Here is a 72,089-nt window from a genome sequence, read left to right on the forward strand (position 1 = left end):
TTCTGTTAATTGCAAATACTATGACGTTATTGATCTTCCCAATTCAGAACTATATATTCATCTTAACATCGTTTCTCTACCATTCCACATTGACGAACTATGTAGTCTTGTCAGTTCTCTTAATAATTTTCCCTTAGCAATAGGTATTACAGAATTTAATTTATATATAAACGATACAAATATAACTGATATATACATAAACGGGTTTAATATTGAGCATCGTCCTACTGAGGCTAAAAAAGGAGGGGCACTTTTACACTTGTGCTCAAATTTAAACTATGTCGCAATGATCTTATGATTTACTCATCTAAATATTTAGAGTCTATTTTTGTTGAAATTGAAAAACCTTGTGAATCAAACATAATAATTGGCTGCGTTTATTGTCATCCCTCAATGAATCAACATGAGTTTACTTCTTCCCACTTAACTCCTATACTTAAAAAGTTAAGTAACGAAAAAAAAGATCTTTCTAATGGGTGATTTTAGTATGGATCTATTAAGTCACAATGAAACTAACCCTGTTTCTACATATCTTGATTCTTTAACTTCTTACTCACTAAGCCCTTCTATAATTTTACCATCACGCATAACGGCTACATCACAAAATGCTGATTGATAACATATTCACAAACTTTCATTCAACTGATCAATGCTCAGGTAACCTTACAATTTCAATTTCAGACCACATGGCACAATTTATTTGCATTCCTGGCATACCCAAACACCCCTAAAAAGTAAAACTTACAGACGATGCGTCAAAAAATTTAATAAAAGTTTATTTATTGAAGAAATTTCTAATATCAACTAGGAATTCTCCATTAAAAAAGATGATGATGTTAATAAGTCCATGATTTTTATTTTAAAAAAATTTGATGAAATCCTAGACCGACATGCTCCTTACAAAATACTAATCAACCAACAAATTAAACTAAAATCAAAACTTTGGATAACGTATGGAATACTTAAATCTATCTCAGTTAAAAACAAACTTTATAAAAAGTTTATAAAATCAAAAAATATTTATAAGAAAAATGAATTATTTACAAAATTTAAATTTTATAGAAACAAAATTTCCAGTTTATTAAAATTTAGCAAAAAAAAACATACTTTATTACGTATTTTAATAATAATCTGAACAGTGTTAAAAACACCTGGAAGGGAATAAAAGAAATCATTAATATCAGGCCTTCTACACACAATACATCTTTTAAACTTAAATTGAACAAAAATCTTATCACTGATCACACTGCCGTATCTATTATATTTAATAATTTTTTTAGCACAATACATAGCAAACTACTTAGCAAAGCCATACCCCCAAAACGCGTATTTAGTGACTTTCTTAACATTCCGAATGCTAAATCGTTTTTTTAGTAATCCTGTAACTGAAAATGAAATATCTGGTCTCATTACAAACACGCTTAAAACTGAAAAAAGTCTTGGTCCTAATAGCTACATTTCTTTTTAAACTAGTCCCACACATTATTTTAAAGCCTCTCTGTACTGTTATAAATAACTCATTTAAAAGTGGTATTTTACCAGATATTTTTAAAGTTGCCAAAGTTATTCCAATCTTTAAAAAAGGCTCTTTACTAGATTTCACAAATTATCAACCCATCTCCTTGCTTTCTAATATAGGTAAACTATTTGAGAAGGCAATGCATATTTGGCTTTATGCTTTTCTTAAAAAAATTTAAATGTTTCTACACCAATCAGTATGGATTTCGTGCCAATCACTCCACAACTCATGCTCTCATTGAAATGAATGAACTGATTAGAAAAGCAATCGATGATAAATATTTTGCATGCGGTGTTTTTGTCGATTTACAGAAAGCGTTGGATACAGTAAATCATTCAATTTTGTTAAAAAAATTAGAATATTATGGGATCAGAGGCGTACCCCTTAAATGGTTTGCTACATTTTAAACAATAGAACACAATTTGTTTCTATTAATGACTCAAAATCTACCTTTGTAAAGTGTTCTAATGGTGTTTCACAGTGTTCAGTTTTGGGACCAGTATTTTCCTTTTTTATAATAATAATCTTCATACGTCCATTAAGTTTGCTTCTGTTTACCACTTTGCTGATGATACTAATCTAATGCTAATTAATAAATCCTTAAAAAAATTATCAAACACATTAACCATGATCTTGCCAATCTAGTTCAGTGGCTTCGCTCCAACAAACTTTTTCTAAACTCTAATAAAACTGAACTTATTATCTTTAAATCAAATAAAACAAAAACCTATAAACATATGAACTTTAGATTAAGTGGCAAAAAAATTGAACCCGTTAACTCAATTAAATATCTTGGTATAAAAGTTGATTCAAATCTTTCCTTTTTATCCCACTGTGAAGACTTAGCAATGAAACTTAGTAGATCTAATGGTATGTTGGCCAAAGAGTTTCATTGTTTTAATCTTGAGACACTTTTGAACATATACCATGCTATTTTCGGCTCACATTTTATATATGCATGCCAGGTATGGGCGCAGTCCCATCAACAAGCTCTTATTAGGTTATCCCACCTCCAAATCAAGGCTTTAAAAGTTATTTATTTTCAGAATATTAAATTTAATTCTAATGTGCTCTACCTAACTTCTAAAGTATTAAAACTATGTGACTATATTCAATTTTCAAACTGCCGATTTGTCTGGAACCACCAACACAATAGCCTACCTTTAACTTTCATCGATTTCTTTTCCAAAAGTTCCAGCACTCGTTATCACCTTCGTTCCAATAGTAATTTAAACCTGTCTGTCTCTAAACACTGCTCTCATAAATACGGGCATAAATCTATAAAATATCAAAGCATTAAAACTTAGAACAACCTTCCTTATGAACTAAAAGCTCTCAATTCATTCTCAACCTTTAAAACTAGTTTATTCTACTTTTTATTAAAAAAATATAGTTAATTTTTATAATTTCTATAATCAATTTTTGTTGTCTTTAGTATTTTTTTTTTTAATTTCTGTTATATATTTTGTTGTCATTATTATTGCTTATTGTTATTTTTATAAATATCTACATTACTATTATTAACTACTTTTAACTATTACTACTAATATTGTTATTATTGTTACTATTATTGTTATTATTACTATTATTGTTATTATTACTACTATTATTATCGTTATTATTATTAGTAGTATTGTTAACAACGTTATTTTTATGTTATAAAGTTATTATTAACACCGTTATTTTTATGTTATAAAGTTTATTATTTTTATTATATATTATGAAAATTAGAATTATATTTATTTGAATTAGATATTATTAACATTAGCAGGTGTTTACTTTATATTAGTAAATTTACTATTTGTAAACATCCTTGAATGTAAAATCTTAATTCAGAAAATAAATTATTGATTGATATTGATTGATTGATATAACTCAAATAACTAAACACTAAGCACTTTATCTAATTGTGCAAACCTGGTTTTTTAGGCGCTGAGAGATTTTCTTTTTTTTTGTTGCTTTAATAAATCATTATTGTTAATTTTGTTTGTTTTAACATTGTAAATACGATATATCAATACGATAGATCAAATGCTGAAGAATTTTAGGATCTAAGAGCATTCTTTTTGTATGTTATATATCACATTAAATGAATTAATGGTCACGGAATAAATTTTTAGAATAAAAATATGGTTTTACTACTTTTGTCTGCGGGCTACTTGAACGCTAATGAATATTTTGGACAACTAGTCTAATTTTCTTTTATGCGGGCATTATACGAAGGCCATACTACCTATTTCTGATTAAAATTGGAATAAAAATTAATAATAAACAATGTTTTGTATTTAAATGATTTTAATTCTCTCAAAACGTATTAATAAAAAATATGCATAAATTTGCTTACTAAAAAACTTTCAACAGTGAAAAGACATTGTCTGGTAGTTGTTTTCCATAGAACCGTTAGTGTTTGACAAAAGAGATAGATAAAATCAGTGAATCACTTCGAATAAGTAAATGGTTAATTCGCAACATTTAACTTTGGAGTTTTTAAAGAACGATTCAACGTGGTATTTAAAGTAGAGAAATAATTAAATCAATGGTGTCTCTGTAATTTTGAAATGCTTCAGGATTAATATCATAGCCAGAACATATGGTTTTTCAAATAGTTCTCATTCTTTCTACATTTAAACCTTTTACTCCAATGATATTTCTAAAACTTCTGAATCTTCGTGTGTTGGTCTTGCAGTATTGCCATCACTTGTATTACCAAAGCCAGGTCTGGGTTGGTCTATTACAAGGCTCATTTCTTCTCGACATTTTTGTTGAATTTTTTTTTTTTCGTTTGGGCTACATTTAATTTCTCATCAGTTGTCTTTGCTTGAAACTTCCGAATGTCTTTTTTATCTTACGTAAAAGATATTCACAAGTAGAAATCAAAAGCAGTGAAGAAAAGTTAATTACAGGATTGAGTGGAATTATTATCTGTTAGAATTGCCATCTGAGCACTCACTACTTTCCCATCAAATATAGTAAGTTTACTCTTATAGTTGATTATGCTTTAATCTTTCCTGCTCTAATAAAACATTGTTGAAGATTTTAAACTTCGGATTTTTTCCCTTTTCATCGCCGCAACTTGGACTCATTTCTGTTCTCCTGAACCTTAATTGAGTAACAATTTTGTTTTTCTGCAAACAAATAATGACGTGTTGGATTTGTATTATGCACACTGTAAAAAACTCCGTAGTATTTATTAGACTTTTTAGAGAATTTCACGCTGATTAAAAATTGTATAAAAACATTGACTTGAAAATTTGAGGAAAGCACTCTAATTTGATGTTAAAGTTTCAAAAATTTCACCGAAAACGATAATAATTGCCGTTTTCTTCATATTCGAATATGGATAGATTCTTGTCTTAGTTATTTTAAAAACAGACCGGTTTTTATTAACACTTTAAAGAAAAACTATTTAAAGCAAAACCCATTAGTTTCTAATTGATTCTGACCCAAACCCTAACCCTGACCCTAACTATGTACATTTAATTGCGCCAATCCCTATTTGTCAATCGATGTATGTACATTTAATTGCATCAATCCCTATTTGTCAGTCGATGTATGTACATTTAATTGCGCCAATCCCTATTTGTCGGTCGATGTATGTATATCTAAAAAGCTGCTTCAAAGATTTTTTATAAAAAATTTTTTTTATCTCTTTATAATATTTAACTGAATTTAAATAAATTTCGATAATGACGACAATAAAATAAAAACCGGGTTGCGTAATTTTTAAAAAGATGGCGATATTAGCGTTTTAATTATATTTTTTTCAAACTTCAACATCAAATTAGAGTACTTTCCTCAAATTTTCAGGTTTATGTTTTTATACGATTCTTAATCAGCATAAAATTCTCTATCATAATCAATCATAAAATTATAAGGGTAGGAAACTAAAACAGTACCATTTATTTGAGATTATTACGAGATTTTTTTTTATAATATATATCAGTGGTGTACACTGGATTTTTAGATGTTTGAGTTTCGACACCTACAGGCATTGTGCAAACTCCAAACTTGTGTATGTTTATGCTTATATCAAAAAAGAATATTTAAATTTCATGCAATAATCTCTTATTTTTCAAAAACTATGACCATATAAAGTTTTAACCTCCCTCAATTTGAGGGGGCTGTAAACATTGCAGGGTCATAAAAACTTAACACTAAGAGATTATTGCATGAAACTTGAAAAGTGTTGATGAATATGAATTTAGATAAAAATAGTAAAGAAAATATTTTATAAACTCATTGCTCTCACGTTAAGGGCCAATTCTTTGCAAAATATTCTTTTTTGATATAAGCATAAACATACAAAAGTTTGGAGTTTGCACAATGCCCGTAAGTGTCAAAACTCAAACATCTAAAAATCCAGTGTACACCACTGTATATATACATATATATATGTATATATATATATATACATATATATATATATATATATATATATATATATATATATATATATATATATATATATATATATATATATATATATATATATATATATAATAAAACTTACGTAAATTATGTAAAACTTTATAAATAACAAGGGTTCCTATCAAAGTGAACTTGATATTGAGCATAAGTTGCACACTCTAACACCTAGTGCAATACTGTCCGCCGTCTTTATGCCAACTTTCTATCTCGACTTCTTCTAACTTTCTCTCGAGTATCCTTCATTTTTCTGAAAATCACTTACTCTTGGTCTGCGAATGAGGTTATGATGCTCTTTAGTGAGCTGAGCTCGTCTTCGGCGGTCTTGATATGTGGTCTCTATATGGCAATTAGCCGGAGGAGCATAAACCACATGGAGGAAAAATGCGTAGAAAGAAGGTATATATTAAATAAAATAGTATGTTAGATGTATTTTGATATTTACTTTTTTGCAATGCAGTTTTTTTAAAAGACTCTTAATTATTATTCTCGTTATCTGATCTATATTTAAATTATTTAAAATTGTGGTTTGACAAAGTTATAAATAGAAATTTTGATGATTGTTTTTGACAAATTTATCAGTAAAACCAAAATTTTGATAACAACTGTTAAATTAATATTTAATTATTTATTTGTATTTATTTTATTAATTTATATTATATTGATTAATTTTGATTGTAAATTTTAAAATGAAATACTACTATTGAAAGCTTTCCTCAGGTTCATGCTTTGGTTCCGGTTTCAATCCAACCTTGAATTTCAAATGAACCTACATCTGAATCTTCTAGTCCTATGCTCGACAATCGGATAGATATTTTCAAAGTTACCTGAAAAAGCTGCCAGCTGAAATCATAGATTTACTCCTCAAAAATGATCCAAATTTTGCCAAAACACGAAAGTACAATGATCAGGGTCATTTGTGATAATACACTTTCATATACTTGTTATATATTCATATACTTGTTTATAAAAAATAAATAAAAATCCGAAGCTTTTTCATATTACCTGCAATGTATTCTCTAACTTTATCTACTTCTACCCTACACTTTCTTCTAAATCACTGCATCCTGATTATCTGCAACTATACGCTCTACATGCTCGCTCTACATACGACTTTTTATATTTTCAACATTACTTTCCTTTCTTTTTTTTTTTTACTGTAAATAATGATTTATTAATCTGATCTAATTATTATGTAGAGGTATGAATCCTGAAAAATGAAACAAAATCGAAAAAAAAACTGGCAAAAAACAGTATGTTGGACCTAACCCAAAAGTTTTGAGTTGTGTAAACGAACTAGCGCTGTTTGAATGAACAGAGCATCAATGTATCAAAAGACGTTTTGTTTATATTTATTATAACTATTAAAATATAATATATATAATAAATATTATAATATAGTATAATTTGTCATAATAAAGTATTATTTGTTATCATAAATATTATATAATGTATAAAATATAATATATATAGTAACTACTATAATATATTATAGTTTATTTATATTTATTATAACTATTATTACTATCATAACTATTTTATCGAAATATGAGGAGTTTATCTGGAAAACGCCAAAAAAGTCCAAGTAAATTGAATTTTTCGAAAATGAGTAAAACTGAGCTACTCATAGATGTGCATCAACAAAAATTGATTTTTTTTTGTTCAATTTATAGGAAAGAAAAACTTCTAAATAGTCTAATATATAAATTGATAATAGATTTCAATGTATAAATAGTGAAAATGAAATGAAACTATCTCTAAAAATTTATTTTTGTGACTCACCATGTTTTGCATATGGTCTATATGATTAAAATAGATTTTCTTTAAATTTTTTGTAAGTAGCTAAAGTACTTAAACCTACTGAGTTTTTTTATGTTGTGTTTGATGTGTATCTATATAATATTGCTGAACATATCTATATAACATTGCTGTGTACGAATCTATACAACATTGTGTGTACGTATGTGTACGTACTGTGTACGTATCTATATAACATGTGTGAACGTATCTATACAACACCACCGTGTATTATGTTATAGTTTTTAATTATTTCACAAGTAGTTTTTTAATAGTCAAACTACATTTTTATAATAACATATAAATTCTATTCATTTATTTTTGATTTTTGCATAAACTCTGTAGATGAGTTAAGTAACTGTCTATTTGCTGAATTAATGAAGTTTTTCCGTTAACTTGCATGGAAAAAATGAAATACGGAAACCGTAAATTTAACGGAGAACATGCTGTCTCTTAGCTGCCACTACCACTTTATCACCTCTCGGAGGCACAAAGCTCCGCTTTTTATCTCGGATTCAAAAAATATTTTTGTACTTTTTATTACGTTTACAATAATTTATTTCATATTTTATATTAAAGTTAATAAACTTGGAAAAAAGTAGGGGGGTCAAGGCACAGTTAGACCATAATAGCCAATTTTGAAGGAAGAATTAACATTGGTGATATATTTAACTAAATTTTGCTTGAGTTCTAACATAAAATTAAATTAATTTCTTTTTTTGGTTGTTATAGGTATCTCATTATGTATGGTAAATTATTGATAAAACACTTTAATTGACAGTAATTCAAATTAAAATAATAAAATTGTTCAATTGAAAAATGTAACTTAGGTAACATAACCAAAGCCTAATGATTTTATTGGTTGAGTTGTTTTGTTTACAAGTTGAAACTTAATTGAATTTAATTCTGTTTTTTTCAAACTGCTAATATATGGATCAGATGAACATAATAATCTTCATAGTAAGTCTTCATTATTTTTCGCTCTGAACATTTTACAACTAAAATGATCACAATATTTAAAAAAACATTTATTGCTTCTTGATCTTCTTCCGATAACATTTCTATTTGAAGGGACATTCCTTTGATAACTGATTAACGACGAAATAAAATCTACAGCAGACCTGGTAATGGACAAAACTGTTTTTTTTTTAAGTGTGACATTCTAAGAAATATAAATATACGTATTAAGTGTACTGTACCTAGCATAATTAAACACTGAAACTAGCAAAATAAGGTCGCTGCTACGCTTAATTAGATATCCATAACAACCAAATTAAAAAACTTTGAATAACACGTATATAAACACACGCGACAAATCTAGTGTATATAGCTCAAAATAAAAAATTTGAAATTATGTAAAATAGCTTGTTGTTAATTAAATTAGGTATCCATAGCAACCAAATAAAAAAAATATTACCTTTAAAAGAAGTCTAAACATTATATTAGTACTCCTGCTAAGTTATTTGATATAGCATTATTATTGAATTTTTTATTAGTTTTGTCTAAAAGTTTGCTGTATTGGCCTTTTGTGTATCCCAGACAGCAAGCCTACATTAATATTCGACGTTAGCCCAATGCAGGTTTGATCATTGTTTAGGCATTGGTCCAACGTTGTGTACAATATTGGCCCACTGTTGTATACAGCATTTACTCAACGTTGGCCCAACATTGTATACAACATTGGCCTAATATTGTTTGTAACATTGGGTCAATATTGTATAAAACGTTAGGCAAATATTATTATAAATTAGCTGTATAATAAATTTCAACAACAAATGTTGTATATCAGCCTAACATTATATACAACATTAGATTGTTGTTACAAATAGATGATTTCCATCAGTATATTGAAATTTATGGAGAAATAAAAACAAAAATGTATGACACAAGTATAAAATTTTATTTATTTAATTTACATAATTTTTTCCTTAAATATAAATATTGCAAACACCAAACATAAACCAAAAACTAACACATTGAGTTTTAAATAAAAACAATTCTCTATAAAGTTTATGGTATAATATGGTATATATAAAGTTTATGGAGTTTCGATATTGGTTGAGCTACTTGTTATTGAATCGTGTTTAGTTAATGGTATTTGGTGCCCACCACTATCAGCTTGTTTTCCAACATCTTTATCAACATGCCTGCATAAGCCATGCTTATTTGACTTCACAGCTTTTTCAAAAAAATTGTTTGTTTGTTTAATTATGCACCAAAGAAACATAACAAATTGAAGGTAATTGTGTAATGCAAAATTGAAACTGAAAAAATAACTTTTCTAAATCACTTACCAATAGCAACATATGCAATCAACATTTTTCCTATTTCGATTTTTTGTCCTCTCCCTGCATAGTTTAATTATGCAGCCATTTTTAAAAACTATTTTTGTAAATAACATATACTATCTCCTTTGTCTTAAACCCCAATTTGTCCCAAATAATTAACCTGCAAAAATATACAACCTTGAAATAATTAAAGCTACTTTTGTTAAACTTAAATTAATATAAAATCTCATTTACAAAAAATCTTCAAAGAGTATTTTGTTCAAAGTACATAAATTGTATAAAGGTATCATACAAAATGCATAAACGAATCATAAAAAATATTTACCATTTACTTAAGTATTTTCTTTTTATTTAATTTTTCTTCTGGAGTACTAAAATTCTCGGCGCTAATACACTTTCGCACCACCTCTAAATTTACAGATTTTAATTGTAGATTCTAAAAGATCGTCGTTTAAAATGAAGAAAAATGGTATTCAATAACAAATTTCATCAAAGTAAAGAATTCTAACTCGATCTCGAAGTTTTGAAAAAATACACAAAAAACGCTAATATTCGCCATCTTTTTTTCGCAAGATAAGATTCACTGTCATAAGTTTTTGTTTTTAAAATTTTAACTGTCTTTAAACTCTCCTTTAAAAAAGGCTGGTTCCTACAGCCTAAATGTTTTTACAGGGTTTATGCGAAATATAAAACATTTTTAAAGAAAATATAAAACGTTTTTAAAGAAAATATAAAACATTTTTAAAGAAAATATAAAACATTTTTTAAGAAAATATAAAACATTTTTTAAGAAAATATGAAACATTTTTTAAGAAAATATAAAACATTTTTTAAGAATTTATAGAACTTTTTTTTAGAAAATACAAAACAAATTGTAAGAAAATAAAAAACAAATTTATAAAATTATAAAACATTAAAAAAATATATATAAAACAATTTTTAAGAAAATATAAAACATTTTAGTTATTTAAGAGTGCATTTATGATGTATAAAGTTATTCATAAATTTCTAAATAATAAAGTGTATTTTTTTAATATAACTAAAACTCATTATATTTAAAGATATAATATAAATAACAAAGTACCACTTTAATAAAACTCTTGCCTTGCTATGCCTTTCAAAACCCATCTTCTCATATTACAATACCAACCACAAAAATCAATGCCAATTGTCGGTATAAGCCAATGTAAAGTTGCCTTAACTTCATTGCTGGTTTTTGGAAACGGCCTTATAGAAGTATAATTAGCTTTAAGACAACTAAAGTATTCCTCGATCGGGTTCAATTGCGGTGAATAAGGTGGCAAAAAGTAAACTGAAACATTGGATTGGCCGAGCAAATTGATTACATCTCTTCGACGATGAAATGCACAATTTCCAATACTGGTACAAAATGATGATTTGTTTGGAAATACGGTCTTAAATTATTGGTTATAAAATCACAAAAAATATCGCCATTATATCCACTATCTTAAAGCTTCGAATACCATTAACTGTTATAGCGGCCTTTAGACTTACATTCTTTCCACGATTTTCTGGCACTGTAGCAAAACATTTTGTATTCTTTATAGAATAGCCATATTGCTTAGAAGTATGTAAGTTAAAGCCTGTTTCATCTAGAAATACTAAGTTATTGTCAGGAATCGAATTAATAGTCCTGCATAAACTTTGTCTTAAATCAACGTTTTGCGGCGAGTTCCTTTCTTTTGGTACTAATGTAAGTCGTTTTCTAGTGAACTCCATCGACTTCAAATACTTAGATATTGTTGGTATAGATACATTAATATTCCTTTCAATGAGAATGTTTCTCAATGATGCTAAAGTATGAGAGGGATCATGCTCAATTAACAATCGAATTTCAGATATAAGTGTCTCGTTATAAGAGCTGCGCCTTCCTTTTTTTACTGATGTGATTTCATCATCACTAAGTCCTTTACTGATTTTATCAGAAATAGAACGTGTTGCAGAAACTGATATTTCAACTTCTTCCACTATTTCTTTTAACTTCATATCTTTTAGAATTGACTTTCTTATGGTTCTTACAATATCCTTTGTAATAAGTGTTATTTTTTTCCTTTCTCTCTCATTTTCCATTTATCAGTTAAAACAACAAAATAAATCTTGAATAATATACTTTAATTATAAGCATAGTAAGGTATGATAACACATGTATTGCATTTAAAAAATTTTCTCTGGATAAAGAAAAGCATTTGTTTAATATGGATATAGTAATTTTTTTATTTTTCATTGTACTTGATATAAACTTAAAACTATAACGAACATTACTCACCATATTAAATCTTTTAAGTTTGGAATAAAAGTTTTATATCTTATAAATATAAAACTTTTATTCCATACTTAAAAGTCTGATTCCAAACTTTAAGGTATGATAAAAAGTTTTATAATAGACTCAAAAAATTATACTTTTAAGGCACTTACAACTGACAACTAATTTACTACCGCCATCCTTTTTTTTATTTTTTATAGTTATCTTCTTTGTCATGAATAAATCTCATAAATTCCAAAAAGTTAAGGAGTAATTACGTAAGTAAATGTTTTATATTTTCTTAAAAAATGTTTTATATTTTCTTAAAAATTGATTTATATTTTTTTAAAAATTGTTTTATATTTTCTTAAAAATTGATTTATATTTTCTTAAAAAATGTTTTATATTTTCTTAAAAAATGTTTTATATTTTCTTAAAAAATGTTTTATATTTCGCATAAACCCTGTAATTTCGCCTTTGTAATAAAATGCAATTTAAAAGTAAGAAATACAACTGCAAAATTTTCGTAGTTAATAATAGAATAAGGAAGTTAATGACTTAAGTTAATGACTTTAAAACAACGATGTTTGCACAAGAACATTATAATGCGTGATGATTATAAAAACCAGGTTATTTAATAAACGAAATAGTTTTATTAACTCAACTAAAGTAATTTGGTTGCGTTAAAAAAAGATAACGAATATTAGCGTTTTTTGTGTATTTTTTCAAAACTTCGAGATCGAGTTAGAGCCTTTTACTTTGATAAAACTTGTTATTGAATACCATTTTTTTTCGTTTTAAACGACGATCTTTCAGAATTTGCAATTAAAATCTGTAAATTTGGAGGCGGTGCGAAAGTGTATTAGCGCCCATAAATCAAACATTTGAAATGTCATACAGTAGAAGACTTTTTTAAATAAATCAAACATTTGAAATGTCAATACAGTAAATACAGTATTGAAAAAAATAATAATAATAACTGTAAGATCTTACACAAAAATAATTTGAAGCGGAGGTATAGCATTTCTTAGTTAATTTCAATTAAAAAACGGCTAAAGTAAATCATCGTTGTATTCACACGTGAATCAAGTACTCACCCGCCTAATTTAAGGTCTCCAGATGTCCTGATTTTACGCTAGAGAGCGCAGTGTTAAATTAATTAAAATTAAACCTTTCATTGTGCTTTCCTTCATAAAATCAGGACATATAATAATCCTGGTCACAATATATTAAAAGTGTCTCTGGTTGGCGTGTTTTTTACCTTCAGACAGGATTATTATGTGTCCTGATTTTATGAAGGAGAGCACAATGAAAGGTTTAATTTTAATTAATCTAGTGCTGCGCTCTCCTAAATAAAATCAGGACATCTGGACACGCTAGCCTAATTTGATTATTGCCTTTATTTTTACAAGCCCAATATTTAAATGTTAATTAATATTTTATTATTTAAAATAAAAAACATTAAGTCACAAGAACCTCTTAAAGTTGACTTCTTATGAGGTAACCTTTTAAGAATCTAAGAAGATTAATAAATACAGCTTATTTTGTTAATTTTTATAATTTAAAAAATGGAAAGATAGTATCAAAACCATTCTTTATTTGTAAAACGATACCATTTTTTTTAAATGTTATGCAACAAGTTTTAAAAATATACCAATAAAATGATCCGTATATTGGTCGAATATAGGCTCAACAGCACTGCAGTTTTAGTGTAAGAACAGATTTTTATAGTCGAAACTACTTTGGCCAAATGTTGACCCAACATCTATGACGTATAAATATAACTACACCTTTTCAAGATGTAATTGATAACTTGAAAGTTGTAATTAAGAAACGTAAGATGTAATTTAGAAGACGAAAGTTGTAATTAGTGAACGGAAACTTTCGGCTTCGGCCGAAACTGAAACTGAAATTTTTGTTTGAACGATTTTTTTACTTTTTCTGTTTCGGCCAAAATTTCGGTGCACACCGCAACCGAAATGAACCGAAACTTTTATAAGATTTTTTTTAAGTTTTAATTTAGAGTGGGATCATGACGGTTTCCTATAGGAAACCGTCATGATCCCACAATTATAATTGTAATCGTTTGTTAGTAAATCAATTTTTAATTATAACAGCTGTAGAAATTTTAATTGAAATCACGTTACATAACAGTTTTAAGAGTCATTTTTTGTAAGAATCAGGCAGTCAATGGAAGTGACCTCCTCCAAATTGCTTGAATTTTTTATATACTGATCAGAATATAGAAAAAACCTGTTGGGGAAAAAAAAAATTTTCAAAAATGTTTCGTTCACTCGGAATCTGGGCTTAAATTTTTGAGATTTTTTTAAAAATTTTTAGAAATTTAGTTTTTGCCACCTTCTGAATTCATTTTTTTGGCAAGGCAAAAAGTTGCACATAGCTTTTGTAGTTAATATCAGACGTAACCCAAAAGCTCTCTCCAAAAAATATAAAAAAGTTGCGTGACACTGTGCGGTTGGCTAATTATCATAGTTCAAAAGTACAAAATCAATCACTTTTGTCAATTTTTAATCGGAGTTAATTCTAGCGGCGAAGTGTTGCACACAATTTTTCTTTTAGGATTTGAAATTATCAAAGGTATTGAGTCTAAAAATGCAAAGAAAGTTATGTGATACCTAAGGCCTATTAATATATTAAGGCTTGAAATTGGAAAAAAATGTTTTAGTATACTTACAAAATGAACCATTACGGCAGAGGCGCTTAGTTTTGTAAAAATGTAAACATATCCAACTGTCAATACAAAAAGGTCCTAACATAATAATAAAAAAATTCGTGTGATCTTTAGATATTAAGTTAAAAATAAAGGTACAAATTGTTAAAAATGATTAAGTACGAAGAGATATTTTTTTGGACACACAGATGAGGTTTTCGCTCACAATAAAATTTCTATCATCCAAAATTAGCATTTAGCATTACACAAAACATTGCACGTAATGTTAAGAAAAAATTTAAGCGTTTCTGACTATGATATAGAAATCATAACAATTGAAATAAATAATAATAAAAAACAATACATGATCAGAAGTGAATTATTTAAATTTACGTCATAACCAAATAACTTGTGGTGATCGAATGGAAGAAGAATCACTGATATCACGATTGTGGAGAAACAAGTTAGTAGGCGGTTGTTTACTTTACCATAAAAATGTCTTAACTTTATTTTAACGATCTTTAAAATTTGCATAAATAGAGTAGATATTTTATCATTGCTATTGAGAAATAGTTACTGCATAAATAGAACTTGTTTTTAGTTGAGTATGAAACAAAACAAATATTTTTATGAAAACTGTTGTTGCTTTTCAAAAGGAAATTGTGGATCATTCAAAAAACATAAAATTATAAACAAAATGTTCTACATTCATCAGCTGGGAGATGTTGATGTTAAGAAACACCTCATCAACTTAAAGGTAATTATGTATTTTAAATTTACGCAGAATGTAATATAATTTTTATAATTACATACTTTATAATAAGATTTTGAGACAAAGTTCTTTAAACAAAAAAAAATAGCTCTTTTAATTAATTCCTCACTCTTTTAATAAATAATCACTAAATTAATCACACTCTTGCAATATTGTATTTTAATAATAACAACAATGTATTTCAAACTTGTAAACATTTTTCGTGAAGAGTCAGATTATAAACAATGCTTTAAATGACACACTTAATAATTGTTTGAAAAATTGTTTTTAGGTCATGCGATTAAACGATAATAATATTTGGGAAGAAAATGGACTTATTGCAAATAGACTTAAAAGAAATCTTGAAAAGGATGAACAAATATGTGCTTTTCACCGGTACACGTTTGGTATTGCATGGAGTCCTCCAAAAACATGCTTTCATCCTCACCATCTAAATATAAAAGGAAAAAAATCTCCCGCTTTAAGGGCGTCACCAATACATGTCGTCATATCAATGTCAAAGCGATACAATGAAGTATTTTCAGTTGGTGCAATGCTGTGTTTTACCCATTTAAAGCAAGAAACTGCTTTATCTAGAGTCAACGAAAACACCAATTTATGTACAGAAACACAAACACAACAAGAACAAACATATATGACACCTGCTACTCCAGATGAAGAATTTGATCCCGGTGAAATTAATGTTTCACAGGAGATTTTGGACGAATCTCTAAGAAGCCGTGAGAGTGTAACTGAGGTTCTTAATGCAAGTCCAATAAAATTTAGATTAAAAAGGAAGTTCGAATATCTGGAAGATACTACTAAAGATAAGTTAAAACGCAAGTATGTTCGCCTAGAAAATTTATTAAAGAAAAAAATTGCGGAAGCTGTTGCTCCTGGACAAGAGGAAATACTTATAGATTTTCTTAACAGTAAAAATGTTGATGAAATAAATAGCCCTCTCCCAATTGAAATTATTCGTGCTCAGAAAGTATATAAGCAAAGTGATTCCATGGGAAAGTTAGTTATCCTCTCATTATTAGACCATACCAAGTATACCAAAAAGTTTATAATGAACACATTTGAGTGTACCAAACATCGTATAGAAACAGCAAGAAAATGGCATGCATCTCATAAAGGGTTGGCATTTCCAGAGAAGAAAGTATTCGTCCGATCTAGTCTTGATCAAACAAAGTGTGAACATTTCTTAGACTTTATATTTACAAGCGGTATTTTGCATGATGTTGCTTATGGAATAACCAAATTAAAATACGACAGCGGTGAAGAACAAAAGATAGTGCATGCAATACTGACGACAAAATATAGCCACGCTATCACGTTCTATCGAAAAAGTTGTAGTGAAAACAATTATATACCATTATCTGATTCAAGTTTGTGGAAAGTATTGCATGCAATAAAACCTTCAAGTCGAAAAAGCTTAGCTGGATTAGATGATGTTACTGCTTCAGGCATGAATGGTTTTCAAACATTACAAAAATTGGCACAAAGATTTAGTTCTAAATCTCTCGAAGCTGCCCTTGAAAAAGGAAAAAGGTATTTGAAAACAAGTTATCAAACCAATTGTAGTGTCAATGACTCAAACATTTCTTCTCATAGCTCAAAACATGCCTTATCAGATCCATCTGAAAAAAATCTTCAATCCAACACAGAGATATCAGAAGTGGTATGTGCCGATTGCTATGATTTGTGCAAAGCTATCAAGATGATCAAAGAACTAACAATTCAAAATTCTGACGATGCTGATTCTATTTATGATTTGGAAATTGCTGTAAAGGATGTATTCAACTACATAAAACACCTGATGAGAGATTCTCAACAGAAAAAGGCAAAAATCGAAGCTTTTAAGCAATTAAACGATGAAACTGCTTTCTGGCTTAAAGATTTTTGTCAAAAAATTCTTCCGGTTCGATACAGAGAGGGCCAAAGAGAGTATTTTGGCAAGAAAGGAATGAGTTTACATGTGGATATATTCTTCATAAAAATAGCAGGAAAGTTATTCAAACGTGTTTACTTTACTTCAATGTATAGGTGTGATCAGGGAATAGGTGATGTTGTTTCGTTAGCCACTGCAGTTTTAGACCAATTCAGAATTGATCAACCGCATATCAAGAAAATGTTTACCAAATCTGATAATGCCGGCTGCTATCAGGGAAATCTTTCAGCTGAAGCAATCTACAATGCATGCAAAGAGAGAGATATAAAGTTGCTGAGATATGATTATAATGAACCCTGTTGTGGAAAAGATCAATGTGACAGGGAGAGTGCAGTTGTAAAGACAATTTTAAGGAGTTACGTTGACTCTGGTAATAATCTTTTGACTGCTGAAGATATACACAAGGCTATGCATTATAGTTTTGGCGCTAAAGATGCAAAAGTAGCAGTTGCTCAAATTAGCAATGATAAAATTGTAGTTACTGGACCAAAGATTAAGAACATTAGCAACTATCACTCATTTGAGTTTGGTGAGAAAAGTATGAAGATGTGGCGTTATTTCAATATCGGTGAGGGAATTGAACAAGAGTATGGAAATCTTAAAATTCAACCCTCGATTAAGTTGTTGTTGCCATATAGCAAAACAGATAATTCAATTAAGCGTAACAAGTCACTTAAGGAAAAACAGAAAAGAAGTGACAGGCAATTATATTCATTAAGATTTTGCACTGAAATGAATTGTACTTTATCATTTGAAAGCGATGCTGAGTTAGAAGAACACATGCTAACCGGTCTTCATACAGTTCCGAAATCATTAACATCATTGGATAAAGTTCGCAACTCGTTTGTTCATAAGATGAAAATTACTTCACAACTAAATATGCCAATTTCTTCATCCTCTAACATTGCTTCCGTAAAAGACAAACCACATTGCATGAACATTTTTCTATTGCAAGGTTGGGCATTACCAGTTCGAAGTTCTTTTAGATTTTCAAATCAGCAGAAAGAACTGTTGTATAAATACTTTATTCGTGGAGAAGAATCAGGTAATAAAATGAGCCCTGAGCAGGTTCACATGCAGCTGAGGAGAGAACTTCCGCCTGATCAATATGTAACTAGCCAACAGATAAGATCTTTATTTTCAAGGTAGGCATTGTTGCTATCAAAACTTTTGCAAATTAGATTATGTTTCTGACTGTTAAATAGTTCTTTTACAAATATGAAATTAAAATTTAGGTGAAAGTTATAATTTTGTGTGTTTGTTTACATATGCTTAAAAATATGTACAATTGATATTGTTATAGATTTAGTAACCTGAAAAGAAAAGGTAAGCTGGTAGAACCGACAACAGAAAATAATGAAAATAGTCAGGTTAACGATAACAAAGAAGTTTATGGCGAAAATGATGACTTTAATCTGGCAGGAGACAATGAAGATGATAATAAATATGAGGAAGACATCGCCAATCTTGCAAAAGAAATTTGTCTTGTATGGAAAGTGAATGATTGGGTTGCTGTTGCATATGAAAAACAATAGAATATTGGATATATTGTGGAGGTAATATTATTCAAAGTATATATTAGTTTCAAGTTTTTATTTTGTTTTACAAAACAGTGCTCTAAAATAAAAGGAATATAAATAAAATGTAAAAATAATTTCAGAATGACATTATATAAGACTTTACAAGTTTTATTGAATGTAAGCAAAATTAAACAAATCATAAACTCTTTATTATATTATTTTAAATGTTGCGCTAATACTTTTAGGTATCTATAACTGGGATCAGAGTTAATTGTATGATTAACGGGCAAGAGAAGAATACTTTTCGCTGGCCAGTTACTACCGAGGAGATAAGTAACCAAACTGATAAAATTATCTGTTTAGTAAATGCTCCTTTTCTAATCAGTGGTTGTGGCGATTATTCATTATCCGAAGAAGACTATAATACAGTCATATCATTATTCTTAGAGAAACTTACTGCAGCAGAGTAGAAATTATGTGTGATGTGGTGGATAATGTGTGTAAATGACTCTATTAATAAATGAAAAACTAATTTTTAAATGGAAAAACATTTAAATGTTTGATTTATGTTTTATTTAATTAGCAATATAGTTATCTTGATGTTAGATTTTTGTTCAGTTTTTAATTCATGTTATATCATGCGTGTGACAAAATCACACGAATTTTTTTTATTATTATGTAAGGACCTTTTTGTATTGACAGTTGGATATGTTTACATTTTTGCAAAACTAAGCGCCTCTGCCGTAATGGTTCATTTTGTAAGTATACTAAAACATTTTTTTCCAATTTCAAGCCTTAATATATTAATAGGCCTTAGGTATCACATAACTTTCTTTGCATTTTTAGACTCAATACCTTTGATATTTTCAAATCCTAAAAGAAAAATTGTGTGCAACACTTCGCCGCTAGAATTAACTCCGATTAAAAGTTGACAAAACTGATTGATTTTGTACTTTTGAACTATGATAATTAGCCAACCGCACAGTGTCACGCAACTTTTTTATATTTTTTGGAGAGAGCTTTTGGGTTACGTCTGATATTAACTACAAAAGCTATGTGCAACTTTTTGCCTTGCCAAAAAAATGGGTTCAAAGGTGGCAAAAACTAAATTTCTAAAAATTTTTAAAAAAATCTCAAAAATTTAAGCCCAGATTCCGAGTGAACGAAACATTTTTGAAAATTTTTTTTTTCCCCAACAGGTTTTTTCTATATTCTGATCAATATATAAAAAATTCAAGCAACTTGGAGGAGGTCACTTCCACAGTTTCAGGAATTTGCCTGATTCTTAGAAAAAACGGCTCTTAAGTTTCTATTCTCAAATCATTCTTAAAATGAATTAACGTTTAAGTAAAGCAGCCCAAACCAATAGTTTCATCAAAAGTTTTTCAGTGCTAAATTTTACAATGGAAAATAATCGATAAAAAACTGGTTTAGGGAATCATTTTACCGTGACAGCTAGTGATTTCAAATACGGAACTTGCAATATCTGCAATTTGAAAATATCTCGTGGATCGCACAATCCAAAACTTCAATCACTTAGCGGACTTTCATCACATTTAAAAAGTCGTTTACTCTAAAAAATCTTCTAACTGAAAAAGCAATAATCACAACTACCGGCAGTCCGGAAAATATACCAACTTCAGATCAAGTTGAGCCTATTACAATAAAAAAAAACAAAAACAATATCCTTATTTGACACCAGAACAAAACACCAGAGGGCTGAAATATTGCAATTTGCAATGCCTGGTTAGGTTGACAATATCTCAAAAATTGGTTCAAACTCCGAAGAAGGTCTGAAGTTTCATAGATTTATATTAGAAAACAACATTAAAAGCATAGTTTGATTTGGCAAAAGTAGCAAAAATGATATCAATAAAATATAAAAAGTCATGTAAAAGGCATTTGAGGTTTAGGCGGTAACTAGAAAAATCCCATTGGGTGTCAATTAAAGCATTCTTTTATTTTTGTTTGTGAAAAATTTAATTGAGATTTCAGATGAATAATAAATAAAACACAAATAATTTATTACATAAAAATTTAAATTTAAACAACGTCATTAAAAATCATTGCAATATTCAGTTAAGGACCAACTTGGACGCCTTCCATATTTAAAATGGTTGCGTAAGGCGTGGTCGTATGTTGCACAGCGCGTGTACAATCACCTCCCATAATTTTATTTTTTGCCACAGTAACAGTTCTTTCTAAAAACTGCATTCGTTGTTCCATAATTCCAGCACCGAATACAGGTGGAACGCGAATAACATTTTTAACGTTTATTTTCATTTTAGACCAGATAGCTTCCACTGGGTTTAACAGTGAGCTGTATGGTCCTAATCGTAACAACTGAGCCGGTGAATTTTCAAACACCCTTTCCAAATAAGGGTGGAATGAAGCATTGTCTGTTACGACAACCAAGCCCTCTAAACGATTCCTGGATGTAACCCACTGGTTAAACAAAGCCAACATCCGCTCGTTACAAGAATCTGCATTAAATAATCCTCTGCGAATTTCCATCATGACGACATTTGTTGTTGATATAGCTGCAATCAAATATATGTTTGCACCTTTTGAAACAGGTATTTTCATTATTGTTCTTTTCCTCTGTTTGGCACGTCCTTGCATTTTTCTACAAAAAAGATTAAAATTTGTTTCATCCAAACTATCTGATGACCATTTGTGATGTGTTCGTTAATGTTCATAACATATTCAGCTCTTTTTTGTTTGTTTTCATTACTATTCATTGTAGTAGGCTCCTAGTGCACTTTTTTAAATGAAAACAGTCTGCCTTCAAAGTAATTGGCAATTGTGGTTGTGCTGACGCAATATTAAATTATCTTAATATCCTTGTTTTAATGGCTACCAATATCAACTGACAGTCACTTTCAATCCATGTTAGTGTTTCTTCGATTTGATCATCGGTTAATTTTTTTGGTTTAAAACCACCTTTTCCAATAAAATTTAAATTTCCGCTGCGGACCCAATTGTATGCTGTCTTGTATTTGACACATAAAGTTTGCGCCAGAGTCACCCAATCGTCGATTCGCTCAACACATTCAATTACTCTTCCTCTATTATTCGATGAAGGTAAAACATAATGTTTTCTTTCAATTTGTTCAGTTGTATGTATTTCATGTCTACAAATTGAACAAGGTGGTTCTGGTTGTTCCAGAAGTGGTTGTAAACAAATTTGATGAAATAAATGCTTGCGCGGATTCAATTTAATAACAGACTTTCAAAAGTCTGTTATTAAATTGAATCCGCAAAACACTATGAATATAGTGTTTTGACAAATAACACAACGATCTTTCAATTCCATTAGTGTATTACTGTATTGCTGGTGCATACAAATGCTAAATTTGATATTATTAACTTATTAAAATGCATGTCCAAGAAGATCTTTTATAATGACGTTTAAGCTTACATTAAATTTGCAATTACAAATATGTATTCTCATTTACATATTACGATTTCCTAATTACAACTTTTGTTTTTCAAATTACATATTGCGATTTCTTATTTACATGTTGGGTTTCTCAATAACATTTTAAAATTTCTTAATTACATGTTGTGTCTCCTAATTACATATTGCGACTTCTAAATTACATGTTGTATTTCTCAATTACGTCTTACTTAAGTGCTTAAAAATTAAACTCAGTAAATGCATTAAAACTAAATGCATTGTGCTAAATAAAATAAACTTTATAAAAAATCATTTTTATAAAAAAAATTAATTATATGTGTTCAGAAAAAAAAAATTATCTAAAAAAATTAAATATTAGGCTCCTTACATTTGTGGGGCCTGTGGCGATTGTAATGATAATCCGCTGCTGCTCAGGCTTACTGTTACAAAGAACTTCAACACCTACTTGTATATACTCTAATTATTTAAAATAATAAAAATCTAAAATAAGAGACACAATGGCTTTATCGCGGATATAACAAGTTACGCCTAATTAGTCGTAAAAACACATTTTGTAACGTTACCATTAAAAAAATTATTCTTACCCTAATTATGTTGAATTTAATTACTTTTCCTATACTGTCGGCTAATGATTAATAAAGTAAATTTCAAATCATGAAACTTTACTAAATCAAACCATATTTCAACAGTAGCACGAACTAATTTAAATTAAAAAATGAAACATAACAGTATAATAATAACTAAAAAGCAGCTAAAGGAATAACAAAAGAAGTAAACAAAAATATTAAAAAGATACAAACTAGAATCTTTTGAAACCTATTAGCAAAAAATCTTAAAAATTATTATTGACTAAGATTATCAATTAGTAGTTGGTTTAATAATCTTAGTTAACAATGTTAGTTAACTATATAAAAAAGTTAATTAACCTAAGTTAGTTAACAATGTTATGATATATCATGACATTGTAAAACTTTAAATATTATTTTCCACTTAAAACATTTTTGTTCTCTCTAATAATAGAGAGTTTTCAATAACTCTCTATTAATAGAAAGAACAAAAATGTTTTAAGTGGAAAATAATATTAAAGTTTTATACAACAAGTAACGTTAATTAATATTTTAAGCAACAGCTATAGTTAATTAAAAAAAGATAAAATTATGTTTTTATGATACCTGTGAAACGATACGCCTAGTTTCAATTTTTGCCGATTTGTGCATCCATATGCACAGCACGAAATAACCATTTCTGTGCAATTAAAGAAAAATATGATTTTTTTTTAATACCCAAAGCTTTTTTCCAAATTCTTGTTTAGATAATAACAAGGATATATTGAATTTTTCATGTTACCCTCTCTGCTTTCAGTTTTTTTTGTCGTATCGCAAGATGGTGAACGATGGCTTCATTTTTTAATTAAGTCATGCATCTAGTTTTATTAAAACGTCATTGCCCAACATAGTACGATATTTGCGAAAAACTGATTTGGATAATTGAAATAATACGCCGAAAAAAAACATGGGCTTAATATTGGCCCAATATAGTACAATATTTGTGAAAAAACTGATTTGCAGAATTGAAATAATACGCCGAAAAAAAAAATTGGCTAAATGTTGGCGCAACGGAATAAATTTGCCAATTTTAAAACTTACGTTGGACCAATGCAAGCTTGCTGTCTGTGATAGCTTTGAGGAAGTTTTAATATATACAGTGACGCATGATTTGGGTCCCGTAATGTAGGCAGTGACATAGGTTTGGTTCCCGTAGAGAAACTCTTTTTTTTTGAATTTTTTTGTCTTATTTTAAAGTGCATATGTTTTTTATTTATTATAACAATTTTTATTGTCTACTAGTTAATACTTTATTGTTAATTAATTATTATTACTTTTTAAAATTTCATTTAATAGATCAAAGTGATGGATTAATAGTAGATATTCAAATAGTTATTTTTGTCTTTGCTGCATTATTATTGTTAAACAACATTAATAAGCATAAACTTAAAAATATTATTTAACAATATAATTGTTGACTTATTTTGCCTTTACTTATTTTGTCTTTATTTTGGTATAAAGAATAATTATTGCATTGTCAATAAATAGCGTGTAAGTTGAGAATATTTTGAAAAAACTATATCACTTATTTTATAAAAATAGAAACTTTATTTTCCTTCTTTATTTGGTATTCTAAGATTTCTTTGTCTTTCTTTAATTGGAGATATAACCAATGTCAATATAGTATCCTATTGGACTTTAAATTTCATTTGATTAAACTTGTCTAAAAATCGAAATTGAATGCAGTTTCAATACTTGCCATTATATGGCATAAAAGTTTTAATTTTTGTTACTCTCTTGTTTTCTGCCATTTTCAGGTCTTTTTTAAAGTTTTTTTGTGATTTGAGGATGTGTGCCTACCATTTTTTTGCCTAATTTATCCTTCTCAAAACAAAACAAAAAATTGTGTGATTTCTGGTTTTACTGTAGCAACAGCAATGCATTTCATACTTTTACCTAGCAGAGGTATTCTTTAATATTTAAACTGGATCCAATATTTTTATTTTTTTCTTTAAGTTCGATACTGAAAGTAGACTATGATATGTACAACATGATAAAAAAACCTCAAAACTGACAATACCGTTATATTTAAATACATACTATAATGTTTAATATATATATATATATATATATATATATATATATATATATATATATATATATATATATATATATATATATATATATATATATATATATATATATATATATATATGTATATAGGGGAAAGGCGCCTATGATGGCATACTTAACTTTGAAGCTTCATTATTCAGTATCCTGAAGACCAATAATAAAAGTTTTGATATGGATACATTCCTTGTTACATCTAGAACAATAATTACCCTGGGAGTTTTTATCAGTTTTATTTTTTTTATAAGTTATTCTGATTGTAAAATAAGCACAAGTATGCCATCATAGGCAACCACTGCTCCTATGATGGCATAGGGGAGGATGAGGCTAGTTAGGATCGAGGGTAACTTAATAATTTCATTTAACCTTAGAGTCTTCCCTCAGAAAAGCCGGAAATTACTCGAAACCATCCTAATTTACCATTTCATGCTACACACCAGCATTGTAAAATTTGGCGCATGCGCATAGGATATATTGCGTTTTACGTATTTTTTGGACCAAAAAAAAATTTTGAAGCATCGCTTTCTTTTAACTTTACTTAAAAATAAGTTTTTCTTATAAAAAAAAAGGTTTTCCCAACTCGTCAATATTTCAACACCCCCAACTCGTCAGTATGCCATCATGGGTAAAAGTCATCATTTTCATTAAAACAAGCTGTGTCTGCTTTGTTCAAAAGATAAAATTAAAGTAACTATTCCACTAAATGCACAAAACTTGAATATAAAATGCATGAAAATTTCATTTCTGTACAGTTAATAGTAAAATCACAATCTTAAATATATGAAGGAAATAAAACTACAACAGCACATCCCAAAATCGATTTTTGTTGATTATAAAAACAATACTTGTGCACAGGGGACGTTTTTTCACTAAAACTAATGTAAAGTCAGTATAGTCATGTAGGTCTAATCATTTTTTTACCAAAACCAATTTTAATGGAAATATGACCGGTATGCCATCATAGGCGCTATGCCATCATAGGCGCCTTTCCCCTATATATATATATATATATATATATATATATATATATATATATATATATATATATATATATATATATATATATATATATATATATATATATATATATATATATATATATATATATATATATATATATATATAAAATTAATTTAATTCATATATATATATATATATATATATAAATTAAATTAATTGAATATAAATATATATATATATATATATATATATATGTATATATATATATATGTATATATATATATATATATATATATATATATATATATATATATATATATATATATATATATATATATATATATATATATATATATATATATATATATACATATAACATAATAACATACTTTAATCTTTATATGGGCAATTCCATTTTAAATTTAGGTTACACGCGCAACAACTTTATCAAATATTTGCATATAAACTGTAAATTAAATTTTTAGCTGATTTTTATGAAAGTTGTCAGTCTAAAGAATAAATCATGTTAAAAAGTTTTGAGCCTGGCCAAAAGAGGGTAAATTTATTACCGAAAATGCCACTTAACTTTCGTTACGCAGAAAACAAGGTAAAAAAAAGTGTTGCAACTTTTAGGTCGAATATTTGCGAACCATTAATGCGGATCGTGTTAGAAATTTTTACAAGATGTTGAGAATTCAATACTAATTACAATAATAATAAAAAAAAGTTATCAGAGGTGACCGGCTAAGAAAGACATACTTGTTTTTTTGATACTAGGTTTTTAACTTATGTTACATTACTTACGTCACCTTGCGATTATTTTCGTGGAATTTTTATATCTATTATTTCGTGATAGATTTTTTAGAGTTATGTAACAAAAGAACGGCATTCATTCAAAAAACAAAAGAACGGCATTCATTCAAAAAACTCATTCATTCAAAGAAATTAACATTAAGTAATTTTCAATAACTGGTGTCTCTCTACTGACAGATTTTTTTGTTATTAATCAAGTTTTTAATTGTTAACACTTATTTTCCGAAGCGCAAGAGCAACTTAAAAAATTACATTTGGTATGACAACTTTATTAATTTTTATTGAGTTATTCAAATAAGAAAATGTTGCAGTTATTCGAAAATTTTACTTACGCTTATAATTTTTATGTGCCGGCTTAATTTTTTAAAATGCTGCTAACTATTTGCTGCTTAATAACGGGAGGGGGTGGGGAGATAAACCCTGGGAAACGGGAATAAACCCTGCTAAATAAACGGGAGGGGGTCTTAATAAACGGGAGGGTCGGAAATTTTTCTAAAATCTAACAAACTTTAATAATAACGTTTAATAAAACGGTAGGGTCAAAGTTTTAAAAAGCTTAAAATATTTTTATTGGTCGGTTGTTCATATTTTCATCTATTATTGAAAGAAATTTTTTCTCAAAGTAAAAAAATAAGAAGATATTTTATATTGCTTCAAATTTATTAAACGGCGGGGCGGGAGGAGGGGTCCTAATAAGCTCCGAGGATTCGGAAATAAATTAAAAAATTAACAAACGTCCCCTCTTGTTTATTTGGCTGGCGAGAGTACATTCAAATCTTTTAAAAATATTTTGACGCTAAAACTGCTCGAACAATTTCGAAAACACCAAAGTGGATAGAATTAAAATATTTAATTTCATTAGGTTTCAAGAACGTGAAAAAAGGTTTGTTTGCTGTTGGCTGTTTTGTGTTATTTTTATTTGGGGGGGGGGGTGTGTGTGCTGAAATATGCGACATACTTATAATGAGAGAGGGGTGCATGTATATCTCATCGTTTGTGACAGGAGGCAGGGGTTAAAATTGACAAATATTGGGTGACTTTATGGACGCCCCCTTAATTCCATTTACAAACCATTTGTTTTAGGAAAACAAAAATATAAAGTGAATAAGAATATAATTTAAAATAAAAATGGTTACATCCTTTTATTTGTTTCAAATACTAAATACGTCGCGGTGAAGTTTTTTCCGCTATGATCTGGCTCTTACCGACATAAAAGTAGTGGGATTTAGAGATATCTTTCACTTTTTTGGCTTGCTGGATAATTTGAGATAGTTTGAGTGCACAATTGCGCGCTGACTTTTCTTCTTCTGACAAATATAGAACTTTGAATAGCATTCACAAAATCATTAGCTGATTAGATTTCAATTTTTCCAGACTTTACTCTGTTGGTTGCCAAACGCTTTACAGTAGCCCCAACGCCATCGACAACTCCTTTGCCGTGCATTGCTGCAAAAAAATGCCAAAATATTATTCTGTTAAATTTCTTTTCAAAGTGCATTATTGCGCTCATCACGACTTTATTTTTAAACTGCGATGTAGCATTATCGCTAAAAATGTGAATTTCTTGGGTATTAAATGAAATAAACTCCAATAACTTATCCAAATTTGCAATTAAGTAGGTCTTTGTGTGGTCCAGAGAGTCAGATGCAATGGTGAAAGTTTTAAGATTTTTTTGCCAGATAGCTGCAGTTAAAAGAGAAATTTGATTTTGGCCATAGTGTGCTGCTTGAGGCTCATTCTGACTAAAACACTTAAAATTTTCTGCATAGTCAACCTGAATAGTAGGAACATTCAATGATAGATTCATGGATTTAGTAATGCTTAGTTTAAAACATTTAGATTGGTTACCCTTGATATTGGCATGAGTTGTGAATTTTTCTCTCATACTCATAATGTGAGCAATCGATTCTTTACCACTTTCAAACTTTTTAACTTTTTCGATTACAACGTAACGCTTTTCATTTGGTTTCTGCCATTGGTACTAATTTGTTTCAAAGTTAAGGGGTTCAATGGTGGCCAGGAATTGCTGGAAAAACTTTAGATCTTTGCATTTGTTGTAGAAACAATCATTGATGAGTCCTTACAAACAAAATTTTAAGACATATTTTTCCCAATTTTAATGTTAGAAAACAGTAAACGATCAACTTTCACCAAGGAATCCAGAGCAAATCGCATATTTTCGTGGTAAGTACAAACGCATACATTATGAGGCAAATTTGCGATAGATTGAACGTTTACTGGTCGCAGGTTCTCAAAACCTGCTTATTCCAATCTTGATATCTAAGTGATCATGTTTAAAAAGGTGGTACGCTTCTTTCATGTTTAAAAGAAGGTGACGAACTTGGATCTTAATCTTCTTTCCATTTTCAATTACTGATACAAAGTCCCTAACATTTGGAAACAGTCGACTAATGTCATCTTTGCAGTAGAACCTTTTTACTTTTATTTTTACTTCAGTTAAAGCTGGGTTATTCACGCTATTTAATGGAAGAGTAGTTTCTTTGTTGAATGATCCATTCAGCAATGTGGCTAGGACTTCGTAACGTTGTGCGGGATCTTTGGGCAATGATTTTTGGACTTTCTTGAGCAATTTCCCTTTTGTTTGAACACTCATAATGGTAGAAAAATTAACTGTTTTTGCAGAATTTTTCTTTTTGATTCGATACTTTCGGACTCTTTCGTTTATTTTTTCTATTTCATTTTTTTTCCGGATCTTGTTTTATTCGTTGACGATAAGCTTTTTGGTGATCACCATTCATATATTTTTTCCGTTCAGAATCACGCTGGCGATAAGCAGCTTGATAAGTTTTAACTCTCTGTTTAGAACTTTTAGCCATTTTAAAATGCAAAGCAAATATTGCTAAGTTTTGCTTGAATAACTTTTAATTAATCAAAACTTATTGACGTGTAAAGAATAAAAAAAAAACCTTTAGGGAATTGCAATGTACGAATACTTTTCGTCTTTATAAACAACCATAATTTTAAAATTTTTTTGTTTTTTTCAAACCCCTTGGGCGTTGCTATGAAAAACGTTTTTTTTATGTTAAAAAACTTTACGAAAAAAGCGCTAAAGCTTTTGTAAATAAATGTAGTTTTAACTTACGTTACACAAATTCAAAATTAAAATGTGCCTTAACTAAGCATCGTTATTCAAAAATCTTAATGTATAAATATAAGATTTAATATTCTTTCACATATGATATTACAAAATTTAAGTTTTCAAATTAAATTTTAGAAAAAACAAAACTTGATCACGTTTTCGTTAACTTACGTTACATGAAAATTGCAAAAGTTATTTTATTATTTTTTTGAAAAATATTTATTTTTAAAGAAAAAAATCTGACCAACAAGAAATTGAACACCTTAGCTCCATTATCACTTTAAAATATTTCGGAGTATACAAAAAAAATCATGGGTAAAATAACATTTTACAGTGGTACTTTTTTAATATTCATCAATGAGAAAAACCGTAACTTTCGGAACCATAAAAATGACTTAAATACATTTATTTTAGAACTAAAGGTATATTTTAAATAAACTTTCATGTGTCTGCATCAATATTCATTTGTTAAAAACTGACAAAAAAGAGTTTAAAATTTGACTACTTTTTCAGTTTCCGTCGTGGAATTGCCCATATATATATATATATGTATATATATATATATATATATATATATATATATATATATATATATATATATATATATATATATATATATATATATATATATATATATATATATGAATTTAATTATTTTAATTTATATATATATATATATATATATATATATATATATATATATATATATATATATATATATATATTGATTAAAGTATGTTATTATATAACATAATAACATACTTTAATCAATACTATATCAATATATGGCTTCAATAAAAACAAAATACTAAAAATGTAAATTTATATTTGCTTTAGTCAATATTGCAATTATCATGCTGTGTTCCATTGGCACTATAAAGCAAAGATTAGATTGGCGCAATATCGCAAATTTTGGGTTATATTGACCAAGTTAATTAATTACTTCTTTTTCTAATAAGAAGTAATTAATTAAATTGTAATTAAAAAACTTGTTTTTCTTTACATTTCGCTTTACATTTTATTAAAAGATTTAAACTTTACAATAAAACTTTTAAAATTTACATTAATTCTAATAGTTTCTAATTTAAAAGTTGCGTTACCAGGGCCGTGTATAGGGGGTGTTCCCCCTCCCCAAATTTTTACATATGCATTTGAGTTGGCACATTTGTACATTTAGGATTCTAGTTGGCAAGTTCTAAAGTATAGTTGGCAAGTGTCAAATATCGAGGAACTTTTTTTTTTTTTTTTTGTGTCTCTAGTTGACAAAAAACACATACGACACCCCCATGACAGCACAGTCATGTGCATTACTTCTAAAAGTCTCTAATTTAAAAGTTGCATCACTTATAATTGTTTTAATTTAAAAGTTGCATTGTTTCTAATAAGTTCTTTTTTAAAGGTTGCATCACTTTTTTATAATTTTTAACATAAAAGTTGCCTTACTTTTAATATTTCTAATCTAAACACTGCATCACTTCTAATAGTTTCTAATTTATTTTTAATAGCAAATCTAATAACATGAAAAGGTTTTTTAAAAAAAGCTTATTTAACATTTTTTGCACAAAAGCATGAGAAAGTGAACTTTTTTTATCAAATGTATTTAATAGTAAGTCACGTATTTAACTTTTCAGCTGAGTCAAAAAATAAATGTACAAATAAATAAATGTACTGTTTACTGATATTGTTAGAATGGTAACAAAAATTAGAAAATGAGCACAGCAATCTACATAATTTGAATTTGGTGATTGTGATTTTATCTGACTTTAAAGGCTACTGTCGATTTTAGACGTTATAGAATTGTCTATGTGTGTTGTTTTTAAATGAAACTTTTGGAGAAATATATTGTCTGGAATAGCATAGGGGAGATCGGGGCAAGTTAACAGGAGATTTTTGCGTTTATCTTTAGAGCTTTTCATTAAAAAGGGTCAAAAATCACATGAAATCTCGTAATTGACTTTTTTATTTTTCACTCTGGTATTTTAAAGATTTGCGCATGCGCATAAGAGATATTGGGGTTTAGGTATTTTTTGAAACAAAAACTTAACTATTGGAACATCGCTTCCATTTTATTTTATTAAGAAAATAGTAGATCGTTCAAAAAAAAAAAAAAGTAAATATTCCAGTCACAATTGATTTAATTTTTCAATTCAATTGTGTTTTCTATTTCAACAGTTGCCGTTTTCAGGATCTATGGAATGCTTGTAAAAACACTTTTAGAGTAAATTGGCAAACTTTTTTAGGCCAAGTTGGCTTATGGTAATTATTTTACTATGAAAAAAAGTGTTTTTTGTAAAACACTATTTTCATAGTAAAATAAATATATTTTATTGTATATCCTATATTATTAGGGTGACACAAATTTAGTCAAAATTTACTTTTCTTTAGAAACTTAACATGTTTAGTTTTCCAACTCATTAAGCCTACACAAAGAGTCCCCCGTATAAAGAGCCCTTCTCAAAAATTATTTTACATCTAATATGTTGGGAACATGGCTACAAGTAAAAACTGAATTTTAATAAAAAAATGAGTTTTTATAAAAATGGATCATTTACCACATCAAGGAAATATAGTTTTAAACTGTTTGTTCGAATTATATTTTTTCATTAAGACATTTAAAAAAAGTCACTTGATCCTAGTTATTTTCTAACATCTCTGTTTTTGGTTGACATTTTTGAAAGCCACTGCTTTCTGTGATTTCAGACAACCAGCAATATATTCTACCGTTGATTTTAATTGTGAGATGTCTCAAAAAAGTTTTGGAAAAGACCTATTTTCTCACTACACAATCATTAGTGGTACTTAATCCAAATATAATGCTTCAAAAATCTTTTTGTAATTCAAGATTGTGAAAGTCTTTCTCAGTCTGATATTAATATCTGTCAGCACTCTTGGTTCCAGCACTACTTGTATTGGTTCGAATAAAATATACCCAGCTCTTCTCTTTGACTAAGTCTTCAAGTTTATTAGACTTTGGGATACGTCCTACCTAGTATCCTACCCCTAGCTTCTCAACTTCAGGAGCTTCTTAACTTAAATCTTTTTTGTTTGATATATGAAATGTAAGTTTGTTATTGAAAATGTAAGCTACTAACCTTTGACAGCAATTTCTATAGTCAAGATCAGGAACAACCAACGCCAATAGTAACGTACTTTGGGGAAAGATACCAAGTATAGTTATTAAGAAACTTGTATAAAGCACTACAAAAATTATAATCCAAGTCCTTTTGGATGATTTTAACAACTTTGAATACCTCAAGATTATTTGCTAGTGCATTAACAGCTTTGCTGGATTTCTAAATTAAAAAAGCGAAGTAAATACCAACAATTTATTTAGCGTTCGAGACTACAGCCTTTCGATCCTCACTTTGAAGGTCAATAATTGGAGACGTAATGATCAGGTAGATGCTGTCACACATGAACCTGCCATTATGGTTAGCACCTAGCTGGCACAAACTAATTTAAAATTAAAATTGATTGCCGTAAATCTTTAAAACCCTGGGGAAAATAACTATCAGAAAACATCTTATAAAATGACCAATAATAAACAATTGCCTGCTAGGTAAAGAGCGCAGTGAAGATTCAAAGAGGTAGACAGACCTTCTTGGGTTGTAATTGATTAGTGTTACAGCTACTGTTTTAGTTTTTTCTTTTCCCATTTTTCCAAAATGACTAAAAATTTGAACAAAAAATTGATTAAAATGTTTAGAAAATTTAAAATAAAAATGACCAACTTTGCTTTTATGTGTATTGAGTATTTATATAATAAGAACTAAATAGTAGAAAGTAGTAGTGGTGGTAGTAGAAGTAGTAGTAGAGGTGGTAGCAGAGGTGGTAGTCGAAGTGGGGATCCTTGATGTTGAGAGGTAGGGATCCTTGATGTTGATGTAAAAGATGGGAGGGGGAGTTAAAAATTATGAGAAAAATAATATGAATGAAAATAAACAAAATCGTTTTCATTGCACGTAAGCAGTTGCTGACTATTTCCTGTGTTGTATACGCTTGAAAAGGACCTGTTTATGAAATGCTGTCTACTAAAATCTGTTAAATAAACTTATTTAACAGATTTTACTTTTTCATCAAATATTTTATGCGTGTTAATAAAATAAACTCACTTTTTCCTTTTAAAAATGGAATAAGCGAATATATTTGCTTATTCACTATTAATAGTGAAGCAAAAAGTGAAGTATCTAGCACACTTACAATTTTGTATAAAAACTCATAATAATTAAATCCATAGAACACCTTAAATTAATTATAAAAATAATGAACTAATTTTTTTATTTATAAAACAAAAAAGAAGTTTTCAACTAATGTTCCTTTAATTTAACTTAAAGATATAAATGTGGCTTTTGGAGTTTATTTTGCTATTTCTCTGTAATACCTAATTTCATTTTTTTTTAATTTCTAATATCTATATTTATAGGTTAATGGTTTTGTAGTTTAAACATTTATGGAAAATATTTAAGAAAGATAAAGATTGCTTGCGCAAGAAATATTACAACTAATATAGTTAAAATGGCAATGTATAAATGAATAGCATAATGTTTTTAGTTTGTGACACAGTTGACTCTCGATATCTCGATTACTCGGTATCTCAAACTTTTGTGTATCTCTTTTTTACCGGTCCCCTGAGAGTTCAAGATATCGAGAGTCGAGTGGATGTAGTTCTTAATGGGAGTTCTTGGTTAAATATAGAAAAATAATGCAACAGCAAATAATGTTTTGAATAATATAAACAAACATCTAAAATACATCTCGGAGTTATTAAGACCTGAAATATCTGACTCAGAATCAGAGTAGAGTTTCTTTCTTAAAGAGCCATAAGATGGTCTTTATAAAAGAGATTCTATTAAGCAGACGCAGGAAGAACTAGTTGGTTTCTTTTTATCATTGTAACAAGTTATTTTAATACATATAGACTTAAGAATGAAATAAATTTGAGGACACTATTTTAACTTTAAAAGACATTCTTCTACTCAAGTGCAGTGCAGTTTGCAGCGTTAACAGTCCTTTTGTTGGAACTTATATTACTTTCTTTTGTCTGCCTCGTGAACCTTTTTCTGTTTTTCTCTTTTAAGAAAAGTCTCTTTTAAAAGCACATTTGAGTCTCCATAAATTGATGCATATTAATACCCTTGTTGTTGCTTTTTTGATTAGCTTCTTTGGATTTAGTCCAGTTAACGAAAGTAAACCAGGTACTTCTGATATTTTAAGCTTTTTTCATATGATTCCTAATATGAGAAATATTTGTTTAAGCCATACCTTTTTTTTTTATTGCCACTATATGCCACAATTTAGTGTTTTTATAAGAATTTTAAGTAGGTTTTATAAGTCTCGAGTAGTGCCTAATTGAAAATGCAAACTTTGGGTAATTGTAACTTTTGGATACTAATTGTGCTTGAGGTAATTGGTTAAATAGACGAAATATAAAAATTGTAGAATTACAAGAATAAATATTCCTTTAATTCCACAATTTTTATTTAGAACGAAAATTACGAAACAAAATTAACATCAAAAATAAAAAAATTTGAGACACCTGGGACTGAGCTCTTGTCTAGACAAAACGGAAAGATTTTACTGAAGTCTGTTTACTGAACGATTCTACTGAAATTTACCATTTACTTGAACAATTTTACTGAAGTCTTTTACTGAACATGATTTCAGTGAAATCTCCTAAAAATAACATTTTTTATTTTTAACTTTGGTAAGTTTTTGGCTTTTTGATTAGTTTGGCGCGTAAATGTTAGTTATTAAGTAGTTGGTAATATTAATTTTTAAATCGACAAAATTATTGTATGAAAATATAAACAATTTTATTATTTTAAAACTATTATTAATTGTAGTTGTAAAAAGTTTCCATTAGTGCAGTCAATTGGTGACAAATTTATATGTTTTTGTGCAATTTTGGGTAAAAGCTTGGTCTCCGCGTTGATAACATTGAAATACTCATTTTAAGACAAAGACCCATTTTCAAAATGATTACACCTTCTCCATTGTAACTGGATAATATCCATAGCAAAAAAAAAAAGAAATAAGATAAACTTTCATTTATGCAATCAAAAGCTCATTAAAAATATATCAAAAAATATTAAAACATAATATGTTAAAATAAACTGGCAACGAGTGGCATGGCTTTAAAAACATAAAAAAATGGGGGTAAAGGCGTTATATTTTTTACCAATTTGTATCTTTAAATTTTACTTACATTTTTTTTTTAGTCTTATTTAGGTGCCCCAAGAAGTCCTTACGGTCTTATCACAGAACACTGTGGATGAGCATTTAATAGGAAGTTCACGCCTCCTCCCTAACCGATGTTGCAAAACTTGCCACGGATCCATTGTTTCTGAGGCAAGTGTGCTACCACCGCGCCACGGCTGCTTATTTTACATACATTTTTTTATGACACAGACAGTTTGACAATAATAAAGTTTCAAAAAAAGTTTTCAGAATAATACTAAAATATTAAATTTTAATATTTAATAAATGAATAAAAACACAATGTTATATATCAAAAGTTAACTCCTTAAATTTTACCTAAACTTCTAAGCCCGTTATATTTATGAATTTAACACTCACAATCACCGCCACAATTGTAAAGTGCAGTATATGAAATTAATGTTTTTACATATTTACAAAAACTTGTACACCCGTTCTCTATTTTGCAGCCACATCGTATAAGCTCACTGTACATTTTTAAAGTTTCCGGAATCTTCTTCCAAAATATTTTGCAAATATTGTCTTCCATAATTCAACCCCACAAATATGGGTTCTTATGCAATGATTGTGCCGAGAAATACAAAGCCTAGTAATCAGATCTAGAGATATGCAGTTACAAAGCATCTTGTGTAGGGGTATGGCGTCGGGTAAACGTCCTTTTTTTGAAAATAGAGTTTCGCCTGTACCAAACCTTATCCATAATCCTTCTAACTGTATCTTATTAATAATACCTAAACCTAAACTTAGAAAAATATATTTATGTGATTTTTAATAGAACTTATTTTTATTTTCATGATCTGAAATATTTTCTGGCTTGAAGATAATCTAAAGTATAAAGTATAATAGTTTATTAGTTTCTACAGTTCTGATTATGGATTTTTTGAGTCCATTTATATTTTACAAAAATATTTATAGCAGCATCATACTTATAAATAAATAAACAAGTGTCTGCTTTTTATGTAGCAGTCGTGGCGCAGTGGTAGCGCACTTGCCTCAGAAACGTAAGATCCGTGGTTCAAACCCCTCCTCTGGGCAAGTTTTGCGACATCGGTTGGGAAGGAGGCATGAACTTCCTATGAAATGCTCTTCCGCGGTGCTCTGTGATAAGAACATAATGACTTTTTAGGGCACCTAAAAAAAAATAATAATAAAATGTTTGCAAGCAGCAAAATTGGCTTTGTTGATATTTTGGTATGATACCACCGAATCCGTTTGTGTCAAAACAATCAATCTATCGTTTTAAAGACAAGATACTTAGATTTGGAACTTAAATAATTTGTTTTTTGTTCCAGCAGCTCCAACAATGATCAAAAATTCAACTATGGGTTTATCTTTGAGAGGGCAGTATAGTTTGACAAATATTTCTTTTTAGAAAACTCTTAAGCAGAAATTTTAAGATCTGACTCAAATTTCTCTGATATTTGATTCTGAAATAATAATAATCCTGTTCCGTAAAAATAGTCTTTAGCTTTTGTAGAACTTGGATTCTAAAACAGCAGTTTTGAAGACATTAAGATTCATGCGCGGTATCTCGCTGCAGCTTCAGACAATATTAAAGATTCGTCTACATATTTCTTTTCATACCAATTCTTCAAAAAATTTCCAACATTTCAAATGTTAAGTAGGAAATCCTCTTACCACTATACTCCCTTAGATTTTCTACATGTGCCAACAATCTGTGCTTTAATTTTGTTGAATGGGTTCTTCTTTAATTTTGTTGAATGGGTTCTAAAAGTGTTCACTGACTCTTTTTTGGTATAGTTCAGCAAGGTCAACATTTTTACGTAATTAAACGTTTATATTTATCTATTGTTTCTTTTATCATATACTGCTTCAACTTAGCAGACAAGAAGAGTGATATGTAGCATCTTGGAGTATCAGGTCACTAGCGCTAAGCTTACGTAGCTAAGTACTATCTTTAAGTGGCGCACTTTCTTACCTTTTTTCCAGTTCAAATGTTAAAACCCGATGAAGTGCACCGTCAGAGTTTTTACGGAAAAAATGTTTTGAAATAATTTCATAAGTTGTTATTAATGCAACCCTTTTATTTGGTAGCTGATTCATTAAACAAAAGTTATGTTCAAAATCATCATCTTTATTTTTGAACTCTAGTTCTCTGGTTTTGTAGCAGATATCTCTCTGCTTTTTCTAAACGATTCATATTGTCAAATTTGTTATTACACAACTTATGAAACTTTGCATCCTCCTGAACAAAATATCCATTAGAATATTTCTATCTACATTAGCAAAGAATATTGTAAGTGGTGCCCAGTCTTTCAAATTTTTCAAATGTAGCTCTAGAATCTAAGCTTTTCTTATAACATTCCCTGGACAAATTAAACTCTTGGTGGTTTTTCTCTGACAATACATGCATAAGTAGTTTCAGTCAATTGACAAAAATCTAAATAAACCTGCACTTAAACGTCTTTAAGCCATTTTACATGCTTGATTTTTCTATTTAAAATTATATGATATATAAAATTTTATATAAAACCCTTTTAAATTACATACAAAATAAACAATAGAAAATATAATTAGCTTTTATTTCTTTTATATCTTTCGAATTTGTTTAAACGAATATATATATTAAACCGTATTCTAAATTTTGAATGTGAAGAAGATAATCGTGTAGCAAATAAAAGCAATAAAAACTACACACACCATCCGCAACCAGCCCCATGGGATTAATAGAACAATATATCAAAATTTTATTACAACTATATTAAAAAAACAATTGTATTAAAAAAGAAAATATTCTTAGCGTGTAAATAAGAAGTTATTCAATTTTGTATGAATGTCAGGCAGAAAGTTCTATGGGCTTGATCGTCTTATAAAAGTGTTTTATTAAGAAAAAGATAAATAAACTAATTTTATATTTAATAAATAACTCTAGTAAAACTTTGTACATTGTCATTTAAAAAACTTTTTTAAACTTTTTTGATGTCTTTAAAAAATAGTTGTAATTTATTTTTACACGCAATTTTTTGTACCATTTTACCCGATGGATTTATAACGTTTTAAAAAACGTTATAAAGTTTTTTCCATTTAGCGTTTTCTATTTTTTGCTTCATTTTTATTAAGTGTATAAATTAATATATTTGGAAAAATAAAACTTTGTTGCTACGGACAGGTTCTAGTTTACATGGAGACAATGCGTGGTCATTTTGAAGGTGGGTCTGAATCTTAAAGCGAATGTTTCAACCTTATCAATGTGTACATCAAGTTTCATGTTTTTACCCTACATAGCACAAAGATTGCACCAATTAAAGATTGCACCAATTAAAGATTGCACCAATTAAAGATTGCACCAATTAAAGATTGCACCAATTAAAGATTGCACCAATTGACTACTCTACACTTGCTGTAAACTTTGGCGTAGTTCATGAAAAAAAAATTTTAATGGGTCAATGTTTTTTTCTATTTCTTCTAGGCGTAATGTCTCATATTTATATTGTTCCATGTTAACATAATTTCCTTTCCTAGCGCAACAAATCAACATCTATCCTTCAAAGTCCTCGAAATCACAATCATAACTCCAAATCTCACGAATCAAATCAAAATTTTTTTTTTCCTCTCGGAAACTTATTATAAAACTATTTTCTATTTTCGTTTCTTTAAAATTGTAAAACTTTGTTTGTATTTCTAAAAGTGTTTAAAACTTTGAATTAAAACTTTTTATTAAAATTCTGTATGTTTTCTTTAAACTATTTTATATTGTTTTAAATCACAAATGAAGTTAAAGTTATTGGCATATTGATATCAATATAAATCGATATATGTCGATGATAACAAGATGCTTGTAACGTTTTTCTACATCTACTTTGACATTAAACACAAATACAGTTTTACATTTAAAAAGATACATTTAAAAAATAATTTTAGTTTAAAACTTTAAAAAAATTAAAAACCAAATTTAATTGAAAAATAAATTTAATGATTAAAATAAACGGTGGTTAACGTAAAACATGTTTTCTTATAGTTCGCGAAATATAAGAGGCTTTTTAAGCGTTATTAAATATGCCAAAATACATTTCATATATGTTTAAATTTTATTTTCATCTTATAAATTATTTTTACTTTCAATTATCATAATTATATCGGTTTTGCTTTATTCTTGCTCTACAAGTTGCAAGAAAAAAACAAAACCGATATAATTTCACAACGAATTACTTTTAGAACCGACTTATTATATTGATATGTTAAACTGATTACATCCTTAGCTCTCAAATTACATGTCGCCACTGTGATGTGTGCGCTGTCACAAACTGGTCCAAATTATATGATTGATTGTGAGAATATCACCTTTTCTTATCTTTTTTAACAATAATTAAAGCCAATTATATTTATAAAAAGATCTTAAGCTTTTAAAATGTCACTTTTGAATGAAATAAATACATTAAATTTTTAAACTTTTATTAAAAAGCTACAAACGGAAGGATTACCAACCTCATAAAACATTTACCAGTAATGCTACCATCACTTCGTGTGAAATAAGCAAATTTGTTTAATTTTTTTCCCCTACTTTAGATTCCCTCTTAATTAAAAAGCAATTGTGTTTTCCTTTAGAGTTATTTATGTTTGCTTAAGCTTTTTTGTTATTTGAATTGATTACTTTAAATTATCTTTGTTATTTGTATCAATTACTTTTAGATTGCTTGTGACGCTAACTTAAAATTAACCTCACCTTGTTTTAACACTTAAAAAACATTTGCAATCTGCAAATAACAACACAGTTTTTTTTTGAAACTTGACACCCTCGATTACAGTTATTCCGGTAAAACTCTGCGAATATCACTTTCTCATTCATTAAAAAGTTTGCAGCAGATTAAAGAATCAGAGAATACGCATTTTAGAAGGCTACTAGGCTAAAAAGTATAATTTTTCAAAGAACTAAAAATGAAGACATTTTGGTCAATTTTTATTGCAGTAGCTGGTAAGTAGGTTGTTATTTTTAAAGTGAACTTATTTGTAATTACAATATTATAGGTTCATTTACTATTCGTTTGGCGAGCTAAATTTTAACTTATTGTGCAAATCAAATAATAAATATATTCTGTTAGTTTTAATAGAAAAATTCTAAGTAATTAACATATAATTTACAAGTAGCAAATATTTATACTAATAATACTTTGTTTTAACATATAAAACATATTGGGCCAATACATTCTTTAAGGTTTAATGTAGATAATAACAATAAAAATGTTTAAATTTCCCAAGCGTTTTCATTATCATTTCATCATTTTGATTATCTTACTTGAACATAACCATCGCCAAAACCACGGTTGAATGTTTCGTCCACAACGTTTGAACGTTTGACGTCCACAACATAATAGAAAAAAAAAGAATCTTTTTGAAACTGTTATTGTATTACTGTAAGTTTTGAAAACTAACCTTTTTTCTTAATTTACCAAAGCTTTAATCGAAAACTATTATTTTTATGTAAATATAACAATTTATGTCTTTAATTTATATTCTGCGTTTGTTTGTTTCTTTAATTTAGTTCTTCCCTAAAAAAAATTTTTTTTTTTTTTAAATAATCATTTGCAATAATTTTCGTGACAGTTCAGAAAATTTAAAGATATAAATTTTGATAAATAACTATTAAAAACTTTAATGATCTGAAGAAAATCATTAAAAAAAACATGACGCTAAGTGTCACATGTTTAAAAATAAAAAATATATATACAAAAAAAATATTTAAAATTATATATACATATATAATTATTGGTTGATAAAAGTTTAAATACAAAGATTCTCTTTTCACTAGAGTTTGAACTGTAGTAATAAAAGTTTAAATACAAAGATTCTCTTTTCACTAAAGTTTAAACTCTAGTAATAAAAGAAGCTTTTAAACTTTTATCAACCAATGATTATAAATTTATATATAAATTTATATATAAATCTATATATAAATTTATATATAAATTTATATTCTTATACAAGTTTTTAATTGATTTAGCTTTAATTTTGAAATTAAATAAACCATATTTTCAAAGTCTTTTGAAACCGTTTAAAAGAAAGATTTTATATGTAAACTACCCGTAAATGTTAAACTCTATTCCCCTTTTAATCTGCTGGTAATTTGAAACAAGATTAAAGTTTATTGTTCTCAGTATCAGTTGCCCTATAACTCAAAGCGTTGTACAATAAGTGTACTTACTGCGGAGCCGCTAAGTATAAATCAATTTTACTTAATATAGTAAGTAAACACTCATATCAATGTAACCACAAATAACTGAAATTTGAGTTTTAAAAAAAAAGTTAAAATTTACTTAGTAATATTAAAATTTTTGTTGTTTTTTTTTCTTTCAAGTTTCTCACGTTTTATGATTTTTTTGTTTGTTGTTTCAGCTTTATGTGATTTGGTGAAAAACGATAAAGTATCCACTAACTGTAATTTGAAGTTCTACGGATGTAATTTTGATTATAAAACAAACCAATGCTTTTGCCATGTACAGCAAGAGTTATGCTCGAATCCTTTCCAATTTAAGACAAAAATAAGCTGTCTAAAGCAACACCGCTCAAGTATTTTTGTTTGTATATTTTGTTCAATTTTTTTATTTATAAAACACTCATTTTAAAAAATAACATTAATTTAAAATTATTAACGCAGCCAGAGGCGATTTTACGGGGAGTTGTGTGGAGGAGGGGGGGGGTGTTCCATCCTCCCAATGAAGGTGATTTTCAAGTTTTAGTCGGATTTTTTACGAATTTAGGCTACCTCTCAATTTAATTCGTAGAATCGCCTTTGATTGCAGCTAAAAAAGAATTTAAATTGTTTGTTTTTTTCGCGACACTACATTTTACATTTACTATTAGTTTTAAAATTATAAACAAATCATGTGCATGGCTCACGATTTTAGAAAGATAGTTCTCAGCTATTGTTGCTTTAAAATCAAAGAGTCTGCAGAAATATTTTTTATAGCTTGTACAAAGTTAATAAAGATCTATTATCAACCCTAGCGGAGACTTGCATCTGTAAAATGTAAGTGGATGTTCTGTGCACGCTGAGACTCGTACTTTATATCTTAAGGTTATAAAGCATAAAGTTAGGAGATAACTTGTTTAGAAATTTGTGAGTCTCACTTACTAAATGTTTTAGAGTCTAGTTAAGTATACAAAGTACTTTTTACGTGAGAAATTGTTAAAAAAAATTTATAATGGACTGCTCATTTGCAAGATATGCTTTTAAAAGATTAAAAAATTAAAAGATTAAACTTTTATTTTTTTTAAGTGATAAGATTTTAGGAAAAATACATTGTCTAAGATTTTTTTAAAAGGATTAAGAGTAAACAATAACAGCAGTTAACTTTACTTTTTTTCTTTACTATTTTCTCTTTTTTTCATTTAAAGTTGAAAGCTTTAATTTTTCTTTTTCTTTTTTAAGTTGTTAGCTCTACATCTTCATACTGTAAGCAGCAACATCACGGATGTTATTACGAAACCATAGATGACCAATGCTACTGCAAGACACATTGCTCAGAAGAAAAAGAAAAGTTTACATTTAGCACTGCAAAAGAATGCATGGAAGCAATTAACTGTATGGCTTTTTTTTTAAATCATTGAAATAGTCTTGCTGCCTTAATCTTTCTTGAAAAGTTTGATTTAATAAGTGAACTTTTAACTCTTTTTAAATTTAGTCAACCCATGCAAACACTCGTCTCTCTGTGAAAATGGAGGTAAATGCGAGGTATTAAAGCGTGGAAAATTTCGATGTGATTGTACTGGCACGAAATCGTATGGAGAAAAGTGTCAAAAAAGTAAGTTAAGTATTATAGAATTATATAGAAGTATCATAGCCTAAAATATATTTGTGAAGTATCATAGCCTATAGTATAAAACATTAAATATTATAAAGAATATATCTTTTTTGTGTGTGTGTGTGTTTTTAAGAAATGTTAAATAATAACTAACCACTATTATATATCATTAATAAAAAATAATAAAATAAATTTAATAAAAGTTTGTTTAAAATACTACAATAAAAAAGAATATTTTTTATTTATTTATAACTTTCGTTTTTATATTGACAAATAAAATTATTAATAAATAAACAACATTTTTTTAAAATTGAAAACTAACTTAATTGTAAAAAACATGAAGTAAAAAAAACGCTGTTCTTATTTATTTTTTTATTTTGAAGTAAATAATAAAAATAGTTTTGAGAAGCATAAGCTTCTATTACCCATTCAGTGATTAGGAACTTTTTATTGTTTTAGAATGCCCTGACGCTTCGCATTTAACATTGACATCGATGCAAAAACTTTATGAAGAAAATAAAGATTGGTGGCAAAATACCCAATTTTCATGTTTGTTTTAACTTTTCACACAACTTTTTACACTCGCTTTAATAAGAGCTTTTTATCTTCAGTTTTACTCGCGTTTTATGCGAGTATATTTCGCGTCTTGTGCGAGTATATTTCTTCAACAATAGTTCCTTTTAATATGATGTAAATATAGCAGACAATTTTTATATTATATTTATTATGCTTGTTATTAAAGCATGTAATACACAAATTTATTTACAACTTTCAAAAACTAAAAGATTGAGTTTTTGTTCTGAAAGAATCCAAGAAATATCTTCACATATATATATATATATATATATATATATATATATATATATATATATATATATATATATATATATATATATATATATATATATATATGTATATATATATATATATATATATATATATATATATATGTATAAATATATATATATATATATATATATATATATATATATATATATATATATATATATATATATATATATATATAATAAAAACATATTGTAAATTTTGTTACATTTAAAAATGGCAACACTTATATAACTATTAATGTATTTTGTGTGTTCTCATGTGTTAAAATGTACATACTTTGTTTTTCATTCCTCAAGAGAGTAAAATAATTATTAAAACGCCGTGTTTTAATTGTGAAGCACCGTGAACAAATAGCAAAGCACCGAGTTTCAATTACTATTTTGCTATAATTTCACAGTGAAAAATGAGTGAAGTGTGTACATTTCTACACATTATGAACCAAGGGATGTTTCATGCATCAAAAGTTAGTAAATAAAACATAATCTAAATATTTAAACTATAATCTAAAAGTTTTAACCTGCAATAACTTAGTTTAAATATTTAAAATATAATTTAAAAAAAAATTTCAATGTCAAAAGGATGACTCGCAAATAAACTCTTGCAGACCAACTTGTTTCAAAAAAAGCCTTTTACAACAGTCACTTACAAATATCTCTGAAACCAACCACTTACAAATATCCTTGACAGCAACCACTTACAAAATTTAATTTCAAAATATTAGTAAAATAAACAAAACCACTCTTACATATACAATCAAGCCTTCAAGTTATTTGCGTTTTTATCTTTTTAATAACGTTTAATTTGAATTAAAAAATATGTATTTATGTATTCCTTAATAAAAAAAAACGAAAAAAAAACAACATGCACGCACGCACAAATGGTATTCTGGATGTTTCATAATAACAACAAAAATTAAAAATAAACGAGCTAACTAAACTCCCCATACTATTACGAATTTTTACACACACAAAAAAAAATTATACTGCTATTTTAAAGTCTTTATTAACTACTTTGCGTTTTCAGTATTTTCTCCTACTTCGATATCATCTGGCTTGATCTACTTTTCTTTCTTCTTCTAGGTTTGTTTCTGTTTAAAGCTAGCAGAATCTTTTTATTTTATTTTTATCCACGACTTTAATTAAAACAATTGGAAGCTTTGACAACCAATCTTGAGGCTTCGTCTCAAATAAAAGTTACAGGAAAAATTTTTAAATAAATTTCAACAAAAAAAAAAATGATTGATAGTCCAGCAAATACACGGTCGTACGACGTCGTACTTTGTATTTACAAACGGACCGACTAAATAGGACTTTTTTGCGACGTTTTATTGATGCTCTTGCGTTATAAGTTTATAAAGAGGCATTTTGGCCGTTCATTATCTCCCCCCCCCTCCCTCCTTCCGCTCTCACTCTATCTTCTACTGATTTAATTTGATAAAAGATCGATAAACTAGAAAACAATATGAAATCATTATGTGCGTAAGTATCTAATTTGAAATAAAGTAATACACAAAAAATATCGTAGCATTTTGTTTAGAAATGCTACGTAGCAAACCAAAACATATAAGCTTCAAAAAAATATAAATTTCATTTGAAAAGTTTCCCATCACAGGGTTGAACTAATTAATAGATAAATTATAACTGTTTAGCAGCGACTATTTGCTGGTGTTGTTACTTCTCTAAGTTATGAACTTTTTATAAGACTTAAATTTATTTTCACTTTATGTTCCATACATTAAATATTGCTGTATATTTTTATAAATATATAGCACCACGAAGCCAGTCAATACTAGGATTCACCCACCCACACTCATTTTATTCGTAGAATTGCCTCGGTATATATATATATAATAATATATATATATATATATATATATATATATATATATATATATATATATATATATATATATATATATATATATATATCGGGGAGACTTCGGACTCGGAGAGAGAATGGACTCTTCGAAATCTCCTACCCAGTTAAGATTAGGACAATGTTGTCTATTGTCGATATATTAGTAGACATACGCTCTTAGCTTGATAGTTAAAAATAGTTGGTGACAGTTTCCTGCTAAAAAACAGATTTTAGAGTGAAATAACGATTTTTTGGTTTTTTGATGTAAAATTTTCAATTCCAAGTGAATCACTCAGATCCTAGTTATCAACCAGAGTTGGTGCAATTTGTTTTTAAAACATTATTAAAGTTTTGTAAATTTCCATTTGCACAATCGTCAGGGTAGATCGATGATAGCACAGATACCCCAGAAAATGAGGCACTTGCAGCTGCAAAAAAAGCAAGAATGGCAAGGAAGCTTACAAAAAAAAAACCAAGAAGAAGGTTCTACAGGGAAAAATCTTTTAAAAAAGCAATCCTTCGAGAATCATTATCAGATGAATCAATAGACCTACAAATTTCAACATTTGAGAGTACATATAACCTTGGTGACAATGAATTCAATAACAGCATACTGATACTTTTGATGTGGCAGAAGGAAGATTTATAATTGTAATGGTAAATAGATGTGAAAAACAATCAAGTCGTAACTATACAGCAAAAGTTGTTAAAAAAGTGAAAGGTGGTTATGAAGTGAATATTTACAAAAGATTTACAAAATTTACAAAAATCTCTTCAAATACGTTTATAAGAACTAATAAAGAATTTGCATTTATCGTCTATACTGATGTAGTGCGCGCATTGCCATTTCCTACAGAAGACAAGAGGTCTTACTTCAAGGACATGATATATTTGACGTGCAATTTGGATGAACACTAATTGCAATAATTTAAAAATAAAAATAAACCATCATTGCTGAAATTGCGTATTTATTTGTTTGATGTCCATAATATTCCCTGTACATGTCCGATATTCGTGTCCGAAGTCACTTTGCATGCGGACACTTGACTAGCATTTTTAAAACAGTTTTAAAACATTGAAAATCAAGAAATATAGAGAAAGTTAAAATGTTTATAGATACCTTAATGTTACTTTGAAAAAATGCAGTAATTATTAAATAAGCCCAATTAGAGTAAATACTGAATGAAGCCTCCCCTATATATATATATATATATATATATATATATATATATATATATATATATATATATATATATATATATATATATATATATATATATATATATATATATATATATATATATATATATATATATAAATTCTTAACAAATAACTTATTATTGTGTGGTGATCTTATTGTAAATTTAATGGTTTCAAATGGGTTTTTTAACAATAATTTTTATTTCACTTTCAAGCATAAAATGATTAATATATTCGATTATTTTTATTTTTTTTTTAATTTTTTTTTTTGCCGTTATATATACATAATATATATAAGCCGTATGTTAATAACAAGATATATATGTAGCAAAGGCGAGAAGAAGACTAATATGTCTTATCGCCAAGCCCCTTGATAAATTCCGTAAAGTTTTGTTTAAAGATAAGCACTTCCTTTAACAATATAAAATAAACAAACGTAAAATTGTTAAAAAAATATATATATATCTATTATTAAAAAATAACAAGAAACGCTTTTTACTTAATTATATTCTTCTAAAAGCACAGAAAAATTGAATTTTTAATATTATAAATCATGAATTAATTTTTATTATTATCATTATTTTTTAAATATTAAACTTAAAATAACAAAACCAAAGTCTAATGATCAAAAAAGAATAACAACACATATTAAACAACAAAAACATAAATAAATTTGAAAAGTTACCAAGTGCATTTAACTTAAGCGTTTCTAAAATTAATATAGGGTCATGGCACCCCCTACCGTGAAGAAGCACCTACCGTGGTTTTTGAAAAAATTAGTAAATTTTTTATGTTTTTTTTTTTAATTTAATTTTTTAGTATTGTTTTATACAAAACTAACTTATTTCACTAATAAATAATTTATAAAAAGATGTATTTTTAAAGATTTGAGATGTTTTTTTACCCGCAAATGATTTTTTATTGCTTTCTTAAGAAAATCTTTAACAGTGAAAAAAAGTTTGTCTAGTTTTTTTACGGCTCAAAACTTATATAATTTTTTTGATAAAAGTTTAAAATAGTTTTAAAAATATTGAATATTTTAAATTTTATCAAAAAATAGTAGTATTTTTTGTATAACATTGTTTAATCTTTTACACGATTACGGTGAGTACGAAAATTATAATAGTTAGCACTTACCGTTTATAAAAATATTTTTTCGGATGTGTTTTATTTTGTGAAGTTTTCTCTCTTAAAAACCATTTCAGTTCAACTCAATTACCAATTAAAGGTAATTTAACCCTAGGGAGTATTTATTTGATATGTTTTTTATACTTTATTTATTTGATTTTTATACTTTATTTTGTTTATTATACTTATTAATTATTATTTTGTTTTTTATACTTTATTTGTTTATTATACTTTACTTGTTTATTATACTTTATTTGTTTATTATACTTTATTTGTTTATTATACTTTATTTATTTACTTATTTTGTTTTTTATACTTTATTTATTAAATGAATTCGATTAGAGAGATGCAAGGTTCAAAAAAGAAAAAAATATTCGAAAAAAGCTTTTGTATTCAGAAGAACAACTGCATGCAGCACTTAGAGCTTTAAATAAAGGTGAAAAAATTTTGTGTCCGCAAAAAGTTTAATGCTCCTGAAAGTACCTTACGTGACAAATTATCTGGTAAAAGCCAACCCAAACGGCAAAACTCTGGCTTTAAATCATATCTTGGAGAAGAAATAGAGAATGAATTGGTTGTTTGGTGAGTGACAGCGGCTGGATGAACGCCGAATGCATTTATGAGTACTTCACAAATGTGTTAGTACCATATTTGAAATCTATTAATACACAATTACCTATATATATGTTCATGGATGGACATCGCTCGCATCTGTCTAAAGAGCTCAGTATGTATTGCTCTTCGGAAAGAACTCATTTGATTTCGTTGTTTCCTAATGCTGCACACATCTTACAACCATTAAATGTGTCAGTTTTCAGACCAATGAAAAAAAAAAGGCAGAACATTTGTCGGCAATTTAAATTTGCAAAGAAAATGTACCAATGTTGTTGACTAATTTTGTTATGGATTCAAGTATGAAAAAAAATATTATTAACGGATTTAGGTCGACAGGAATATACCCATTTAATGCGAGCAGTGTTGATTATAAAAAAGTAATTCAACGTGTAAAAATGAATTCCACAATTGATAATAATGAAACGAATCTTTCAAGCCATAATAGCGTGGGAAACTTATTTGGAAACAACGTTGCACCTGAAGTATTGTTACAGTTTGAAAAAACTGGAAATAAAGAATGGGGAGGTAAAACTGACTTCAGAGAATTATTTAATTTTTGGAAAAAACTTAAATTTAACGATAGCTCCAAACAAACCATAAATTTAATAGAAGCCAACAATAATGTATTGAACAATGAAATCGATAAAGAATCGTATTTAGATATTAGCAGTACGCAAAATGAAATCGTATCTAGTAATGTTAGCGAATTTGGAAAAGGCGTAATAATTAATGAATCTGGTAAAAGTAAATCAGTAGCAGATCCACCAGATTCAAATAAACAAATAGTAAAAGATGTAAACCCATTACACGACTTTCTTTTATGGCCAAAACAACCAATCGCGAAAAAAAGGCTGAAACAAGTTTAACGATTACCGAGCGTTGTAACTTTATCCAAATGGTTAGAGATTCAAATAACTAGAGAAAATGCAAAGGAAGAAGAAGATATCAAAAAAACTGAACGTAAAAATAAAGCTGCTGAAAAAAAGAATTGAAAGAAAAAGAAAAACAAGAAAAATCTAAAAGAAAACAAGCTGTAACAAAAGAAAATAAAAATAAAAGACAAAAAAAAAAAAATTTAAAAAGAAAAAAGTTTAAATTCAGAATAAAACTTTGGTGGATAATTTTATAACCAATGTCTTCTTTGTTTTGTAATCGTATTAAATTTATGTATTTGTTTCTTGATTTAAATATATAAAAGTAAAATTAAAATATACGATTATTAAAAATTAAAAATAACATGAAAAAAATAACTTTACTCAAATTCGAATTATATAATTTAGTTAATAATTGAGTATAAAATATTAATTCGAAAACCCTAAATAAAAATCTGTTATGGTTTTGGAGTTAAGAAGTTTTAAAGTTAAAAGTTTTCTTAAAGTCGCGGTAGGTGGTGCCATGACCCTACTTTTCATTTAATTGATAGATCAATCGTAAGGATATTCTAAATTTTTAGAAATAGTTTTGTGGTAGATCGATTTTTAGTAATAACTGTCTAAGTTTAGCTTTGAACTCATTTAACATTGTAAAAGTTTAAAGTTCAGTCGTGAGTATTTTATTCCATGCCTTTGGTCCTCTAATTGAAATTGAAAACTCAGTTGCCGCAAAATAACTTTTGGGTTGTATAAAGGTGTTATTTGAATATCTAGTTAAGTATTTATTCTGATTTGTTTTGAATAAGAGATTAAAAGTTTTTGGAATAATACTTTTATTAATTTTGAACATAAAAATTAGAAGATGATCAATATTTATTCGGTAGATATTTAGTATATTTAACTTAGTAAATAAAGGTTGGCGGGTGTATAGCGGCTTTCATTGGATATAATTCTGATTGCATGTTTTTGCAAATTAAGATTTTTGATTTATTTTAATTGGTACTACACCATGCAATATTAGTGTAATTAAAACAGGAATGAATAAAAGAAAAATATAAGAGTTTTAAACAACTTGAATTTAAAAAAGGTTTTGCCCTATAAAGTAGGCCAATGCTCCTTGATATTTTACCTTCAATATATTTTATATGATCCCTACATGTTACATTTTCGTCAAGGAGTACTCCTAGAAATTTTAATGATACTTCTCTTTTTATTTCGCAATTGTTAATACAAAGATCTGGAAGTTTGAATGGAATTTTGTCACATTCATGATAGCGATGGAAAAAAGCGTATTTTGTTTTAGTTAAATTTAGAGATAATTTGTTTGCTGTAAACCATTCAGCAAGGTATAGTAGTTCTGTGTTTACAGTTTTAAATAAAATTTTTATATCACTGTGAGCATAAAATAGATTAGTATCATCTGCAAACAAGGTTGTGTCTAATACATTACAAGATTTGCTTATATCATTGATATATACTAGAAATATGAGCGGTCCTAATATAGATCCTTGTGGTACTCGACAAGATATATTTATGTTGTTAGCTTTTCCGTTATTATGAGAAATATGTTGCTGTCTTTTTGACAAGTAGCTTTTAAACCATTAAAGGTGTTTAATACCGTAGTTTTTTAATTTGGTTAATAAAATATAATGATTTACAGTGTCAAAAGTCTTTCTGAGATCAATAAAAACGCCCAAAGTATATTTGTTTTCATCAAAAGATTTAAGAATATCATAAACAAGATGAACACTTTCCTGATCAGTAGAGTGATCTTTTTTAAATCCAAATTATTTATTATAAAGAATATTATTAGTATCTAAGAAATAGTACAGTCTTTTATACATAATATGTTCTAATATTTTTGAGAAGCATGGTAGAATTCAAATAGGTCTATAATTTGCGATACAAGTTGCATCTCCAGATTTTAGAACTGGTATCACCCTTGCAACTTTTAATTTGTCAGGAAAGATTCCTTGTTCTAAAGAAAGACTGAAAATGTGCAAAAGTGGAGTTTTAAATAAAATATTAATTTAATTATTATATTGCTACTTGCATCATCAACTCTATTACCTTTATTTGATTTTAATGAATTTACAGCATCAAGTAGTTCTTTTTCAGATAACTTATTAATTTCCATAAGATTATTATTAGAGGTTAAGTATGGTTCAAAGCTAGTTTTACTATTTTTTAATTTTTGAGGCCTGGGCTCTTATTAACAAACGCATTATTAAAAGAGTTAGCGATTAAAGAATCGTTAGTTATTTCACGATTGTTTACAATGAGTTTTTTGGGAAATCCATTAGTGCTTATGATTTTTTTACCTATCACCTCTTTCACTATGCGACACATTTTTTGTACATCAATTTTGCAGTTAAGTAATTGATTAGTATAAAATTGCCTTTTTGAATACTTTTTAACTGTTTCAAAGAGCCGTTTGTAGTTTTTATATTTTGTTTCGTTTTTATAAGTTCTTTTTTTAATAAACTTTTCGTATTAGCGTTTTTTTTTTTTTTTTGATGACTTTATTATTTCCGTTGTTATCCAAGGATTTTGCTGGGATTTGATTTTGATAAACTTACTAATAATCAGGAAAGCTTCATTACAGTGGCTTTGAAATATGCTATGAAAACAATCATAAGCTTCCTCTGCATTTTTAAAATTGAAATAGTTTTTCCAATTTGTTGTGGATAACAGATTGATAAAAGTATTAATGGGTGAATTTTTAATTATTCGCTTTTTAATTTTATTTTTTCCAGATACTTTATTGATGTTTTTTTGTGAAACTATAAACACTGGAAAATTGTCTGAAATGTCAGTGACAAATATTCCAGTCTTAACTTTTATATTTTTGAATTTGATAATTATGATTTGATTAATTAATGTAGCACTATTTTTTAGTAATCTTTCTTAAACGCCGAAAAGTTTAAAGTATGCTCAACTACTAAGTTTGGAAAATATTTCCGTTACGATATGTTTTTCTGAATTATTATTTTTTTACATTAGGTTACATTAGGATCTCTAGCTTCTTAGGCAAGTGAGCTAGCCATTGCGTTACGGCTGCTATGCTAATGGCTTTTCAGAACCATATTTTGATCCATGTGAGCTTGTTATATATAAAAAAAATGATTGTTTAGTAACGATACCAGTTTTTTTTAATTGAAACTTAGTATTCTGATTTTAAATACATATTCTAGCCCAATTTAGATTTAAGACGTTTTTTGAAAAATGTTAGATGCCCATTTATAAAAAAAACTTAGATGCCCATTTATAAAACTTTTAAATTTTTCCAGAATGCTGACCGATTGAAGACTTTTAGATTTTTTTTATAAGTAAAATTTTTTTAAAACAACAAGCATGCTTAAAACTAAAAATTAACATAGGGGTCGTCCACAAATTACGTCACGCAATTTTTGTCCATTAGGGTGGAGTGAATTTTAGTTTTTTTTACAATTCGTTTAGCCTGGGTGTGCAAAAGTTGTCTATTCATTTCAGAAATACTCTGGAAAAATATCAATGCTCTAGGAAATTATCTTGAGGTTCCTCAAGACCTTTAAAATTTTAATGGGTCCCTAATATTATGTAAAAAAAAGTTTTTCAAAAGTATGTCATGTTGGGTCTCAAAAGAAGCAAAATTTTATAAAAATTCCAAAAATAACAATTATTTTTAAAAAAAATTGTTCTTTTATAGTTTACTGCAAAAAAAATGACCTTTTAAACTAAAAATGAAAAAAGTTTATTTTTTTTAATTATAATTTCAGAAAAATCTTAAATAATAATTTTTTTATAAAATAATTGTTATTTTTGAAATTTTTATAAAATTTTGCTTCTTTTGAGACCCAACATGACATACTTTTGAAAAAAATTTTTTTTACATAATATTAGGGACCCATAAAAATTTTTAAGGTCTTGAGGCACCTCAAGATAATTTCCTAGAGCATTGATATTTTTCCAGAGTATTTCTGAAATGAATAGACAACTTTTGCACACCCAGGCTAAACGAATTGTAAAAAAAACTAAAATTCACTCCACCCTATTGTCCATGTTAGACCCCTTCCCCTCCCCCGTCTCGTCATAACATTGTAACACTTTAGTTTACAAGTTCCGTATGAGTCGCCACAAAATTATTTACCCCTTCCCCCCCCCCTTCCCCACCCCTAAATGATGCAATTTACGGACAACCCCTTAAATTAAAGTCTAACATAAACTTATGTCTTTAAAAACTCAATCTTGAATCTGTAGAAAGACTTTAGGGATCAAACATGACTTGACATTACTAATGGTGTTTAAAAACGTCCAACTTTTTTTTCATCACCTATTTGACTATATTTAATAAACAAAAAGTGAGAATCATAAAGTTATAAAACTTATAAAAATCATAATTTTGAAATTTAAAACATCAAGATAATTTTTACAAATTTTTAAATTTTTACTGAAAATATAGAGTAAAAACAAACAGTGTGATTCAATTTAATATTTACTTAAAAAAAGTTTAATGCTTTTTTATTAGTCATTATGGCAATATGACAAAAGATCCGTCGTTTTGTAATCAATAACAAAAATTTTAAATTTTTTGCAACATAAATCACTGAAATATTTTTAATTTCTAGCAATTTTTTTGTATTAAAAATTTAGGATAATCCATAAAAATTAATTTAAAAATAATAAAAAATTAGCCAGCCCTTGACTATCCCTAAATAAAAAATAGCAAATGCAATTTTTTAAAGCTAGCTTTAAATAAAATGACGAAAATTCAGCTTTTCTTAGCTATACCTTAAAAGAATATCTATTCTTTAGGTTACAACTTTTATACTGGTATATTTATTACTATATTTCCAATTTAGCATTTGTATGGAGAAGCTTTATTGCAGTATAAGTTGTTATTTTCAGCAAAATAATCTGAAATTTATTCAACAAACCATGAAAAAGTAAAAAAAAATTTTTGTTGTTAAATATAAAAATAATTATACAAAAAGAAAAACGAAAAAAAATTAATTATACAAAAAATTAAACATCAAAAATATTCAATAAATTCAGATACTGATCGGTTAGAAATAATTTTGTTTGTAATGGTTATTTATAAACAACCATTTTGTTGAGTGCTAGCAATAAGGCAAAAAAAAAAAAAAAAAGCACAAATTGGCAGCTCGCCAAGGCGGTATGTCGAAAAGCTGCACGAATGCAAATAAAACCTACAAATACTGTTGTATTCTTTTAAACACAAACAAGAATAACTGTACATTTATTTGTTGCAAATATTTATATATTTTCTTTCATTGTTTGCTATTTTACAGTATAGAAATTATGGCGCTATTCTAATTCATTCATTATTATATATATGTCAGTTTGCACCTATGCAGGTTTACAGTTATCAAATTTGCACTTAGTTAATCTCCCGGACTAAACCAATTGACAGGCACCTGTTAGATGTTTTGGTTTAAGTTTTTGATTACCACTTAGACTTTATTTTAAATATTGTGATTACTTGTTGTAAAACTATGTTTCACCATACAATGAGCTTTTGCACTCCTTCGCTAAAGAAACACCATATTAATTTGTCGAGTTAACCAATATAAATTAAGAATGATCTATTTGCACAATCAAGCTTATTGCGCCAACTAATATAAAATGTAGTCAACTTAACTGCATATTCAATATTGCTGCACTAAATAACGCGAGAAATTCCAAACTGTTGTACCAATTAATGCAAAATTTAGTTGATTTAATTGATTTGGTGCTGTTTTTCAATGATGGAGAATGAGGTTAGCTTTATTGTAAATCTATTGCACCTCTGCCTAGTAATGCAAAATGAAATTGTCAATAGGGGAGACCGGGGCTAGTTGGCTCGGTTTTTACTCTATGAGCTCTGTAGCCCTAAAAAGTGTAGTCTTAAAGAGTATGGATTAGGGTATCTTCTAAAATTTGCATTCATTTACAAAAAAAAATTCTTGGGGCCTATCTGGGCCCTCATAAAAAAAAAAAAAAATTACGCCAACTTACCCCACCACGGGGTAAGTTGGCGCAATTAAAAATGATTATTAATGGCGCAACTAAAAAAATGATTATTAATGCACTATTAAGTGCAAAATTAATAGAAATTTTTTTTAAATTTATTTTTGCAACAATTTTATCCCAAAACTTAATATTACTTTTAGCTGGTACCAAATACTAGTCCGTATAAAAGCCAAACAGTAGCCCACCTTTTATCTGTGGAAAAAAAAACTAAAAAAAAATTTTTTTAAATTTTTTTGTAAGAATAAATACTCTCAATATTGTTAAAAATTAAAAAAAAAAAATAATAATTTTATAAAAATAAATATTTTTTTCATAGTAAATGCTATGAGCCAACTTACCCCCTGAAAAATTTGTCAACTTACCCCGAAAGCTTTTTTTTTAATAAACAGTCTATAGATCCTGAAAAACGGCAGCTTTGAAAAAAAAGTCTGACTGGATATATTAAACCAATTGTGACTGGAACTTTTACAATAATTTTTTTTTCATGCGACTAAATATTTTCTTTGTAAAGTAAAAAGGAAGCGATGTTCTAAAAGTTACGTTTTTGTCCAAAAAAGGAATAAATCTCAATATCTCCCATGCGCATGCGCGAATCCTGACAATACTACAGTGAATGATGAAATGGTCAATAAGGAAGTTTCTGAGTAATTTTTTTCACTTTCTGATGAAAGGCTCTAAAGATAAACGCAGTTCGTCAACTTACCCCTGCGGCCAACTAGTCCCGGTCTCCCCAACGAGATGCTTAGGTTGCTCCTTTCCAAAGCTAACTTTTCCAAAAAAAATTTTTGGTTTTGTTTTTTTCTTTTATAAAAATGCATAAGGTAATCTATAGATCGTCTCTAAAAAGTGCAGTTGTATACTTTTTTTATATTGCTTGTTTTGTATTATTTGGAAACAGCCATTTTAAACTTCACTATTTTTTTCTTGATTTAATCAGAGTATTAGCTACACTAATCTTCAGAAAGAAAACAGTTTTTTTCCTAATCATAATTCATTGTTAAACGTAAAATTTATACAAATTAATAGAACTATTACATTCTTCTACAGGCTTTTGAGTTATTTCTACAAGCTATTTTAAGCTCGGTGCAATTTTTTTATTTCATGAAATAAACTTTTAAGGTTGATCAAGACTATTTGATTAAAAGCTCAACCAAATGTATAAATTATTTTAAACTAAGTTAAAGCATAAAAGATAATAATAATAATAAAAGTTAAAAACTTATATAGCTTTAAGGTGCCAACTAGGACATGGAATTATTACCGTTTTTCATAATTACCGGCAACAATAAAACCCCGGTTTTTGCCATTTTTATTACCGGTAAAACCGGTAATTTAAAGTTTTTCAAACGAATAAAAAAAGGCTTGAAATGCAGCAAACCGACTTATAATCAACACACATTTATATCACATAAAGTTAATCTTACAGTATTGTGAAAAAGTTAAGAACCACTAAATAAAAAAAAAAAATTTTTTCAAATAAATTTAATTAATTTTTATTCTATAGATAATAAAATAGTCTTTTTTTTTCAAACATTAAATATAGCATGAGAAAAAAGAAAAATTTTTTTTTTTTGAAGGTTAGTTAATAGAACCTATAAAAAATAAGGATTAAATATTATGTGTTAATTTTTTTTTATATTTTTTTTGTGAAAATGTTAAGAACCACAAAGAATTTTTTGTGCTAAATGCGGCGGAAACGTCTTTTTAAATTCATTTTTCCCTTTTTTTTTTAAATATTCTTTTAATGACCTGAGTTATTACCAAAGAACCAATAAAAACATTTGAAAAAAATTAATTTTTTTAAATAAATAAATACCTTTAAAAAAAGTATTTAATTTCAAACAAAAAAAAATTCTTTCCTTTTGAAAAAATGAGCAGAAAAGCTATTACCTATGAAGATCGTGTAAAAGTGGTGCATTTTCACCAGGAAGGTAAATCCGCTCGCGAAATTGGAAGAATAGTAAAGCGATCACATAGTTCGGTGCTAACAATCATCAAAAGATTCAAAGAGACGAAATCTTACGTTGATCGCCATCGTTCTGGAAGACCGCGTTTGACGACACCCAATGATGATCGCCTTTTAATCAGGTTGGCAAAGAAAAATCGAACCATGCCGTCGCATGAATTAAGAAGGGAATGGAAGCTTTCAAATGGACGTCAAGCCTCGGCATCACTTGAGCGTAGGAAACTATTAGCTAACAATATGTTATGGAAAAAAGCTGTTCTAAAACCGCGACTTACCAAACAACATATAAAAAAGCGAAAAGAATTTTGCCAAAGCGTCAAAGAATGGTCTAAACAAAAATGGAGGACAGTAATGTTCAGTGATGAGATGAATATCGAGGTTGATAACCGAAAAAACCGAATTATGATTCGCAGGCAGCCTTCAGAAAAATATAATCACGATTGTATCGTTCAAAGAACAAAACAAGGTAGCGGGTCGGTTGGACGTTATGTCGATATTTTAAATAACAACTTGTTACCGTCAATTGATGCACTTGAGCAAAGCGTTCCGTTCATTTTTCAGCAAGACAATGCACCATGTCACAGGGCTAAAATTGTCTCTGAATGGTTCGAAAGTAAAAATATTGAGCGTCTAACTTGGCCACCAAATAGCCCAGATCTAAATTGCATTGAAAATCTTTGGAGTTGGCTTGATAAAGAGATTGCCAAGAAAACACCAAGGAGCCTTGAGGAGTTGCGCGATATTTTACCAGCAATACTTGGAAATGTTCCCAAACATATTTTAGAGAATTTAATAGACTCAATGCCAAATCGTATAAATGAGTGCTTAAAAATTCATGGTAGAATTACGCGGTATTAGGTGGTAAAAATTATCGTTTTTTATTCTGTGGTTCTTAACTTTTTCACAAATTTTTTAAAATAAAAATTACCTATAAAACTTTAAATACATTTTTTATATTTATTTAAAAGTTTTTATCACTATTATTTTTTATTTTGTTTGTCTATTTTCTAAAATTTATTATTATTATTCTTTTTACCAGAAAAATATATTCGGTTAAAAGAAAATTTAAAAATAAAAATAAATTATGATTTTTTTTTTTTGTGGTTCTTAACTTTTTCACAATACTGTATATTAAGCTCAAAACAATACATCCTCTTTCAGATATTACAGTTAAATATCACAAAAAAAGAGCTTAAACAGTTTAAATAAACTCAAATTCTATAGATTGACTGATATAACATTTAACACAGTTGGCATTCAATACAGAAATTACTGCTTATTGCTGAGCTTTTTTCAACAGAAAATAAGCTCGTAAAATGCATAAGGCATCAAGAGTATTACCATTCAAGCTTGATCTGAGTATTGTTACAAAAAGACCACTGGCTGAGAAAGAACGTTTAGCTTCAACACTAGTTACTGGTATACCCATCAATGCATTATACAGCATTTCTAAGTTGTTTGTGCGAGTTTTTGTCAGCTCAAAAACGACCATTTCCTTCAACAGTGATTTGGAACTGGTGCCCACTCTCATCCTCTTTGAACTAGAGGGACACTTCAGAGCATCCTTGATAGACTGTTCCAATTGTTCTGCCAAGGGAGATTGTCCTTCATCAATATTGGGTATTTCTTGACATTCTTCTTCCGATTTATCTTCATCTTCGTAGCTCTTCTCAAACAGACGACAGAATAATTTGGCATAATTTGCAAGGGCATTTCGTTTCATTTGTGGAGTGTCAAAGACATCCGTACTTCGCCCTCGCTCGTCCAAGGCCTCTGAATCGTTTAAATAAATCAATAGATTTATTATATCAGGATTTCTTCTTTTCTTTATTCTTTTGACTAACATTTCTAATAACTCTTTGCTGAAAGTTGAATTCTGCATGCTCAATTTAAGGCAAATAAACTTCAGAATCTGATCACTTGAAATCAATGTTGCATCTCGTCTACATAAAGCTTCTGTTCCCACTTTTACTGGTTCTAGGGCTGCAATCAATTCTTCAAGTGTGTTAAATTCTTCATCGGAGAAGCTTATTTCACTAGAAATTTCGATCAAAGACATCTTGATAGGCTTCTTTAGCTTAACAAATCGAGACATCATGTACACCAAACTGTTCCACCTAGTTTTTGAGTCAAGTATAAGTGATAATTCTTTTTTAAACTCAGCTAGAACTTTTGAAGAATATCATCGTTTTGGACAAGGGATTTGCGAAACAGGCGTACACAATATCTTACTTTTGAAATAATGTGTCTCAGATCTTGACGGACTTCAGGGGGTTGATCATCTTCAATTACTACCTGAAAGTGTCAGTAATTAAGATGATTTTTTTAATAAAAATAATCTTATTTAGATGCCTTTTGAGTAATTATATATAATACTTACCTGTAATCCAACACCTTCTTCATCTTCGTAATTGCTGTCATCAGAGATGGAAATATCATCAAGTGCAAAATCTTCTTCTTCATCGAGATCAGGAATGACTTCTTGGACCGGAGTTGTTTTGTATAAAACATCACAGACTGCTAAGTGGATGCCATGTGTCAAGCACAATTGATCGGTTGGTAAAATAGCTTTTCCGAACTTTTTTATTACAGCAGCTCCATCAGTTGTAGCTGCCACAATATCAGAGTCCAGACAAATTTCAAATTTTTTTAGCTTTTCTCTAACAATGGTCACAGCTTTATCCACTGGCATTGAGCCAAAAATTCTTACCATTCCCAAATTCCAATGCCGATTCTTGACATGAACATTGATATTAATAAACCTTCTGTTACGAGATGATGTGTATTCATCAAGAGTAATGCTAAAACAAATTTTTTTTTTTCTTCATTTCTTCAAACTGCTTTTTATAAATGTCTTTAACCTCAAGACAGTGCGTAATAATAATTGCTTTGATCGATTTTGCATCTTTTGGCAAGTGGTATCCTTAAGCTCCTAATACCGCTCTTAAATGTTGACTTTTTGCTAGTGCTCGAATTGGTAATCCATCAATGGCAACTAACTCGGACAAGACAACTGCCAAGGAATCTTTTTGGGTCACGAAGAAGTGATCAATTTTTCCAACTTTTTGTTCAACTTTGGCTGATACTTGTTTCATAGCATCGGCCTCGATATGATGCATTAATTTAAGATGAGATCTCATACCACTGGTAGATCCACCTTTGCACTTGATTTCTTTGCTACAAGTTTTGCACTTCGCCAGCTGCAGATCCTTGTTGTGTAAGAAGTGCTTCCATACCTCGGAATTATTGTTTCCTGCAACGAAGGTCATCTTCGTGTTTATTGCTTTTTAATCAAAGAACTGCTTTCTCTCACTGTGTTGCGTCTTTTAGGAATTGCCAAATTAAAATGAAAGTAAAAGACCAAATTATTTAATTAACAAAATATCATTTTTAAAATCGCGGTAATAGATTGAGAAAAAACCGGTAACAATAATTTTTGGGAATAAAAATTACCGGTAAAAACCGGTTTCTCATTACCGGTTTCCATGCCCTAGTGCCAACCCCCGTATTAACTTTTATTTTAACAAAATTGATAAAAAAGAAGTACCTTTTAACGATTAACAAAAAAGAATTAAAAAAAGGTTTTATACTTCAAAAAAGGCTTTATTTCAAGATTGAAACCGTGTATTTTTTCGTTTTTTATTCATTCTTACATATTACAACCGTTATGTAAACATGCTTTTCCAATAAAAATACTTTAAATGTTTACAAAAAAAAAAAGTTGAAATGAAGATTTTAACAAAATAAAAAATAATGAACGCGGAAACTTGAAAACGGCCAGAATGTATTGCTGTTGCAAATCCTCCCAACAAAAATATACTATTAAAAACATAATGGTTTTAAAAAAGCTGTTAAAAATTTCCTTTATGTCTAATAATCATTTCAGAATCTGAGACAATTGTCTATAAATGTAGAAACTTTTTAACAGCTTTTTAAAAATCATCTTGTAATATAAAATCTGGAATTTATTAATAGATTATAGACTTTATATTCTAGTTGTAAGAAGAGGAAAGTACAAAAAGGACATAATCCAAAGCATTCGTTCCAAGAACTTCGGTTCCATATTTCCCTAACTTCAATGTTGTACTATATATGCTTTTGATTACCACGTTCAAAAACTGGACAAGAGGAAATATCAGTACTTTTAATCTTTTGCATTGAAAGTGAAATGCTGAAAAAAAAAACAGTGAAATTGCTCATTTTGCTAAAATTGTCGTCAAGCGGTTTTTAAAGCTAAATATTGTTAAATTATTTTTTCGAACTTTACAATTGTGCCGTTGATATTTTAATCATTAAATTACACTAATAAACAAATAAATTTTTTTGTGTGGAAATCTTGCTATGCTGATTTCAAATATGCAGACCATTTCTTTCTATCCCCCTCAGTTTTTGAGATATATGGCATAACGCATTTATGCATGTTAAATCAATTTTAATATAATATAATACAAAAATTTTTCTAATTCTATGGAATTAGGAAAATTTTCATTTGGTTATTTGTTTTTTTAACTTGTTAAAAGGAACTTATTTTCATCTAGAAATTAATGCGGTACAAATTTTACACAACTTTAATCTCTGTTTAGAGTCTTTATCTGAAAAATCAACCAATTTGTTATTCTTAAAAATAGTTATGCTAAAAATTTGACCGATTGTCAGTAATTCAATGTCCAGACGGAAAAGAATGTTACTGATGAATGCTGTGGTAAGTCTTATCAATATATTCTTTAATTCTAACTAAATCACCTACTTAGTGACCAGCAAAGCAACCTCAAACTGTCACAGAATCACCTTCACTTTACATCCTTTCAACCTATAATTTTAAAACAAATTATTAATTAACAAAAACACAAAGTAAAATTTGGCAAAAACCAATTTGCCAAATATATTTGGTATATGTGGTATATATGTTTAATTGTGTGTGTGTATATATATATATATATATATATATATATATATATATATATATATATATATATATATATATATATATATATATATACATACACCCACTTTAATTCATTTAAAAGCATTAATTAAATAATAGCTAATATTGAGCAGATATTGACATATTTTTTTAGTTTATGAGTTTACTTTATGAGTTGTTTACTTTATATGAGTTGTTTACTTTATTTATTATTTACTTAAGAATAGTTTACATTATGAGTTGTTAATTCATGTATCCAACAGGCTATGTTTAATTATATTCCACAAAAAAAGTTTAATTAAAGTAAGGCTGACAGGCAGGGTTTTTGTGAATGGCTCACAAATGGCGAGCCACGAACTGCTTACATTTATGATGTAATGAAACATACACGTGCACTTAGGCTTCATTGAGGTACTGCCAAAATAATGGGAAAAAATGCTCAGAAAAATAATCCAAATATAAATAATGGGAAAAAATAATGGGAAAAAATGTCTTGTGAAGCTTCTTTTTCCAATATAATATTGGTCTGCGGTGTGTTTGGTCATGCTTTTAAGTCACATTTTCTTATAAATAATTCTCATATTAAACTGTTTATATTGGTTGTGGTATATTTTCATAGTCATAATTTATGAATCTTTCAACTCTTGATTTAAATCAAATAAGTTGTACTTGTGTATGATTATAATGTCTTCTGGAAAATGCAACAAGCAAAATTTTTCACGAAAAAGGAAGAAGAAGCCTCCTGTAAACAAGTATTCAAAAATAAATCTTTCAAATATTTCACCAGAAAAAGGTATATATAGCATAAGTAAAAAGAGGCTAATTATAGATCAAACTAATCTCAATACCAATAGTGAAGTAATAAGACAAGAAGATGAATAGTTTTTATTTATCAAACTTCTCTATACTTAAGAGCGTATTTCAACCATTGTTAGTATGTCCTGAATGTGGCCATAAAAAATAACTCTCAGTGATAACGGAAAGAAAAGAAAGGGATTTGCCCATAATTTAGAGCTTTTATGTGAGTCATGCAGATAGTATAAGTCGTAATTGTAAAGATTGTTTAATGTAGAAAAAACATAGAGGATCACCAACCTACAACAGATAGAAAGCAGATCACATATGTCACATTAACCATACAAAGTCATCTGGTGCAATGGATGCAGCAGGTGTATTGGAAATATTATCTTGATTGGTTAAAAAATACAATTTGATTTATCATGAATACTTAGGGGATGGTCACACTTCATCTTTTAAAGAAGTTGAAGAATCTAATCCATATAAAAATTATAATATTCAACCAATAAAATTGGAATGACACACTTGCGAAAAATCATACAGAAGTATGTAGGAATGGAGAAACCACTACACGGAAATTTGACTAATAGTACAAAAAACTCAATACAGAATTATTATGGTGTTGCAATTAGAAATAGCACTAACAACATTTATGAAATGAAAAAAGCAGTAGGAGCAGTTTTGTGGCACAGCACAAGTTTCAGTAAGTTACCATTTGTCATTCTATGTGTCCTAGGAATTAATATTCCTGGTGCAAGTGGCAACTAGACAAGCTTAATGGTACAAATACACACTCTAACAAAATTAACTTACCTATCTTTATTCATAATATAATAAAGCCTATTTTTAAAGATTTATCTGATGAAGATTAGCAAACAAAATGTTTACATGGTCAAACGCAAAATTCTAATGAAGCATTTCAATCAATTTTATGGACTCAAAAACATTTTTGTAAGTGGAAGAACATTTGAACTTTGTATAAACTCTGAAATAGTTCATTATAATGATCGTGGAGATAAGGTGAAATCTGTTTTAAGTTACTTCAGATTGTTAGGATTAGTGACTATTTCAAAACTGGTTTTAAAAGACCAAAAGTGAATTGTAAACAATTGTCATAAATCAACTTCAATATGCAAAAAGCAAAGAAAAAAAATAGATCTCTTCATAAGGGATACTTAGGTACTGAAAAAACAGATTCATATAGCTCTGGTAGCTTTTAAGGAGTGTTTATAGACAAATTTTGATTTTTAATTTTTGATTTGATTTTTATCATTTTGAGTTTTTTAGTTTTTTTTTTGTTTAATTTTAAAACATGATATCTCCAGTTTGAATTAAACAATTAAGCTAAAATTTTCAGGACATGTTCTTCATACATGTAGAATTCATTTATCATAAGATTTTTAAAATTTTTTTTTTTGGGGTGCTACAATGTGGTTTTATCTGTCAAAGTTTTTTCATAAAAATATATATTCAAGTTTAAAAGTCAATATAATCTGAACCAGGGAGGCAAATTTAAAAATCCTATGACAAATGAATTTTATAAATATATAGAACTACCATACCAAATTTGGAGTTTTGATCTATTGTCACTTTTGAGAAATTGTGTTTTAAAATTTTCGTTTTTTTTACACTTTTTAATAAAATTTCGAGACAAGTGAGGCACTTTTTTATATATTTTTTTGATTTTATGTTTAGTTTCATAATTATTGTTAATAATTGCTTAGTTTTATTGTAAATATAACTTAATAATATAAAGATTTTCATAGGCCTACCACCTTAAGCAATTATACAATATGCATGTTATTAGTAGTTTTCTAAATTCTCAACTTATAATACCAACAGCATGTATGTTATTAATCACAACAAATTTGGTTAAAAGCCAACAAAGCTTATCAACCTGATTGTAAAGCAGCAGCAGGGCCGACGACACGGGTTTCAAAGTGGGCGGGGGAGGGGAACAACCGTCAGTTTTTAAAAAAAGTCTTCTGTATCTAGAATTTTCTTTAAAAAAAAATGGAGGGGGAGCACGTGCCCCCCGGTGTCGTCGGCTCTGAGCTGAAGCATTTATATTTGGAGACGAATTATTGTTCGTGCATTTAACGTTGTTATTAACATTTGTGTAGCATATTGCAATTTGCCTTTAGATATGATGTAAACAACTATTGTACCACACAAATATTGTGATTCATAGAACTATGTTTAAAAAACTAATCACACCAACTTTCTTATTTAACTTAGTTAAGTCGATAATTTTATTTGGTATGTAAACCAACAGATAAATGTCTGGTGGAAAAACATTTTTAATGGATCTTTTAAAATAATGAATGGTACCAGACAGGATTGTGTATTATCTTCCTATCTGCTTTGCATTTATATGCGTGATAAAAGCCAATCTATTGCTGAATCAAATGTTGGTTGTCATGTTACACCTGTTAACATCCTATAGTATATAGATAATTTAATATTTCTTGCTCCATTTTGGCGCACGTTTATTGGATATGTGTTCTGTTGCTGTAACTGAATTAGACATGAAATTCAATGTAAGAAAATCATATCTATGGTATTTGTGCCATAAAACTGCTTAAGACAAGATTTATGCCAAAGCTAATGTGTTACTACGTAGATATAACATACAAATTTGTTTGTTTAAAACTTATTCTACTCAGTTTTATGGCATAGCTTTGTGGCAAAGGTATTAAAACCACTGTCTTAAAGAGACTCAAAGTTGCTTATACAAAATGTGTAAAAAAATTGTTTGGTTTTAGGCGTCGAGAACTGAATTTGGTTTACTGTTATTTGACACCATTTCTCACAATTCATACTCTCGGTTGAAAATTTTAATTCTAATGCATTACGATATGTTAATCAAGAGCTAATTAAGCTTCTCTTATCCATTTTCAGATAGTTTGTTGTAGGGTAAAGGAAGGTATGTTCGTGATAAATTAACTAGATGTGTAATTACAAAGTCAATTTCAGTAACTTTACTTAATTACTTTAATTGTTTGATGTACATAGAGTAAAGTTACTAGAATCTATGCAGTTTTGGGATTTTAAGTCCTTTGATAAGTTTTTATAAAAGCTCAAAAGTCATTGAGAAAAGTTAGGTAATTTTGTGATATGATATTTAATTTCGTGATAGTGGTTAGGTAATTTCGTGAATACACAATAATATTTAAATTTTTCTTTATTAATTAAGTATAACATCTGGTATAATATAACAAAAAATATCAACACTTGTTTTGAATTCATAACTATTCAATCAGACTTTAAGTTCATAAAATATAAATATAGTCAGGCTTATAAGTTAACAAAATTACAATAATACTTTCATTACTTTATATTTATATATAAAAAAAATATACTTTTAACATAGGTAGCTTAGAAAATAAAATAACAGACCTACAAAAAACTCTTAATATAATAACTATAATATTAACCATACTTATATCTGATTAACTTATTTTTCTAAATCACATTCTTGTTGACAACATGTATCACACATAAATACTTCACCAATGTCCTCATATGTTTGACAACTCTCATGATAAGGTACTAAACAATAGGAACACTGCACCCATTTTTTTCCATTTTTTTTTTTTACATCACTGTTGTAACTTTTTTTACAAACACCGCACTCCCAATCATCATCTTTTGAAGCATTTTTATTTTTTTTACTTTTTTTAGAACATACAGGAATAGAATCCTTTGAAGTTAATGGAATAGGTTGATCAGGAGGAGTCAGACACTTTGCACTTGAATCCCTTTTTGGCCTATTAGGGTTAGGTGTGGTTGGCTCTACAGATGGAATAGTTAACAATGTTTGTATAGCAGTATTACTGTGTGGTTGAATTTCTGTACTTTGATACAATTACAATTTTTAATGTCATTATATTTAATAAAAGAAACATGATTAAAAATGTAAATTCATTTGAGGTGAAAACGTTAAGAAAATGTGTAACTGCGATAAGGAATCATAAGTTATAGGAAGTTAATAAAAAAACAAAAGTTTTACCATTAAATCAAGCATCTTTTCTAGTTTAATATTTAATAAAAATAATTTACTTACCTTAAAACACAAGTCTGGAAATAAAAATGTTGGACAAGTACTCCAAACAAATGTGCTGAACGCACGTTAAATAATGCTAAAGAATGTACAAACTGATAGTAAACAATTGACGTATCACACGTACCCAACGACTATTTGTGAATCGACAGTAGTACCCCGGGGTACCATTTGACGCAATTTCGATGTTTTTGACTAATAGGTATGTTCGCTACAAATGCCGAGCGAAATATCACGAAATTACATATATCACGAACATACCTTTCTTTACCCTACTTGCTCTTTTTCGCTAATGTAACTTCTGGAATGATATATATTGAAATATGGTAGATAAAGGTGCGAAATTTATACAAGCCTTGCCACCCAACGAATAACCCTAATGGAAACTCAATAAATTCACTTAGTGCCGTTTTGACCTATTTACACAGCTCCATTTTGAAACTACAACATGCTGGATTTGTTATATGAGGTGCCTCGCAGGAAGGTACCAAGTCTTAAAAAAAGTTTAATTACTATGAGATCTGAACAGATGAAAGAAAAAGTTTTACTTTTTGATGAAACATTTTAGAACATGTTTCTGAGAATAACACAGAAGAAAGTTCAATAACTTAAAAACTTAAAAAAAGTTACTTTATAACGTAATTTTTTACAACACAAACCTTAGTGTTGTAAGTAAGTAGAAATTGTATTTAGTTTTATAAACCTATATTTAAAATTGATTAGCATTATAAATAATGGTTTTTACAATTTTATCTATTGTTAAATAATGAGTAAAAGTTAGCTAAGAACGCAGGAAAAAGAACTGATCATTTATGTGTTGAAAAAGCAGCGGAGCTGCCAATGTTTTGTGGGAGGCAGAGCTTACTGAAACCATCACGAGGAACACGTAGGTATTTTTGAATAAATGTTCGCTGGTAGGTAATAGTGATTGCGGTATTTAGAGCAAATGGGAATCTGTTGGGTTTTCTGTTATTGGTGCGAGGAAATTTGGTGGTTATCGGATGGTTTGTGTCGTAATGCTTGGTGTGCTTGAAAAAAAAAATTAATATTAATTAGTTATTTTTCTAATTAGTTCTTACAAAATAAGTTGTTAAAAATCTAAAAAAAAAATTATATGAAAAATCTAAGTAGGAAATTATTTTCTCTTTTGCGCGGTTTTATCAAACTCTAAGTTTAACAAAACTCACCGCTTTTGAATTTTTGGTTAAAGGAGATGCACCCCTAAAAAAATTCAAAAATTCAAAAATATTTTTCGGCTGTTTTAGATACATTAATATATGGAGATTTCAAAAATCGTAGTGGTTATGTCTGAAAATTTCTCTAAGTATCAAAATTTTGCATTTTTCAAGTATTAACAATGTCGTTTTTCAAAAAATATAAATTTATATCTTGTAGTACACCTCAATAAATGACTTCTTATACGATGAAAATTTAGATAAAATTCGCAACTAAACATCTTATTTGGTTTCTTGTTAGATGTAAAGAGCTTCTTGTTAGATTTATAAAACAGTAAGAAAAATTTGTTCTTAAGTATAGTTTCAGCTCAATTTTTATCGCAACAGAAATAAATTTTTTGAAAGTTTTTAAACATGGTAAAAGTAGATAAAGTTAAAGCAAGAACAAAACGAGCAGTAAAAAGAAAAAAGATTTTTAATGGAAATGTGTTACGTGGCAGTGAAATATTTAATAATTTAAATCACCTTTTAAATGATAATATTGAATCTTTTGTTGATAAACAAAAAGACATCTTCAAAACGTCAATTCCTTCTTTTCGCAAGCTTCAACCTATTTTGAACTTAACACCACAAAAGAATGCTTATGTCCAAAACAAAGATGTGATAGGTTATAGAATAATTGACTGTTATATTTTGTCAGATGCTGTATCAGTTTCAAGTTACCCCACTTGCTTTCAAACAACTTTAGCAATAACTGAAAGCATTAGCAAAAAGCGAGGACTTGCATGTAAATTTTCAATTTTTTGTTCAAAATGTAAATATCAAAATAACTTTTATACTTCTAAATTATTAAATCAAAAAGGAATCTTTAATATAAACACATGTACAACATACACAATAAGATCTCTTGGAATAGAATATTCTGGAATTCTAAAATTTACAATCCTCATGAACATGTCAAAACCAATGACGCCAAAAAACTATGATAAACTTGTTTTTAAAATAGCTAATGTTACAGAGGAAGTTGCACAGGCAACAATGGCTGATGCTGTAGCTGATTTAAGACAAAACTGTTAAAATGAAGATAAAGTTTTTGATATTGGTGTATCGTGTGATGGGACATGGTAGCCTAGGTGATTTTTCTCATTAAAGTGTGCTCTTTAAATCAAAACCTTGCTAAAAGAAATCCTACTGCTTATGCCAAGTGGAAAAATTTACATATTTGTAAAATGAACTTTATTGGTTCTGCAAGTGGAATGGAATGCGAAGGAGCCAGTTGCATTTTCCAGCGATGAATTCAAAAACATAAACTAAAATATGTTAACTTTTTTGGTGATGGAGATAGTAAAAGCTACAATATTGTCAAGGATGTTTAAATTGACACTCAAGTAACTAAATTGGAATATGTTGGGCACTACCTGTTTTTACCTGGACCTGTTTTTGAGGACCTCACTAAAGATAATGAGCCTAAAAAATGTCTTCACAGCAAAACACAAAATTCGAATGTCTTTTAATGGAAAAATTTGGAATTGTATACCGAAAACAAAATTTGTGACCATTACAGTGCTAAAGTTTGGTGTCTATGACGCTGTAGTTAATTTTAATATTGGGATGAAATCATCAATCCTAATTTACGAAAAACTTAACATGATTCCTGGCTATTATACAATAAACAGTTCAAACGCTATAAACAAAATCTACCTTAAACGGTCAATCTATCGAGGAAAGCCAAATAAAAAATTGCGTCGTCAAAAATTAAGGGCTAAAAAATTGAAGAAAAGTGACAAAACCTTAGAAAATGAAGGCAAATTATATGAAAAAGGAAATTTTTAATTTATATTAGAGTCTTATATGTAATATTTAGTATGTTTGGAGATTTTTTTATTTAATAATTTTACGTTTTTAGTGTTTTCTTAGTTTAAGGTGGTACATACCCTTAATTTATTGAAATTTTGAAAAAAATTATTATTATCATAGAAGACGTAAAATTTTACAAGGAATGCATTTTTAAAGTTATTTTTTCAACATTTTTAACATAAATAGTGAAATAAGCACATTTTTTAAGACTAGTTGTTTTTTCTGACATAGCAACGCCCTTAGCAACCATCCTCTAACTTTGTTTCAAAGTTATATTAATGATCAGTTTTTGACGATGATAAATTCTTTAGCTTGTTAAGTTAAAGTTATTAGTCATACTTTGAATTTACAATTTAGTTTAGTTTTAGACTTGTTAAGCGTGCAAATCCATACTCTGTTTATATGTTATTATTACACTTTTTTATTGACAATGTTGAATAAACAATATGCCAAGAACACATTCTAGAAATAAAAAGAGATCATTTGTTTGTAACCAGTACACACAAAAAAGAGAAGATCATTTAACAAGTAAATAAAACTTTGCACCTGGTTCTTTACAATCAGCAAGTAACTCTAGTTCAGGAAAAATAAAATTCAATCCAATAATTCTTGAAGACAAAGATAATTATAACATTATTAT

At 28.1% G+C, this 72,089-nt stretch overlaps 2 protein-coding genes and 1 long non-coding RNA gene across 4 annotated transcripts; all 3 read left to right on the plus strand.

Annotated features, from left to right (window-relative positions):
* Window positions 1-8,649: 8,649 nt before the first annotated feature.
* On the plus strand, window positions 8,650-44,917 carry LOC101239849 (uncharacterized). Of its 2 annotated transcripts, none has more exons than XM_065813714.1 (6): window positions 8,650-8,701; window positions 41,024-41,306; window positions 42,725-42,898; window positions 43,761-43,913; window positions 44,014-44,133; window positions 44,593-44,917. In XM_065813714.1, exons 2-6 carry the CDS (start codon window positions 41,270-41,272, stop codon window positions 44,691-44,693), a joined length of 585 nt encoding a protein of 194 aa, XP_065669786.1. In that variant the 5' UTR covers window positions 8,650-8,701; window positions 41,024-41,269; the 3' UTR covers window positions 44,694-44,917. The 2 variants fall into 2 exon arrangements, with proteins under 2 accessions (XP_065669786.1, XP_065669785.1); XM_065813713.1 differs by lacking the exon at window positions 8,650-8,701 and adding an exon at window positions 12,555-12,570.
* LOC136088833 (uncharacterized) lies at window positions 14,449-20,850 on the plus strand. The gene is made up of 4 exons (XM_065813712.1): window positions 14,449-15,720; window positions 16,007-18,813; window positions 18,972-19,224; window positions 19,434-20,850. Exons 1-3 carry the CDS (start codon window positions 15,571-15,573, stop codon window positions 19,201-19,203), a joined length of 3,189 nt encoding a protein of 1,062 aa, XP_065669784.1. The 5' UTR covers window positions 14,449-15,570; the 3' UTR covers window positions 19,204-19,224; window positions 19,434-20,850.
* Window positions 44,918-48,767: 3,850 nt separating the features above from the next.
* LOC136087819 (uncharacterized) lies at window positions 48,768-50,891 on the plus strand. Its single transcript, XR_010642104.1, has 2 exons — window positions 48,768-48,818; window positions 49,510-50,891. It is a non-coding gene; the product is annotated as an uncharacterized LOC136087819 (long non-coding RNA).
* Window positions 50,892-72,089: the final 21,198 nt, after the last annotated feature.

Source organism: Hydra vulgaris, chromosome 12, assembly GCF_038396675.1.
Source record: "Hydra vulgaris chromosome 12, alternate assembly HydraT2T_AEP".
In the NCBI taxonomy this organism is placed as follows: Eukaryota; Metazoa; Cnidaria; class Hydrozoa; order Anthoathecata; family Hydridae; genus Hydra; species Hydra vulgaris.

Excerpts from the sequence above, each read along its gene's own strand:
- LOC136088833 (XM_065813712.1), top strand. The coding sequence starts at position 15,571 with ATGAAACAAAACAAATATTTTTATGAAAACTGTTGTTGCTTTTCAAAA. Across the intron at positions 15,721-16,006 it reads AACACCTCATCAACTTAAAG|GTCATGCGATTAAACGATAA; the intron begins GTAATTATGTAT and ends AATTGTTTTTAG. Across the intron at positions 18,814-18,971 it reads ATAAGATCTTTATTTTCAAG|ATTTAGTAACCTGAAAAGAA; the intron begins GTAGGCATTGTT and ends ATATTGTTATAG.
- LOC101239849 (XM_065813714.1), top strand. The coding sequence starts at position 41,270 with ATGAAGACATTTTGGTCAATTTTTATTGCAGTAGCTG. Across the intron at positions 42,899-43,760 it reads TCTAAAGCAACACCGCTCAA|TTGTTAGCTCTACATCTTCA; the intron begins GTATTTTTGTTT and ends TTCTTTTTTAAG. Across the intron at positions 44,134-44,592 it reads TGGAGAAAAGTGTCAAAAAA|AATGCCCTGACGCTTCGCAT; the intron begins GTAAGTTAAGTA and ends TTATTGTTTTAG.